We start from the raw sequence: 72,089 nt of genomic DNA, 5'->3' as shown, positions 1-72,089 counted from the left end.
AATTTAAGGTCAACACACCCATTTCGGGTCATCCACTAACCCACACAACACCCACTTACATACATATAGGTGTGCTAGCAATTTTACTAACTAATTAAGGCTTATAAACAACAATTTTTACTTGAAAAACCCTAGTCAGTCATCTTTGAGTCTACATGACCCAATTTCACCCAGTTTACCCACAAATGGGTTTTAAGTTCATCATCTACCCCCAACCCTAACCATTAATCAAATTAAACAAGGAAGTTAAGATTAGAGCATACCACTACTACTAAAGGAAGTTAAGATTAGAGCATAACTTTAAAGCTTGCACTTAGGCCTGATTCAACCTTCTTCTTCCTTATTTTGAGCTCTCTCACTCTAGACAAACCCTCTCTCTCTAAAATTGAATGGATGAGGTTGATGTAGGTGGAAATGGAGTTAATGAGGCCCCAACAACTGGTTTAGGGCCTTAAAGTCGGACCCCATGTGATTTTACCAATTTACCCCCAAAATATCTAATTTAAAAAGGAGGGAATCTGTCACAGACCAGTGGCGCGGAGCGCCAAAGGCCGCGCGGCTCGCCAAATGCCCAGACCAGTTTCTGCCTTCTTGTTAAATTATGAAACGAACACCCACACTTCAAAGATCATATTTACACATATGTACGGTGAAATATTTGGGTCTTACAACTTTGTTAATATACTTAATGAGATATTTAATTATCATATTTTCAAGTTAAATATATATAAATCCATATATATACACAATAATTAAACAATTAAATCAAGTTATGACGTTTGTGAATCGTCGGAATAAAAGGGTGACTAAAAGCTTGTGTAAAACTCTTTCCGGAGGTTCAAGATTTATTAAAATTCATTGCTTATCAATTCGGAATTATATAAAGATTAAGTTTAAATTTGGTCAGAATTTTTCGGGTCGTCACAGTACCTACCCGTTAAAGAAATTTCGTCTCGAAATTTGATCGAGGTCGTCATGGCTAACAATAAGAATGTTATTATGACGAATATAATTTGATTCATAGGGTTTTATCATGATTGAGAAATATGGATAAAATAATTCGATTACTCGAAACGTATGACTGAAGCTATCGTAAAAGAGTGAAATGAGAAAATAGGGATTCGTCTTATTTTTTGGCGTCATCACGGTTGATCTCCGGATTAAAGAAAATCTTTGTAATCTATATAAGATTTGATTCTTCGGCGATTAAGGAAATTATGATCCTCTTTGATTTAATGCAATAATCTGTCTCGATTTCTCTGTCGGATATTTCACTTATAAATCTACCTCTTTCGTTTCCTTACAACTCACACCTTCTATTCTTTCTCCCTTAATTCTTACTTTAAAATTATTCATCAATGTGCTTCATCCAGTGCTGATTCTCGATATACTCCTCACTTTCATATCTGTCATTCTTCTTTTTCATCTACCTCCGGAAGAATCTATTTACTTCTACTATACTCTTGGTTTTATAGTGTTTTTAGTTCTCCCGTGTCTTTATATTTCTATATGCATCGATATATCCGGTTTATAGTTTCTGGGTTGTTGTTGGGTTTTAAATCTTCCCTTATATTTTGATGTCCCTGCTTCTGTCTTCTATAATCATTGTCATCCCCAATTAATGCTCTCTTTTATTTGCTGTGATTTATACCCCAATTTCTATTTCGGAGTTTTGTCCTTTCGTTTCTTCTTCTTACGATTAAGCACCGCTTGTAATGGTCCAGAATACGCATATATGAATTTCGGAATGAACATTGTTAATGTTCTAAGAAGGAAATTGTAATGGCATGATCTTGAATTGTCAAATTACTAGAATACCTCGGAAAAGGCCGAATCATCAAGAAATATTTTCTTGATATTTTAGAGGTTAAAGAGAATACAAGAGTCGTGTAACATAGCACATGATGACGTTGATCTGTGAATCATCACCTTCCATTTAAAAACTCAGCATGACTTACTGTAATATAATCACGTTGATCAAGTGTCATTATATTATAATAGTTCATGCTTCAGTTCCCAACACTACTTCAAAAATATAAAATTCGAAAGTTTCAGAATTTAGAAACTAAAATAGTTTCTTTTATGATGTAATACAGACAGCGCGAAGAGGTAAATGATTTCAGATAAGAATAATTATGGAAATATCTTCAGAAATATGGAAGATATTTATAATGAAAGATACGATGATATCTTAGAATTTCTAATATCAGAGGATGATGAAGAATATTGTCCGTAAGGGTTTAGAGTCAGGAGCAAGGTATTCGATAATGACTTCAGCAGACACGGAATCATTTGGATTCTTTAAAGGTAGATTTCATCCTTGTGATTTATCCACAGCCTTCTTCATGGTTTGCTCAATCCGTATTTTTCAGTACCAAATCTTCTCTTTTTCTGAGCTTTGCCAACACACTACTCTTTATCATCAAACTTTTTACTGTTAAGGTCGTTTATAGTTTTTGCTGCTTCATTAGCATTTCGAGAACTAGTTCGCAGTTTAGGGTGTTTTTCAGAAACTTCACATTCAAAGTATATAAGTCCAGAAGATAGACACATATAATTGTTGGCGTAGACATGCTGCGAGATTTCAAAATACTGATTGCTAATTCTCGATGATTCGTATGGCAATTCTTGTTACAAGATGCAGATGAGTAAATGATGGGGTTTTGATAAATATAAAGATTTTTTAGAAAGTCAAAGATCAATGAAGTTGTTAATAAGTTTACTGCTAATGTGGCGAGATATGAAAGGTTCCTCGGTAATAATGATGAAGGGGTAATCATTATAATAAGGCTTATTCGAATGAACAATTGAAGTTGGTTTGCTGGAGCTGTGACAAAACCGTCTATTTTTAGAAAGGATTGAAAAGTTATTTTAGCTAGTAAATGCCAAAAGGTATGACATGGATACATGTTAAATTATGACTTTGGTTTCAAGAGTTTTTCAGGTGCGTAACTGTGGATAACATGTGGTTGGATCATCATCTCGATTGTTCATTATTTGAAGTGTCTTCAGGTATTTCAAAGGGCTTGAACACAGATTATAATCGTTAATATACATACGATATTCTAACACATTTTTGAAGTCAAAGTATAGCTTTGAAAGATGTAAGAATCTAAGAGTGATGATACCGGTTATATCTTGAATTGAATTCGGAGATTTCAAAATCAGAATATGTAATTAGATTTTTGAATGAGTATGGTTGTTTTGATTTCTATAAAAGAATGTATATTGCTGTGAAAGTAGGGAGTATAATGGATGATTTGCTGAATCAGATTCGAAGAATGTAACATATTAATTGTGAATTTATATATCTCTCGAGTATTACCTACCCGTTAAAAAAATGTCACAATTAATATTTTGTACAAAAGAATTTTATTACAGTCTTTATGGAAATATATGTGTATATTTCTTCAGATGTAATATAGATTTAATGAGTTAATATTAAATTAAACTCATTTGATTTATGGTTAAGGCTAGGATAGATAATTTCTAAACTTTAGAAATTACATAATCGTCGTAGAATGTTTTCCCAATGAAGTTATGAATCAATACTTCATCGTTGTGGTATTCCTTAGTATATACAGGGCGTATGACGTCGATGCTCATGGACAGATTGTGAAGTTGAGGTTGCGATGCGGTTGTTGTTGGTGGTGGTAATGGTACTGTTGATGTTGTTTATGTTGCTGGTGCTGCTGCTGGTGTTTGTAACCTTTAAACCATATTCTCCAAAGCCACTACCCGAGCACGAAGCTCGTTGACTTCTTCTATTACATCGGGGTGATTGTCGGTTCGGACGAGCGGATAAATAAGATCTAGAATTTGGTGTAGTATATAATCGTGACGAGATACTCTGGAAATGAGAGAGAAAATGGTGTTTCGGACAGGTTTACCGGTAAGTGCTTCAGGTTCTTCGCCAAGAGGGCAATGTGGTGGATGGAAAGGATCGCCTTCTTCTTGTCTCCAATGATTAAGGAGGCTACGAACCCATCCCCAATTCATCCAGAATAGATGATGGTTGATTGGTTGATCCATTCCAGTTACACTGCTTTCGGAGCTTGAGTGGGATTCCATTTCGGAATCCGAGGAACTTGAACTGATGACGAATTCCATTTCGTACGATTTGATAAAGGATTTTTCGATACGAAATGATTTTCTGGCTATCGGGTGGTATTCTAACTACATAGAATATCTATATATATAGATCAAACGATTTCATAGATTACGGAAGAATTTACGGAATATGTCAGGCAAAGTTTACGGTAATAGACACGATAAGATATGATTTAGCAGATACGCTAAGATATGAATTTTGTCTATACACTATTCATGCAATCAATGCAGCAAGACATGTCTAGACTAAGAATAATAAGCAGGTAATTTCCTAAGGATGATAAGTAGGTAATTTTCGACACAAATGATAAGCAAAACTTTTGACATGCAGACACGGTCGAAGTCCAGACTCACTAATGCATCCTAACGACTTATCAGTTAGACACACTAATGCAGACCTGGTTCGCTAAGACCACCGCACTGATACCAACTGAAACGACCCGTCCATATTACTATAAACGCAGTACGTTACACATTGGTCCCATAGCAAGGTATTTGACCTCTATATGATACGTTTTAGAAAATATTGCATTCGTTTCATAAAAAGCACACCATTATTAAACATAATGCATGTTTTAAACAAGTGGGCGATTATTTAAGAAATAATCCCCAAAATACATCGGTTTCCAAATACTACACACATGACATAACAGTCGAATATAATACATGACAAAGGTTTTATTGAATGCAACACTTTATTTAAATAAAAGTATGAGTCTCCATGCATAGCTTACTCAGATAATGCAACAGCGGAAGACTTTCTTAAGGACCTGAGAATAAACATGCGTAAACAGTCAACACAAAGGTTGGTGAGATATATAGGTTTAGCATCGATATAAATATAGACCACAAGATTTTCATAGTTATAAATATATGTACACTCGCAAGTGTATAAAAGTAACCATACTTAACTATTAATGTGGCATATTCCCTTTATTATGAAATCTCCCTACACTGTACCAAGTGTAGTAAAAATGAAGTACTATGCAACCGTTTACGATACTAGAGCGACTAGCCCAGTTGGGGTTGTCAAACCCGATAGATCTATCCATAGGATTCACGCTTACATGTTCTTATAACATGTAAATATTAGTTACCAAGCTATTAGGGAAGATATGCAAGGTGGTACAACTCAACGTAGAATATATTTTAAGTACTTGTGTCCATGGCGTAAAACATAAAATGCATGTATTCTCATCCCAAAATATTTGCAGAGTTTAAAAATGGGACTATATACTCACGGTAGTAAAAGTATATTAATAATAAGTTTTTAACTTATTAAAAATATGGCCGTCGTCCTTGAATTCACGAACCTATAATAATAATAACGATTCAGATAATAATACATGTGAACAAAATTAATATAGCAAGTTCATATCATATATTCAATCACATGTGATTGTTTAAGTTTATATTTTCAATCACATGTGATTATTTATATTTTCAATCACATGTGATTATTTAAGTTGTCAAGTTTGGTAGTCCAAAATAGTTCAAAAAGTCCAATAGTCCAACAGTCCAATAATCGGTATATATATATATATATATATATATATATATATATATATATATATATATATATATATATATATATATATATATATATATATATATATATATATATATATATATAATCTTAGAATTACCCCACGGCGTATTGTGTACATATTGTCTTGCATCAATCCAGAGACATATTGTATACGTATTGTCTTAGAATTAACTAAGACGTATTATGTACGTATTGTCTTAGGATTTATCAAAACGTATTGTGCACGTATTGTCATGGAACGTACCAAGATTATTATATATATACAATCTCGAAATTAATCAAGATTATAATATTTTGTTATACTAATGATAACATGTCCAAATATATATAGGATATAGGAAAAGTTAATAAGGATATGGTTAATATAGTTTTTATAATATAAATTTCGTCCATACCACGTTAATTTTAGCAGATTTTGTTTTGCTCGCCAAATATTCATTACAACTCCGTTTAAAGTGAATCAAATTGCTATGGATTCCTTAAGAAGTCAATTTTACAAAACCAATTCGAAAAGTTCATCCCAAGTAGTAATTTTTAGAGCTTTACCCTCTTTTTGTGTCGGTAGACAGATTTGGAAAAATCCCGGCATCCACCCAATATATGATTTTTGATAAAATACTTCCACTTTGTCTAAAATCATGAAAAAGATACTGGAAGTCTTATTTACATATATTAACATATTTCCAAAGTCTTAGCCTCGAACTCAATGTCTAAGATAGGTTTTTAATTCCCAACCCAAAACAGCTTGCTTTTTACTGAATGGAGATTAAAGGATATATGTTAAGTTTCAAGGTGTTCTTTATATGTACAAGTTATAAGTTCTTATATTAACTTAATATAACATCATAATACATATAAATAAGTGTTATTAGAGTTAAGTTAGAAAGATTAGATTAGTTTTTCAAACAAGTTTAGAATCAACTAAACTATGTTCTAATTTATAAACTCTTATATAGATAGCTATAAACATATGAATTGAACAAGAGTTGAAGTAGAGTTTTTACCTCAAGTTTAGAATGTAAAGTTGCTGGAAAGAAGTAGTAGAACAAAACTTGAGAGAGTTCTTGCAAGTGTTTGTAAAAATTGGAAGTAAAATTTGGAAAATGAATGTGTAAAAATGAGTTAGAAATGGTGCTTATTTATAGGCTTGAAAATTTAGCTTTTAGTGAAAATATCTAAGATATGTTAAAATGTATTAAGTCATGGATGACATATTAAATTGATTAGGTTATGGATGACATATTACACAAATAATTGCAGATTTCTATTGGTATATACCAATAGTAAATACTTCTAGAAGCTGTGTATAATACGGGTAAAAATACCGTATGAATGCGAGTAGAATTCTTGAGAAAATTGAACAGAAATACGAGTATAGCTATCCTTTATATGTATTGGTATATTATAAAGTATATTCAATAATTGTAAGGATGTATTTACACTCGTAATACATTATATGTAAATACATTTTAACATAAGTTAATTACGTCGTTTAAATAGTAACATATATATGGTTCAAAAAACTCTTTAAATTAGGAGTATGAAAATATATATACAATACTTTGTTAATATACTTAATGAGATATTTAATTATCATATTTTCAAGTTAAATATATATAAATCCATATATATACACAATAATTAAATATTTAAACAATTAAATCAAGTTATGACGTTCGTGAATCGTCGGAATAAAAGGGTGACCAAAAGCTTGTGTAAAACTCTTTCCGGAGGTTCAAGATTTATTAAAATTCATTGCTTATCAAGTCGGAATTATATAAAAATTAAGTTTAAATTTGGTCGGAAATTTTCGGGTCGTCACAGATATTGATACACTATGTTTGACATAATAAAATGATAATTAAATATATCATTAAGTGTGTTAACAATGAACTACATATGTAAAACAAGACTACTAACTTAGGAGTTTCAAAATGAGTTATATATGTAACGATTATCGTTGTAACGACGTTTTAATATATATACATATATATATATATATATATATATATATATATATATATATATATATATATATATATATATATATATATATATATATATATATATATATATATATATATATTGTATTAAGATATATTCATACACCATGTTATCATGATAATATGATAATTTACCATCTCATTAGATATAATAAACAATGGATTAACAACATTAAATGAGATCGTTAACTTAAAGGTTTCAAAACAACACTTACATGTAATGACTAACGGTGACTTAACGACTCAGATAAAATGTATATACATGTAGTGTATTAATATGTATTAATACACTTTTGAAAGACTTCATGACACATATCAAAGTACTTCTACTTAACAAAAATGCTTACAATTACATTCTCTTTCATTTTCATCAACAATTCTACTCGTATGCACCCGTATTCGTACTCGTACAATACCCAGCTTCTAGATGTATTTACTATTGGTATATACACTCCAATGATCAGCTCTTAGCAGACCTTGTGAGTCACCAACACATGTAGGAACCATAATTTAACATCTAGCATGAATGATTACACTAAAAATCAAACTAATGGAGCCTATATGACAAGCCTAAGTTCACGTGAATGTTGCCACACACAAACACATTTTCATTTCCATTTTTATGCATCAAACTCATCTCTCTCAAGTTCTCTCTTGGTGTTCTAAGTGTTCTTCATCATTTTCTTCATAATCTAGCTCAATTTAGCTAACCTAGATCAACTTACAAAATAACTACTCAAGAACACATCAAGAACACTTTCAAGTTTGCAAGTCTACTTCCAAGCTTTCTAATCCATTCCAAGCAATCATCTAGGATAAAGAAACCATTGTTATTTGCAGTAGGTTATCTCTCTAATTCAAGGTAACACTCATATTCAAACTTTGATTCAATTTCTATAACTATAACAATCTTAATTCGAGTGGTAATCTTACTTGAACTTGTTTTTCGTGTCATGATTCTACTTCAAGAAATTTCAAGCCATCCAAGATCCTTTGAAGCTAGATCATTTCTTGTCACTTCCGATAGGTTTACCTACTAAACTTGAGGTAGTAATGATGTTCATAATATCATTCGATTCGTATATATATATAACTATCTTATTCGAAGATTTAAACTTGTAATCACTAGAACATAGTTTAGTTAATTCTAAACTTGTTCGCAAACAAAGTTAATCCTTATAACTTAACTTTTAAAATCAACTAAACATATGTTCTATATCTATATGATATGCTAACTTAATGATTTAAAACCTGGAAACACGAAGAACACCGTAAAATCAGACATACGCCGTCGTAGTGAAACCGGAGGCTGTTTTGGGTTAGATAATTAAAAACTATGATAAACTTTGATTTAAAAGTTGTTCTTCTGGGAAAATGATTTTTCTTATGAACATGAAACTATATCCAAAAATCATGGTTAAACTCAAAGTGGAAGTATGTTTTTCAAAATGGTCATCAAGACGTTGTTCTTTCGACTGAAATGACTACCTCTTACAAAAATGACTTGTAACTTGTATTTTCGACTATAAAATTATACTTTTTCTGTTTAGTTTCATAAATTTCAGTTCATTATGAAACCATAGCAACTTGATTCACTCAAAACGGATTTAAAACGAAGAAGTTATGGGTAAAACAAAATTGGTTAAAAATGGTTAATTGACTACGGGATGATTTTACAAAAATCTATACTAACCATATCCTAACTAACTTATATTGTATTGTACATGTATTCTAACATATATTATGTAATCTTGATAGACCATAGACACGTATACAATGTTTTGACATATTATATCGACGTCATCTATATATATTATTTGGAACAACCATAGACACTCTATATGCGGTAATGATCGAGTTAGCTATACAGGGTTGAGGTTGATTCCAAAATAATATATATACTTTGAGTTGTGATCGAGTCTGAGACTTGTATACACTGGGTCTTGGATTGATTCGAGAAATTATATTGATTTATTTCTGTACTACTAACTGTTAACAACTAATTGTGGACTACTAACGTTGGACTGTTAACTTAACAAATTTAAATCGTTAAAACATAATAAAATACATTGTGAATATATTTCGATCATCTTTTGATATATATATGTATATATTTGTTATAGGTTCGTGAATCGACCAATGGCCAAGTCTTATTTTCCGACTAAGTGAAAATACGTGAAAGTGAGTTATAGTCCCACTTTTAAAATCTATTATTTTTGGGATGAGAATACATGCAGTTTTATAAATGTTTTACAAAATAGACACAAGTAATAGAAATTACATTCTATATTGAATTATCGAACCGAATATGCCCCTTTTTAGCTTGGTAGCCTAAGAATTGGTGTTTATGATAATTGCCACCAATTGACGCGAATCCTAAAGATAGATCTATTTGGCCCAACAAGCCTCATCCGAGTTACGGATGCTTTAGTACTTCGATTTATCATATCCGATGAGAGTCCCGGAATGATGGGGATATTCTATATGCATCCTGTTAAGGTCGGTTACCAGGTGTTCATCATATGAATGATTTTTATGCAGATTGCTATATGCATGCATGTTGTTTACGAGAAATGGAAATATGAAATCTTGTGGTCTATTATTTCAATTTGATAATATATAGGTTAAACCTATAACTCACCAACATTTTTTTTTTTTTGACGTTTTAAGCATGTTTATTTTCAGGTGATTATTAAGAGCTTCCGCTGTTGCATACTAAATTAAGAACAAGATTTGGAGTCCATGCTTGTATGATATTGTTAAAAACTGCATTCAAGAACTTATTTTGATGTAACATATTATTATTGTAAACCATTATGTAATGATTGCGTGTAAACGATATATTATAGATTATCATTACTTGATAATCTACGTAATGCTTTTTAAATATTTATTGATAAAATAAAGGTTATGGTTTGTTTTAAAAACGAATGCAGTCTTTGAAAAATGTCTCATATAGAGGTCAAAACCTCGCAAAGAAACCAACTAATATGAAACGTTTATAATCAATATGAACGGGACATTTCAGATACCACATGTTTGATAACAATTTATAGTAGAATTCGTGTTTTTGATTGATTTGGAATACATAATTTAGGAATGAAAGTGAGAAAACCTAGAAAACATATTACACCTTTTATTGAATGACGAAATTATGGTTAGAAGGCTTAGTTGACTAGATGAGATGATGGTATTTATAATCTAATACCATCACTCTTACAATGCTTAAATTCAGGTCAACAAAAGTCAAAACGTACATCATATTTATTGATATAACTAGTTTCTACCTCCATTATTTCTTTTTTCAAAAGAAACTAAAGCGTTATCATCATATGTAACGACCCGAATTTTTCCGCTAATATATAGAAGATTAATATTTACATAATTAATGTTTCCAACATGTTAAGCAATCAAACTCATTAAGACTTGGTTATTTGAAATGAATTTTATACAAATGTTTGGCCACCCAGTCTGTCTGACGATTCACGAACGTCATAACTCGAAATAGTTATATAATGATGTATATATGGATATATATACTTATGATTTGATAAAATGATATATAAGTATCTCATTACATATAATAACAATTGGTTATATACATAAAATGAGATTACTAACTTAAAGACTTCAAGACTATATACATATATATAACGATTAACGTTGTAATAACTTCTAAATTAAAATGTATATATATGTATTGTATTAATATGAATTAATACACTTTTAAAGGACTTAAGTACATATATGAATATACTTATACTCAACAAAGATAGCTATACTCGTAATTGCATTCAATTCTATCAGAAATTCTACTCGTATTCATACGATATTTATACCCGTATCATACCCAGCTTCTATACGTATTTACTATTGGTATATACATACCAAATCATTGATCTTAGCAGCCCTCAATCAGTTGTGAGACATGTATAAACATGATGCAGACTTGTGGGAACCATGGCTTGGAAACTAGTATGACTAAATGCATAAAATTACAAACCATGGAGCCATGTTGATGCCCCCATTTTGACGCCAACTTGGAGGTTAAATAACCATCCATTTCATTCCAATTAACTACATCATTTTACTCTCTAATCACATACTCAAACACTCTCTCAAACCTCCATTCAATTCAGCAAGTATTGGTCTCATAATCCAAGTTATAATCATCATAACAAAGCTTGATCAAGAACACTTCAAGAATCATTCCAAGTGTACAAGTTTACTTCCAATCTTTCAATCCAACTCCTCAACTCTTTAGAATCCATAATCCTACTTTAATATCAGTAGCTTCTCGTATAATAATCAATGTAAGAATCATATATAAACTTTGGTTCAATTTATATACTTATAACTATCTTAATTCAAGATAGAATTCTTATTCGAACTTTTGTTCATTCCATGTTTATACTTCAAGAATTCCAAGCCATCAAGGGTATCTTTGAACTCAAGATATTCTCCTTATTTCTCTATCAACTTTATTCATTTGATTTGAGGTAGTAACCTTATTTATAATCTTATTCGATTCGTATTCATATAGCTATCTTATTTTGAGTTATAACTAATAACAACAAGAACATAGTTTAGATTATTTCTAAACTTGTTTGCAAATAAACTTAATTCTTCTAACTTGACTTTTAAAATACTTCAACACATGTATTATGACTATATGTCAAGCTAACATAAGGATATAAAACTTGTAAACACGAAGAACACCTTAAAATCGAATATACGCCGTCTTAGTCGAACGGGGGCTGTTTTGGGTTTAATTTTAAAAACCTATCTTAAACTTTGAATTAAAAGATTTCCTTTGTTGAAAAATCTTATTTTATATGGATATGAAATATATCCAAAATCCATGGTTAAACTCTAAGTGGAAGTATGTTTTTCAAAAGGGTCATCAAGATGTCGTTTTTACGACGGATATGACTATCTTCTCTTATTTGACACCTAAGCTATATTTTTGACTATAAACCTATACTTTTTCTATTAAGATTAATAATGTTGAGTTCGATACGAAACCATGGCAACTCGAATCACTCAAAACGGATTTGTAACGAAGAAATTATGGGTAAAACAAAATTGGATATTTTTCTTAATTTTTAGCTACGGACATGATTCATAAAAATAGATGCTAACCTTATCCTAGCTAACTTACCTTATATCCTACATGTATTTATACATGTATTGTTCCTGAACTTATGGAAATACATTTATAATAGTCGTGATTAAGTTCTACGACAATATATTATAGTCTTAATAAAGATCGTAAGGCACCATATATATATATGACTTGATCACCGTGGATCCATATACAGCGTTTTGACATATCATTTTGATTTCTTCTATATATATTATTGGAACAAACTATAAGACACCATTGGTAGTAATTTTGAGTTAGCTGTGGGTCGAAGTGGATTCCAAAATATTATATACTTTGAGTTGTGATCGAGCCTGAGACATGTATACAATGGGTCGCGGATTGCTTCAGACAATATACATATTATGTGTCTTATTATATTAAGACATTATATTATAGTGTTAGTGAATTCTAACACAATATACGCATTTATATTTATATATATATTTATACTGTTGGACTATTGGACTATTGGACTACGAACGTTGGACTACTAACAATGGACAATTAAAATTATCACAAGTATCATAAGTATGGAATATTAATTATATACATATATATCTTGACACAAGAATATTATTATTAGGTTCATGAATTTGTCAAAGGCCAAGTCTTACCACCATCTATTCGGAAATCATCACAAGTGAGTTATAGTCCCATTTTTACTATCTAAATTATTTTGGGATGAGAATACATGCAAAATTTATAAATGTTTTACAAAATAAGCACAAGTTCATGGAACTACATTCTACGATTGTTTTATTATACCGGATATCTGTACTTATTATTGTTATGCTTGGTAACCTAAGAATTAGTGAAAAACACTAATTGACGCGAATCCTAAAGGTAGATCTACGGGCACCAACCACCCCCATTTTTGAATAGTGGAAATGCTTTAGTACTTCGAAGGGTCCTTGTCATACATTTAAATAGTGGACTGTATGATGCCAGATATCTTAAGCGCTCTATGTTAAGGTTGGTTACCAGGCAACTCATCGTATGAATGATTTTTGCAGTTGTAATGATCCTGCGCATTTAATTATATGAAATCTTGTGGCTTATTAAATATTATGATTACTATATAGAAATTAGACCTATGCCTCACCAACATTTTTGTTGATGTTTTAAGCATGTTTGTTCTCAGGTGAATATTAAAAATGCTTCCGCTGTCGTATGCCAACCCAAGGTCAAGATTTGGAGTCAGCATAATTGTTTATATTGTTTAAACTTGCATTCGGAGTATTTGTTGTAATATATTTGATCATATTGTAATGGGTTGTGTAAAAACTTATTTATTTGAGGAGATTGTCTTTGATAAATAATCTAAATTATGTCATTAAGACCTTTATTCAATAATAAAGGTTATGGTTGTTTTTAAAAACGAATGCAAGATTTGAAAAACGTCTCATATAGAGGTCAAAACCTCGCAAAGAAACCAATTAATATGAAACGTTTATAATTAATATGAACGGGGCATTTCAGTTGGTATCTGAGTGTTGGTCTTAGAGAATCAGAAAATTTTTCATTAGTGTGTCTAACTGATTTTTGATGCATTAGTGAGTCTGGAGTTCGACCGTAATTGTTTTAAAAATGATTGCTTAATATAATTGTTGGAAACATAAGATTATTAATATATAAATATTATAAGATATATCATTCTCTTAACGTGCCTGCTATTCTATGATAGATAACTTCATCCGATCATATAAGCATCTCTAGTGATTCAGATTTCATTTACTTATCAAGTGATTCGGAGGCTGAGTCAAAGCACACGACTTATGAACCAACGGAAAAGTTAACTTTTGGTGCTACCATTAAAGTGGAAAATTGTTAGGAAAATTGAGAAGATTCACAATTGCCAGTAGAGGTTCCAGAAGAGGATCCAGAAGAAGATCCCGAAGAGGAACCCGAAGAAGAGGATCCTGAAGAAGTTGTGGAAATTACCGAACCACAACGTGATTTGGGAAAATCTTTAGCTATTATACCTGATCCCAAACCCGATGAACCTATTATGACCCAAAATGTTTGTAATCATCCACCTGAAGCACCTAAGAGACTAGTTTATAAAATGACCGCTCGTATAACGACTGTTGGTTTTGCTCCCAAACAATTTGCCGAAAGAACCAATTGGGAGGAATTGGAAAAAGAACTATCCAAACAAAAATCCAAACGTTTGGTCGAGAAAGAAACAACGTCAACATCTAAGAAATCTCGCCGTTCTTGAACCATTGGCAGCTATCCTGTATTCCATGCATTGTGAAATATGTATTATATTGTGTGTTTAAGTTTGTAAGAAAATCCGCAATGTAATTTTCCTTATGATTGTATAATAATAAGAATAAGAATGGAAGGTTTATTATTATTATTACAACTTATTATTACGTAGTAACGTAATAACTTACCATAGTTTTTCATATTAGAATTTTAGTAGTTAATTTGTGTGTTAGCTGCTAAGTATGAACATTATTACAGTTATAAAACGCTAATATGAAGAAAAGGCTTTTATAATAATAAGTTCATATTAAGCTACAAAATACTTTTTGGCTACTTCTAAAAATTCTATATGATTAACTCATTCGGCTATTTTTGAAGGAAATGGCTCCTCCAGCTACTAGACAACAACAATTGAACACAGAAGAACTTCAAGCTTTCGCTGCAAATGTGGCTGCAGTGGTGAATGCAATGAACAACAATAACCAATCGGGTTTCAGCAGTGGAGGAAACAATGGAAACCGGATAGGATGTTCCTACAAAGATTTTATAGCCTGCAAACCCAATGAGTTTGAAGGAACCGAAGGACCCGTTGGACTAAAGCGGTGGACAGAGAAGGTTGAAGCTGTATTCGCAATCAACAACTGCGCAGAAGAGGATAAAGTTAAGTATGCCACACATACTTTCAGGGGTACTGCTTTGACATGGTGGAATACCTACATGGATTACGTAGGACAGAATACCGCCAACGCACTTCCATGGTCCGCTTTCAAGCACATGATGACGGAAGAGTACCGTCCCAGAACCGAAATCAACAAACTCAAGGCAGAGCTTAAAGCACTGACAACCCAAGGGTTAGATGTCACTACCTACGAGCGACGTTTCAATGAACTGGCTTTAATGTGTCCTGGAGCATTTGAGGACGAAGAAGCAAAAATTGAAGCATTCATAAAAGGGTTGCCGGAACGAATCCAAGAGCATGTAGGTGCTAACGACCCTGCAACAATGCAGAAAGCGATCCGTATAGCCCACAAATTGATAGGCCAAATTACAGGAAGGATAAAGAAAGAAGCGGCCGAGGAGGCCATAGTGAAACAGGGGAAAAGAAAGTGGGAGGAAAGCGGTGATCAGGGTCACCAGTACAACAACAACAACAATCAAAACAATAATTACAAAAACAATCGCAACCACCTCAACAACAACAATAATTGCAACAACAACCGCAACAATAACCGCAACAACCATCCCAATAATAATAACAACAACAACAATCCCAATCACAACAATAACAACAACAAACGTCTCAACAACAATAACCCTAACAACAACAACAACAACAACAAAAAGCAAAGGACTATATGCCCAAGGTGTGATACGTTTCATCCGGAATGGTTTTGTAGAGAATTATGTACCAAGTGCAATAGGAATGGCCATATTGCAGCAAAGTGTGAAGTCTACGGACCAAATAGAAACAAAGGAGTAAATAATGCCGGAACAAATAATAACGGCGTTGTTTGCTATGGATGTGGAAAACCGGGACATACCATAAACAAGTGCCGGAATGGAAATAGGCAAGGCCGTGGGAGATCCTTCAACATTAATGGGGAGAAAGCACAGGAAGACCCGGAGCTTGTTACGGGTACATTTCTTATCAACAATACACATGCTTATGTTTTATTTGATTCGGGTGCCGATAGAAGTTATATGAGTAGAGAACTTTGTGCCAAATTAAATTGCCCGTTAACGCCTTTGGATAAAAAGTGTATAGTTGAAGTAGCAAACGGTAAACTAATTAAGGTTGATAAAATTTGCTGAAATCAAAAAATTAGTTTAGTTAGCGAAACGTTTGCAATTGATTTAATACTGGTGGAATTGGGAAGCTTCGATGTAATTATTGGAATGGACTGGATGTCCAAGGTGAAAGCCGAAGTTGTTTGTCATGAGAAGGCGATTCGCATTCCGAGAGAAGACAGATTACCCTTAATGGTGTATGGAGAAAGGGGTAATGCCAAATTAAATCTTATTCGTAGTTTGAAGGCACGCAAACTAATAAGAAAAGGTTGCTATGCCGTACTAGCACACGTCGAGAAGGTTGAAAAAGAAGAAAAGAAAATCGATGACGTTCCCGTTGTAAGAGAATTTCCTGAGGTGTTTCCGGACGAATTACCGGGACTACCTCCACACCGATCCATTAAATTCCAAATAGATCTTGTACCCAGGAGTCGCACCAATAGCTCGTGCTCCATATAGACTTACGCCCACCGAAATGAAAGAATTACAAAGTCAGCTACAAGAATTATTAGAACGTGGTTTTATCCGACCGAGTACGTCACCATGGGGAGCTCCAATTTTGTTCGCTAAAAAGAAAGATGGGTCTTTTCGCATGTGTATCAATTACCGTGAGCTGAACAAAGTAACCATCAAAAACCGATACCCTTTACCCCGAATCGACGATCTATTTGATCAACTCCAAGGTTCGAGCGTATACTCCAAAATCGACTTAAGGTCGGGTTATCATCAACTGAGGGTTAAAGAAGCCGATATACCAAAAACAGCCTTCAGAACTTGTTATGGCCATTACGAATTCATGGTTATGCCATTCGGTCTAACCAATGCACCCGCAGTTTTCATGGATCTCATGCACCGAGTATGTAGTCCATATTTAGATAAGTTTGTTATTGTCTTTATTGATGACATTCTTATCTATTCGAAGAATAACCAAGAACACGAACAACACTTGAGACTTGTGTTAGAATTGTTAATAAAAGAACAGCTTTATGCAAAATTCTCTAAGTGCGCTTTTTGGTTAAATGAAGTACAATTTCTTGGCCACGTAGTCAGTAGTAATGGAATCAAAGTTGATCCTGCCAAGATCTAAGCCATCAAAAATTGGGAAACCCCGAAAACTTCAACGCAAATACGTCAATTTTTGGGTTTAGCCGGTTATTATAGGAGATTTATTCAAGTTTTCTCCCGAGTAGCCAAACCTTTAACTGCCTTGACACATAAGGGGAAGAAGTATGAATGGACTTCCGAACAAGAGGGTGCCTACCAATTGTTGAAAAAGAAGTTGACTACGGCACCTATTTTATCGTTACCTGATGGAATGGAAGATTTTGTTATTTACTGCGACGCATCAAGAATGGGTATTGGGTGTGTTCTTATGCAATGGAAGAAGGTGATTGCATATGCTTCTCGACAACTCAAAATTCATGAACAAAACTACACCACACATGATCTGGAATTGGGCGCCATTGTTTTTGCATTAAAGATGTGGAGACATTATCTATATGGGGTCAAGTTTATCGTATACACCGACCACAAAAGTCTCCAACATATTTTAATTCAAAAGCAATTAAACATGAGGCAGCGTAGATGGGTTGAGCTACTAAATGATTATGATTGTGAAATTCGTTACCACCCGGGGAAAGCGAATGTGGTAGCCGATGCCTTGAGTCGAAAGGAAAGAGAACCTTTTCGAGTAAAAGCTATGAACATGATTATTCATACTAATCTTACTACTTGAATAAAAGAGGCACAACAGGAGGTTTTGAAGGAAGGAATTTTTGGAAGGGAACTATCCAAAGGATTAGAAAAACAGCTTAATATTCGGGAAGACGGAACCAGGTATTTAGCTAAAAGAATTTGGGTACCAAAGAATGGAGATTTGAGGAAAGTGGTACTAGATGAAGCACATAAAACCAGATATTCAATACATCCCGGAACGAGGAAAATGTACCAAGACCTCAAGAGAAACTTTTGGTGGTCAGGAATGAAGGCCGATATAGCCACATATGTAGGAGCATGTTTGACTTGTTCTAAAGTCAAAGCTGAACATCAGAAACCATCGGGCCTACTCCAACAACCTGAAATCCCAGAATGGAAATGGGAAAATATTACCATGGATTTCATTGCTAAGTTACCGAGAACCGCAGGTGGTTATGATATGATTTGGGTAATAGTCGATCGTCTTACTAAGTCAGCACACTTTCTGCCAATAAAAGAAGAGGATGGTATACAGAAATTAGCATGATTATACCTGAAAGAAGTTGTTTCCAGACATGGTATACCAATCTCTATTATCTCTGATCGTGATAGCAGATTTACCTCCAGATTCTGGCAGGCATTACACGAAGTGTTGGAAACTCGTCTAGATTTAAGTACTGCCTATCATCCACAAACTGATGGGCAGAGTGAAAGGACAATTCAGACACTCGAAGACATGCTACGAGCATGTGTTATTGATTTTGGAAGCAGTTGGGATCGACATCTACCGTTAGCTGAGTTTTCCTACAACAACAGCTATCATTCTAGTATTGAGGTGGCACCATTCGAGGCACTTTATGGTAGGAAGTGTAGGTCTCCAATTTTTTGGAGTGATGTGGGGGTTAAACAGATTACAGGTCCGAAAATTATCCAAGAAACCACTGATAAAATCATTCAGATTCAACAACGATTGAAAACAGCCCGGAGTCGACAAAAGAGCTATGCGGATGTTAGAGGAAAACCTTTAAAGTTTGAGGAAGGTGATATGGTTATGCTTAAGGTATCACCTTGGAAAGGTGCTATTCGTTTTGGAAAGCGGGGGAAATTGAGCCCAAGATACATTGGGCCATTCAAGATTGAAAAACGAATTGGGCCGGTGGCCTATCGACTTGAGCTACCTCCACAATTAGAAAAGATTCACAACACCTTTCATGTTTCAAACCTGAAGAAATGCCAAGCTAACGAAGATCTCATTATTCCTTTAGAAGAGATTAAAATTGACGAGAAACTAAATTTCGTCGAAGAACCCGTCGAAGTTATGGATCGTGAGGTCAAATGACTCAAACAAAGTAAGATACCAATCGTTAAGGTTCGATGGAATACTCGTAGAGGACCTGAATTTACTTGGGAACGAGAAGACCAAATGAAGCTGAAGTACCCACATTTGTTTCCCGATATCGCACGTTAACTAGGTACTATTCTAAATTTCGGGACGAAATTTAATTTAACGGGTGTGTAATGTAACGACCCGGATTTTTCCGCTAATATATAGAAGATTAATATTTACATAATTAATGTTTCCAACATGTGAAGCAATCAAACTCATTAAGACTTGGTTATTTGAAATGAATTTTATACAAATGTTTGGCCACCCAGTCTGTCTGACGATTCACGAACGCCATAACTCGAAATAATTATATAATGATGTATATATGGATATATATACTTATGATTTGATAAAATGATATATAAGTATCTCATTACATATAATAACAATTGGTTATATACATAAAATGAGATTACTAACTTAAAGACTTCAAGACTATATACATATATATAACGATTAACGTTGTAATAACTTCTAAATTAAAATGTATATATATGTATTGTATTAATATGAATTAATACACTTTTAAAGGACTTAAGTACATATATGAATATACTTATACTCAACAAAGATAGCTATACTCGTAATTGCATTCAATTCTATCAAGAATTCTACTCGTATTCATACGGTATTTATACCCGTATCATACCCAGCTTCTATACGTATTTACTATTGGTATATACATACCAAATCATTGATCTTAGCAGCCCTCAATCAGTTGTGAGACATGTATAAACAAGATGTAGACTTGTGGGAACCATGGCTTGGAAACTAGTATGACTAAATGCATAAAATTACAAACCATGGAGCCACGTTGATGCCCCCTTTTTGACGCCAACTTGGAGGTTAAATAACCATCCATTTCATTCCAATTAACTAAATCATTTTACTCTCTAATCACATACTCAAACACTCTCTCAAACCTCCATTCAATTCAGCAAGTATTGGTCTCATAATCCAAGTTATAATCATCATAACAAAGCTTGATCAAGAACACTTCAAGAATCATTCCAAGTGTACAAGTTTACTTCCAATCTTTCAATCCAACTCCACAACTCTTTAGAATCCATAATTCTAATTTCATATCAGTAGCTTCTCATATAATAATCAAGGTAAGAATCATATATAAACTTTGGTTCAATTTATATACTTATAACTATCTTAATTCAATATAGAATTCTTATTCGAACTTTTGTTCATTCCATGTTTATACTTCAAGAATTCCAAGCCATCAAGGTTATCTTTGAACTCAAGATATTCTCCTTATTTCTCCAGTAACTTTATTCATTTGATTTGAGGTAGTAACCTTATTCATAATCTTATTCAATTCGTATTCGTATAGCTATCTTATTTTGAGTTATAACTAATAACAACAAGAACATAATTTAGATTATTTCTAAACTTGTTTGCAAATAAACTTAATCCTTCTAACTTGACTTTTAAAATACTTCAACACATGTATTATGACTATATGTCATGCTAACATAAGGATATAAAACTTGTAAACACGAAGAACACCTTAAAATCGAATATACGCCGTCTTAGTCGAACGGGGGCTGTTTTGGGTTTAATTTTAAAAACCTATCTTAAACTTTGAATTAAAAGATTTCCTTTGTTGAAAAATTTATATGGATATGAAATATATCCAAAATCCATGGTTAAACTCTAAGTTGAAGTATGTTTTTCAAAAGGGTCATCAAGATGTCGTTTTTACGACGGATATGACTATCTTCTCTTATTTGTCACCTAAGCTATATTTTTGACTATAAACCTATACTTTTTATGTTAAGATTAATAATGTTGAGTTCGATACGAAACCATGGCAACTCGAATCACTCAAAACGGATTTGTAACGAAGAAATTATGGGTAAAACAAAATTGGATATTTTTCTTAATTTTTAGCTACGGACATGATTCATAAAAATGGATGCTAACCTTATCCTAGCTAACTTACCTTGTATTCTACATGTATTTATACATGTCTTATTCCCGAACTTATGGAAATATGATTTATAATAGTCGTGATTAAGTTCTACGACAATATATTATAGTCTTAATAAAGATCGTAAGGCACCATATATATATGACTTGATCACCGTGGATCCGTATACAACGTTTTGACATATCATTTTGATTTCTTCTATATATATTATTGGAACGAACTATAAGACACCATTGGCAGTAATTTCGAGTTAGTTGTGGGTCGAAGTGGATTCCAAAATATTATATACTTTGAGTTGTGATCGAGCCTAAGACATGTATACAATGGGTCGTGGATTGCTTCAGACGATATACATATTATGTGTCTTATTATATTAAGACAATATATTATAGTGTTAGTGAATTCTAACACAATATACGCATTTATATTTATATATATATTTATACTGTTGGACTATTGGACTATTGGACTACGAACGTTGGACTACTAACAATGGACAATTAAAATTATCACAAGTATCATAAGTATGGAATATTATATATATATATATATATATATATATATATATATATATATATATATATATATATATATATATATATATATATATATATATCTTGACACAAGAATATTATTATTAGGTTCGTGAATTTGTCAAAGGCCAAGTCTTACCACCATCTATTCGGAAATCATCACAAATGAGTTATAGTCCCATTTTTACTATCTAAATTATTTTGGGATGAGAATACATGCAAAATTTATAAATGTTTTACAAAATAAACACAAGTTCATGGAACTACATTCTACGATTTTTTGTTATACCGGATATCTGTACTTATTATTGTTATGCTTGGTAACCTAAGAATTAGTGAAAAACACTAATTGACGTGAATCCTAAAGGTAGATCTACGGGCACCAACCACCCCCATTTTCGAATAGTGGAAATGCTTTAGTACTTCGAAGGGTCCTTGTCATACATTTGAATAGTGGAATGTATGATGCCAGATATCTTAAGCGCTCTATGTTAAGGTCGGTTACCAGGCGACTCATCGTATGAATGATTTTTGCAGTTGTAATGATCATGCGCATTTAATTATATGAAATCTTGTGGCTTATTAAATATTATGATTATTATATAGAAATTAAACCTATGACTCACCAACATTTTTGTTGACGTTTTAAGCATGTTTGTTCTCAGGTGAATATTAAAAATGCTTCCGCTGTCGTATGCCAACCCAAGGTCAAGATTTGGAGTCGGCATAATTGTTTATATTGTTTAAACTTGCGTTCGGAGTATTTGTTGTAATATATTTGATCATATTGTAATGGGTTGTGTAAAAACTTATTTATTTGAGGAGATTGTCTTTGATAGACAATCTAGATTATGTCATTAAGACCTTTATTCAATAATAAAGGTTATGGTTGTTTTTAAAAATGAATGCAAGATTTGAAAAACGTCTCATATAGAGGTCAAAACTTCGCAAAGAAACCAATTAATATGAAACGTTTATAATTAATATGAACGGGGCATTTCATCATACCTTTAAGATTATGTAACACCCTGAATTTTTAATGCATTAGAAAGTGTCGCCAGAAAGTGTCACCAGGAAGTGTTCTCAGAAAGTGTCAGAAAAAGTCTACCTATACTTATGCATTTTCAGATTTTGCATCAGAATCAGGATCAGACAACTTCAGTCTCTGAACTTCAAATAAAATCTGTTTTCCAGGTCTGAGCCACGCCGCAAGCCCTAGAGCTGCGTCGCGGGCTAAAGCATGAGTTGATGATCTGGTGCATTTAAAATGGTCGGGGTGCTTTTCAGCTTTAAGCCGCGCCGTGGGCCCTGGAGCCACGTCACGGCCTATAACTGCAACAGGTGCTGATCAGCATTTTTAAATGAAGGGTATTATGGGTATTTCGTATGTAGACGGTTTTAACACCCCAAAACTGATCCAAACCTTATCCAAATTTCATTTCTTCCATTTTCTTCTCATCCAAACACTTGAAACCCTAGAGTGAGAAACAAAAGGTTTTAGAGAGAGATTGGGGATTTTAAGGAAGAAGAAGAGTGATTCGGTCTAGAGTGCAAGAGTTAAAGTTGTTCTCCTCGTTCACGGCAACGTTGTGGTAATGTTGGTAAATTCTAACTCCGAATTTCAATTGTTTGAATGTTGTTCAATTTAGGGTTTTGAACTTGCATGTTCTTGAGAAAACCCATTTAGCTCTTTAATGGAAGTTTGGAGCTAATAATTGGTGTTGTTGACCCTTGTTGGTGGATTTTGGGTTCGTTGATGATTTAACCATGACTTAAGACTTTTAATTGGGTTTAATCACTAGGTTTAGTGATTTATGGAAGTATTGGAACCCATTTGGGCGTATTTTGAAGACTAATTTTGAAATGAGTCAAAATTAGGGTTTATGAGTCAAATTGGGGAAAGACAAATATGAATACTTGTGTTTTGGTTTAATTGGCTTATTAGGACCATTTTCACTAGTGTTAGTGATTATTAGTTAGTTTGGGCACGGTTTGTGCTTGAAAGTGCAATTGGGTCAAAATTGCACTAAGTGTCAATTTGGATTGGTTTGTAATTCACCCTAAGTGTGTTGTTTGTTATGTGATAAATGGAATAGGTACTTTCCATTGACGTGTTGCGAATTATTCGGTTGCATTCATCAAGGCGACAAGGTGAGTGTAAATATATTATATGCGTATATATGCATATGATGGGTGCAGGTGGGATAGAGTGATCCTTGGACGTTCGAGTTCACTTTACATGTGCGCGAGATGATGGACTCTTTGAGTTTTGGGTCCATGTGGCACGTTTGTGCGTTTTGGGTTACCACCCTTGGGGTAGTGAATCTCGGGCGATACGAATTCACATTGACAAGTAGGTCAACCCCGTTGTTGTTGAGATGAGTGGGTAGTGATTCGCGTGTAGTTTCAGCTTCACTAGTGAATCGCGCGTGGTTTAGGATTCATGATGTCGCATGTGGTTTCGTACATTCCCATTGTTGTTGACTTAGGGTAGTGAATCGCGTGTAGTTTCAGATTTACTGGGGCGCGTGTAGTTTCGGCCAACCCTATTGTCGCCGAGGTGAAGGTGGTGAATCGCGTGTGGTTTCGGATTCATTAGGCGCGTGTGGTTTTGGTCGGCCTTCATGAGTTTGAGTTTAAGGGGTTAACCTCAGGGTTTTGGGTAGACATATATATATATATATATATATATATATATATATATATATATATATATATATATATATATATATATATATATATATATATATATATTGTTGTGTTGTAGCTAATCTTACGGATTTGGCATGGTGGTACGTAATGTATAACTTGCTAGTTATACTTGTATGCGGTATGTGTTTATTATTTGTGTTGGTGATACGTATTCATTTTATGCATATGTAGGTATATAGTATGTTTATCCTCACTAAGCTTTATAGCTTACCCTCTCGTTGATATTATTTTTGTAGGTTCGCAAGGTGGTGGCTCGGGTAAACGTGGGAACTAGTGGACTTTTGTAGGTTGCTTTAGAAGACGTGCCTTCTGATTGATCTAGGATTGGGTAGTGTGTCCCAATCGCCATGCTTGGTTTTATGTAGAGGTTAAACGCTTTGGGTCGAAAGTATCTTTTTGGTCATGTTAAAGCGGGTGGTTGTGCCAGTGTCGTTGATTTAAAGCAATTTAAATTATGTATTATGTCATTAAACTTGATTTGGGTCAATTGGTGTTTGTGGTTGTTAACATTTGGGATTTGTGTCACAAAATTGAAAATAGCAGCTGTCCACCTTATAAGCCGCGCCGCGGCCTAAAGGGGCGTGCCGCGGGTTAAAGAAGAAAATGGGACCCGAGAGTATTTAAGTTTCTAACCTTCAGTGGTAGTTGAAAGCCGCGCCGCGGCTAGACTTCCCGCACCACAGGATAATGGTGACAGGTGTGGTCAGCTTCTTAAAAAAAATGTACGTTAACGGTTGGTTATCGGGTTGGGTTGTTTCAGATTACGAATGTTAATGTTAGTGCATATTTGTAATCCTTGTTTTATTTGTTCTTATACGTTTATTTCAGTCATGTAATGTCGGACTTGTAGTAATGTACGTTGACTATTGAATGTTGGTTAATAATCATGAATGTTAAAATCAGGGGCGGAGCCATGTTATAACCACTGGTAGCACGTGCTACCAGTGGATCTTGATGGAGAAGCGTAATAAGCTATAGAGTTTTTACAGTTATCAATGGAGGATTGAAATTGAGATGCGGTATGGAAGAAGGAAGACAAGAAGAGTTGAGCTTAGGGTTTATATGTTGAGATGCCTTCAATAGCCCAATCTCACTTAAGTTTAAGACAAGGCCTAAATAAAATTTAAAAGGAAGCCCACAGTGCCCATACTTAATATGCCCAATTACTTTTGATATTCTCGTTTGGTTGTTCCAATATAATCCGTCAAATGATTCAGTTTAAAACTTAAATTATTAAAGGGGTACAAAGTGTTATAATTCAGTAGGCTTATAACTACCTTTAGTGACGTATTAACTACTTAAAAATGTAACAATATATAAGAACAAAGAGAGAAGAAATATTGATATTGATATTGATATTTCAAGAGAAATGGTACACAATTAAATGGCTACCATACATGCCTATTTATAGTGTAAAATATTACTATGCAAGCTATACAAAGTTGACTAAAATTTATCATCCATATGACTTTTTGTACTCATATTATAACACTCCCCCTTGGATGATCAATTTTATTAGAGTGCAACTAGTACTGTCTCATTAAAAACCTTGCTAAAGAAAAACCCAGTGGGATAAAAACTTTAGTCAAGGGAAAAAGAGTGCAATATAAAGTTGACTCCCCCTCAAGTAGACATCGCTGAGTCGTCACATACTTTGAACTTGCTTCATGCCAATATTGTGAACGTGTGTTCTGAAAACAGCGGTTGACAGTGCTTTGGTATAAAGATCAGCAGAGTTGTTGATTGAACGTATCTCATTTTAATCTGGTTGTCTTATATGAGAAGAATCTGAGGTTTTCATCTGAAACTGTATCATCTAAATCTTTTATGTACAAGTTTAGCCCATGTGATTTGTCTACAATCTCCTTCATGGTTTGCTCAAACCCTTGTTTCAATTCCTATTTCCTTTTAGTCTTTTCTGAGCCTTACCAACATACCATTCTTTTCCATCAAACTTATGACCTTAAGACCGTCTATGACTTTGGCACCTCGTCAGCATTTATATTTTGTTCTGTCACTTTTGATACTCTTCTTTCATTTGTATTATGCAAGCTGCATTATCTTCATAGTTGTTGGTGAAGATAGTTGTTGGTCTTTTATAGCGTTCTAGTCCACAAGAATCAATAATGATTTGTGTCATTGATCTCAATCAAAAACATTTTCGAGTAGTTTTATATAACGCAATCACTTCGTCATGATTTGATGATGTTGCAACAAGTGTTTGTTTTAAGAATGCCATGATTTTGTGGTACCTCCAAATAGAAATACATATCGAGTTTGAGATTTATCTTTATGAGGATTTGATGAATGACCTGCATATACATAATCAACCAAATCTTGTTTTGAAGCGTTAGAATAAAATAATTTTAAATCAGTAATTCCTCAAGGGTATCAAAATATCTGCTTGATTCCATTTCAATGTCTTTTTGTATGAGTTGGGCTGAACCTTGTCAACAAATTAACTGCAAAAGAAATATCAGGTTTTGTACAATTTGTAAAATACATAATAACCCCAATTGCACTAAGATATGGAACTTCTGATCAGTAAAGATCTTTAGAATCTTCACGGAGATGAAATGGATCAGTGTCAATATTGAGTGATATATCAACCAATGGTTTTGTATTTAAAAATGTTTTAAAACTTTTCAGTATAAGTTGTTTGATGTACAAGTAAACCATTAGGCAGGTGCTCAATTTGCAATCCAAGTCAATACTGATCTCTTTAGTTGTTCATATGATGTTATGATCATTGACATAAACAACTTACAATCACATATCCGGACATTGTTTTCTTAATAAGAACGCATGTGCAAATGAGATTATTTGTATACCCCTTTTCTTATCAAGTAATCACTTAATCGGGTATACAATATTCGATCCGATTGTTTCAATCCATATAAAGACCTTTGTAGTTTAATTGAGTACATTTCTTTGTGTTTTGCATTTGATACTTTTGATACCTTAAACCCTTCATGGATATTCATGTATATATCACTATCAAGTGCTTCATTTAAATATGAGATGCATTTCTAAATTTTTAGAAACTGTTAGGCTGTTAAGTATCTAAAAGTAATTGCATCCATAACAGGAGAATAAGTTTTCCTCATAATCCATTCATGGTCTTTGAGAGAAATCTTGAGTTACAAGTCTAGCTTTATCTTGTAACCTCATTTTTATCATTTCTTTTTCGGATAAAAATTCATTTTTATCTCATACGTTTCACATCTTTAAAAGTGATAACGATTGATCCGAAAACTTTTCTTTATTGAGCGATTCTAATTCAGCTCGTATTGCTCCTATCCATTGAGTCCAATCATGTCTATTTTGACATGCAATGACAGATTTTGGTTCTAGAACATCATCTTTATTCATGATGTCATTGTAAGATTATATGAAAAATTCTCATCAATATTTTGTCATTCCATTTCGGTTCCATATTATTGCATAAATTATTGCAATTTATGTATTTATATTTATCAATATCCTCTGCAGAAGGAATATTGATTTGTGGTTCTTCTTGAACACTTTCTTTTACCTCATTATCAGCTGATTTTCTTTTCGAGGATTTTTTATCTTTGGAACCAATTGGTCTTCCACGTTTCAGACGTGGCAAAGACTCAAGAGTGACATTATTGCCAGCTTTTGGAATTTCAATTCGAGCTGGAGCATTTGCTGCTGGTATATATGATTTAGTCACCTTTTTTTTTGTAAATGCATCAGGCAATTTATTCGCAAGTTCTTGCATATGCGTTATTTATTGAACTTCAATCTCGCATTCTTTTGTGCGAGGATCAAGATACATTAATTGAGGTTCACACCATGAAACATCATTTTCTTTAATTTTTTTTTTTTATTTCTCCCCCTAATCTAGGGAACAATGTTTCATTAAAGTGACAATCAGCAAAACGTGCTGTAAAAACATCACCCGTCATGGGTTCAATATATCTTATGATTGAAGATGTTTCATATTCAACATATATTTCAATCCTTCTTTGAGGAATCATTTGTTGTGGTGGTGCAATTAAAAATACACTGCACAACCAAATGTTCTAAGATGAAAAATATTTGGCTCTCGACCAAAATTGAGTTGGTAATGGAGAATATTTATGACTTGCACTTGGTTTAATGCGAATTAATGTCGCATTATGTAAATTTACATGTCCCCATATAAATATTGAGAGTTTTGTACTCATTTCCAATTGTCTAGTTATTAGCTGCAAGCGTTTATCTATTGATTCAGCTAAACCAATTTTGTGTACGCACATGAGCAACTGGATGTTCAACAACAATCCCTTTAGACATATAATAATCATTAAATGCTTGAGATGTTAACTCACCAGCATTATCAAGTCTCATCCTTTTAATGGTGTAATCAGAATAATGTGTTCTCAATTTAATAATTTGTGCAAGAAACTTTTCAAATGCCATATTACAGCTTGATAACACACAAACATGAGACCATCCGCTAGATGCGTCTATTAGAACCATGAAATATCAAAATGGTCCACATGATGGATGAATTGGTCCATATATATAACCTTGAATTCTTTCAAGAAAACATTGGTGATTCTATCTCAATATTCTTTTCATTAATCATCATATGTGCTTTTCATTAATCACCATATGTGCTTTTTCATTAATCACCATATGTGCTTTTCATTAATCACCATGTGTGTTTTTTCATTAATCACCATATGTGTTTTTTTCATTAATCACCATATGCGCTTTTCATCATATATCCTTTTCACCATTTACGCTTTTAATCATATGCGTTGCGCTTTTCATCATATGCACTTTCCATCATATGTGCTTTTAATCATATGCGTTGCGCTTTTTATCATATGCGCTTTTAATCATATGCGCTGTGCTTTTCATCATATGCACTTTTCATCATATGCGCTTTTAATCATATACGCTGCGCTTTTCATTTGATTTAAATCAGTGAAACATTTCTTAGATTTGATCATAATGTGTATATTACCACTATCTGCAATACATAGGTTTTTACCATTTAAATGATGTTGTATTTCAGCAGGATTCATATTAAAACTTCAAATAAGATAAGCAAATAATGAGTTATATTTCAGCAAGATAATCAAATTATATTACGTGCAAATAAGTTATAATCTGAAGTACATAAAAGATAACACTTAATAAAACATATGCGTTGTGGTCTAAAACCATTTATTTATGAGTGATACATAACAAGCTAGGCATCTTAGAAAATTCAAACCATTCAAGTCTCAAGGTAGCTCAGGGTTTATTTAATCAAGATTTTTCAACAGATTCACTCTCGTTTTCTTTTCTTTTGGGACTTATTTATAGAGCTAAACAAGATGTTCATGTATTCAAGAAATACTAGACTGATGATCCACGTTACCAGATCACTAATAAGAATCTTCAAAATTCTTATAAGAGCGTCTACTAACATCTTCAATTTTATTCTTTCATGGATCACCGTTATTTCTTGATAATTAATATCGTATCTATCTTTGAGTATTTTCCATAATACACTTGGATCTTCGATCATATAATATGTATATTCTAAGGACTCGTCAATATGTTTGCTAAGAAAAATACTTGCTATTGCTTTCTCTTGTTTGGAACAATTGTTATTTTTCATTCAGGGTTTCTAAAATACCGATTGATTCGAGATGTTTTTCTACATTCATAACTCATGTTAAGTAGTTGTTCCCACTTGATTCTAAAGGAGCAAATTTAAGCCTTTTCAAATTCGACATTTTCTATTATCAAAAAAAAATGAATAACATAAATCATAATCATAATCAACTACTATTCATAGACAAATAATAAAATGAAATTAGAATCATTTTAAATTCATAAGTAGCAAACAAAGGAATAATGGTATGATTACAAATAATAAAACCATAAGGGAAGGATAGAATATAGGTTCATATTATATTATTAATAATATTATTATAATATATATTAAGTTATAATATATATTATTATAATATATTTTTCTTATTTTAACTTTTAAGATTTACTTTTAATAAAAATACAAACTACTTTTTCTTATTTTAACTTTTAAGATTTACTTTTAATAAAAATACAAACTATTTTTTCTTATTTTAACTTTTAAGATTTACTTTTAATAAAAATATAAACTACTTTTCTTATTTTAACTTTTAAGATTTACTTTTAATAAAAATACAAACTACTTTTTTTCTTATTTTAACTTTTAAGATTTACTTTTAATAAAAATACAAACTACTTTTTCTTATTTTAACTTTTAAAATTTACTTTTAATAAAAATACAAACTACTTTTTCTTATTTTAACTTTTAAGATTTACTTTTAATAAAAATACAAACTACTTTTCTTATTTTAACTTTTAAGATTTACTTTTAATAAAAATACAAACTACTTTTTTTCTTATTTTAACTTTTAAGATTTACTTTTAATAAAAATACAAACTACTTTTTTTTATTTTAACTTTTAAGATTTACTTTTAATAAAAATATAAACTACTTTTTCTTATTTTAACTTTTAAGATTATAAATTTAAGAATAAACATTAGTATGCATGAAATAAATAATGATTAATTGCATAAGTAATCATAAATGTTAGATAACATATAAAGACCCCATCGTATTCGTATTGATCGGAATTAATCTCGACCCATGGTACCGTGTTGTCAAATGACGTGTTGCGTACATAAAGTACCGTGTTGTCAAATGACGTGTTGCGTACAATCATGAGGTCTTATTAACATAAATATAAATGTTAGTGAAGTTAATAAGAGTTAAATTACAGAAAATATAATTCAGGCGGTATAACTGACCATATATAACTTAAATAACATAAATATAAATGTTAGTGAAGTTAATAAAAGTTATATTACAGAAATATAATTCAGGCGGTATAACCGACCATATATAACTTAAATAACATAAATATAAATGTTAGTGAAGTTAATAAAAGTTAGATTATTTCTTACCTTGATTAGTGACGTGTGCTTGCTTAGATAAACCTTGATTATACGGAGCACTTCGTGCTGATAACGTATTATAATTCAGTAGGCTTATAACTACCTTTAGTGACGTATTAACTACTTAAAAATGTAACAATATATAAGAACAAAGAGAGAAGAAATATTGATATTGATATTGATATTTCAAGAGAAATGGTACACAATTAAATGGCTACCATACATGCCTATTTATAGTGTAAAATATTACTATGCAAGCTATACAAAGTTGACTAAAATTTATCATCCATATGACTTTTTGTACTCATATTATAACACAAAGTTTAATATACAACTTCGCTAGTTTTAAAAGTATAAAAGATGGATCTTGTAGATTAACCACATATAGATCCAGTAAAACGTACTCTGTATATACTATAATAATTAGAGTAAATTTTATTTAATTCAACGTAATATTTTGTGCCACCAGTGAAGAAATATTCTAGCCCCGCCCCTGGTTAAAATCAATAGTTAAACTGACCGCACAGTCGACTCACTGACTGGGTCAGTCGATCGACTGAAGACACCATCGATAGATTAATGTAGGTCGATGTAAGTTGATCATCGTCGACTATAAAGATAGTCAACCGACTGACAGAGTCAGTCGACCTACTGTCGCTGCAGATAGTATATATACGGGATTAGGGTTACTTTGTCATGTTACACACCATATACAACCTTAAGTCCGTATTGTCGATATGCAGTCGTTTCAAACCACTTACCCACTGAATTTAGGCTTCAAGGTGTCGATCTAATCTAGTATACTAATCTAGGTTTGATATAATCGATCCCGGGAGTTAAGTTTATCCGATTAAAGCTTTATCCTTTGATTTCCGCCCTAGGGTATGATAGAGTTTAGATTGTCTCTAAGATCCAGATACACGTCCAACAAAATGATATCAGAGCTAGAGCTAGAGTTCTTGATACAATTGTTTTTAATCGAAATCATAGAAGTTATTTTTGGGTTTTTAGTGAAAAGTTGATTATGTGTCAGATATGTGTTTTTTATACATTTAAGGTTATTTTTTTGGTGTTACAAGTGTTCCTATGCGTTCAACAGTTAAACACAAAAATTAGAATTAGTAATGAACTATGGATTTTATTCATGTGCTTTGCCTAACTTCTATTTCCTTTCTTACCTTTAAATTTGATGGGAAAATGGTCACAGCGGGCAAACTACAAAGCGGAAACAAACCCATTTGACAAGCATTTCCTGACCCGTATGAACCCGTGAGGAAACTAACAAATAAGGTATACCACAATCACCACAAATCAGCCCCAATTCTGTCCCAAATCAGCAAATACGAAATAACAAAGCACACACAATACACACGAGACTTTTTACGTGGAAAACCCCTCAAAATCGAGAGTAAAAACCACGGGACTCGTAAGCCACTTAAATTTCACTATCATCAACAAGGAGAGCAATACAATAATCCTTCTCTAGATCAACTAGAGGTATACAATATCATCATACTCTTGAACAACAATAATCAACAAGTATATGAAGAAATTAAAGACAAAAGAGTAATAACATCACCCAAAATTCTGCTACTGTTCGACCTGCTGTAACTTGAGCTACAGACCTCTTTAAACGAATTCAACGGTTAAAAACCTTGGAACTGATGTCAGGAAGACACAGCCCAAATTTTATGAAGATCCAATGGTTAGATCTCCGGGGATCGTCTCTTTTCTATCCTGCTGTCACTGTAGACAGAAATGGAGTTTTTTTCACTCTTTTTCTTGATCTCAATCTGATCTCTCTCTCTCTCTCGTATCAATTGAAGATAGCTGGACACAATTCAAAATAATGCCCTCAAATGTTTGACCAAGTCAACAAACCATTTGGGCCTAAATTGTTGGGCTTTAGACTTTGGGTTAAAGCTTCATCATATTGGAAACCCACTAATAAACCCAACAAATCTCCCCCTTTCCAATTATGAGGAAGAGTTCGCCATCCCGGCGATCGAGCAACATTCCTTGAGCTTCTCACTTGCTAAAGCCTTTGTAAACATGTCGGAACCATTATCATCGGTGTGAACTTTATCAAGTTCAAACGAACCATCTTCAAGACGTTCTCTAATCCAATGATACCGCACATCTATATGTTTTGTCCGCTTATGATACATAGAATTTCTAGCCAAATGAATCGCACTCTCATTATCACAAAGAACCACATATCGTGATTGTTTAAACCCAAGGTCTTGTAGAAATCTTTTCATCCACAGTAGTTCTTTGCACGCTTCTGTTGCTGCCATATACTCAGCCTCGGTTGTAGACAATGCAACACACTTTTGTAACCTTGATTGCCATGAAACTGCTCCCCCTGCGAAAGTCATCAAATATCCAGAAGTGGATTTCATGTTATCTTTGTTTCCTACCATATCTGAGTCTGTATAACCAACAAGCATCGGCTTTCCATTTCCAAATGTGATACCCAGCTTTGAAGTACCTCGTAAGTATCTCATAATCCATTTAACTGCTTCCCAATGCTTCTTACCCGGATTTGACATAAACCGACTAACAACACCTACCGCATGAGCTATATCAGGCCTAGTACACACCATAGCATACATCAAGCTACCAACCGCTGAAGCATATGGAACTTTATCCATCTCCTCAACATCCTCCTTTGAAGTAGGGCAATCTCTATCTGTTAGCTTAAAGTTGTTAGTAAGAGGAGAACTAACCACTTTAGCATTCTCCATATTGAATCTACTAAGCACATTTTCAATGTATTGCTCTTGTGATATATGTAACGTCTTAGCACCTCTATCTCTAAAAATCCGAATGCCAAGAATCTGTTTTGCTGGTCCTAAGTCTTTCATAGCAAAAGACTTGCTCAATTCTCGCTTCAACTGCGCAATTCTTTTCATATTTTTACCAACAATCAACATATCATCAACGTATAACAACAATATAATGAAATCATCATCACCAAACCTCTGAAAGAAAACACAATGATCTGAAGTTGTCTTTCGGTAGCCTTGCTTTCCTATAACCGACTCAAACTTCTTATACCACTGTCTCGGTGCTTGCTTCAACCCATATAGACTTTTCTGAAGTCTACAAGCATAATTTTCTTTACCTTTAACCCGAAAACCTTCAGGTTGCATCATGTAAATTTCCTTATCCAAATCACCGTGAAGAAAAGCAGTCTTGACATCCATCTATTCAACCTCAAGATCAAGACTAGCAGCTAACCCAAGAACCACTCGAATAGATCCCATCTTCACGACCGGAGAGAAAATCTCATCAAAATCAATACCTCTTTTCTGGCTAAATCCTTTAACAACTAACCTAGCTTTGTACCTTGGTTGTGAAGTAAGCTCATCAGTCTTCACTTTGAATACCCATTTGTTTCTCATAGCTCTCTTGCCTTTAGGTAACTTCACCAGCTCATAAGTATTGTTCTCATGCAAAGAATTCATCTCATCTTGCATAGCTTCACCCCACTCTTTCTTATGCTCATCTTTCATTGCTTCTGAATAATATTCTGGCTCTCCCCCATCAGTAACTAATACATACTCATCAGCAGAATATCTAACAGAAGGATGACGGTCTCGGGTAGACCGCCTAAGTGGGACAAATGGGGGCACATCTGGTACTGGAATCTCTACCTGCTCCGAAGCATCACCAACATCAGTACCATGTTCATCATTCTGAACATCATCTCCAACATGTTGTGGAGTAACTGGATCCAAATCAACAAGATCAGTACTAGGATGAGGAACTGAATCTGTCTTCTCAACGTCTTTTAACATCTGATCTTCTGTAAAAACAACATCTCGACTTCGTACAAGTTTCTTCTGAACTGGATCATATAACCTGTACCCAAAATCATCTTCACCATAGCCGAGGAATACACATGGCTTAGTCTTCATATCAAGCTTTGACCTCTCATCTTTGGGAACATAAACAAAAGCTTTACATCCAAAAACTCGTAAATGACGGTAAGAAACATCTTTGCCGCTCCAAACCCTGTTAGGAACATCAAAATGCAAAGGAACACAAGGGGTTAGATTAATAATATGAACTGCCGTATTTAAAGCCTCACCCCAAAAGGAATCGGACAACCCTGCATGTGAAAGCAAACATCTAACTCTCTCAACCAAAGTTCTGTTCATCCTCTCTGCTAAGCCATTCAACTGAGGTGTCTTTGGTGGAGTCTTTTGATGTCGAATACCATTCTCCTTACAATAAGCATCAAATCTGCCAATGTATTCACCGCCATTATCAGTCCGAATACACTTGAGTTTCTTCCCCGTTTGCCTTTCAACTAGTGTATGAAATTCCTTAAACTTTTCGAATACTTGATCCTTTGGCTTTAAGGTATAAACCCACACCTTCCTGGAATGATCATCGATGAATGTAACAAAGTAGGAACATCCACCAAGTGTCCTAGTCTTCATAGGCCCACAAACATCCGAATGAACTAGATCAAGTATGTTCTCCATTCGAAAAGGAGAATGACTCTTAAACGCAACTCTGGTCTGTTTCCCTGCCAAACAGTGAGAACACTTACTCAAATTAATATCACTAACACCCGACAACACATTCTTCTTAAACAAGATAGACATCCCCTTTTCACTCATGTGGCCAAGTCTTTTATGCCACAACTCAGTAGAATCAACATTGTCCACTGCGTTAACAATGTTCTGGATGATCTTCGGACGCGTGATGTATAATCTTGAGTCTTTCTTGCCTCTTCCCACTATCATAGAACCAAGAGTTAGTTTCCAAATACCATTACCAAAACCGTTATAATAACCATCATCATCAAGAATGCCTGTTGAAATAACATTAAGTCTCATATCCGGAACATGTTTTACATTATGCAAAACTAACTCCATTCCCGTGTCAAATTTCAAACAAACATCTCCAATACCAACGATCTTTGATAACCCGGCATTACCCATCCTAGCAAATCCATAGTCACCTGGAGTGTAAGATGAGAAGTGATCTCTACAAATTGCAACATGACATGTAGCACCACTATCAACAATCCAACTCGTGTCATCATGAGTAAGATTGATCATATCATAATCAATACAAACAAAGAACTCATCTGTGATAGCGTTAACTTCAACCTTATCATCATCACCACCATCACTTTTCTTTTGTTTATTCTTGTCATATGCCTTTTTCTTCTCATTCTTCAACTTTGGACAATACCACTTTGTGTGCCCCTTTTCATGACAATTATAACACTCAACATTAGCAAATTTGCCTTTGCGTGAGCTGCTACGATGATTGCCTCTTTTACCCTGACCTCTACTATGACTTCTCCCCCACGTTTCTGTGACCAAGATATCTAACTTTGAAGAGGAACCTTGTGACTTTCTTCTCATCTCTTCATTCAAAATACTACCCTTAGCTAATTCCATGGTGATAGTACCATTCGGTGCAGAGTTGGACAAAGATGTCCTAAAAGTCTCCCAAGAGTCCGGTAATGTACCAAGTAACCAGAGACCCTGAATCTCATCCTCAAACTTGATACCCATACCTGCAAGCTGATTTATAATACCTTGATATGCATTTAGGTGATCTGTAATAGGAGTCCCATCATGATACTTCAAAGCCATCATCTGCTTAATTAAGAACAACTTGTTATTCCCAGTCTTTCGTTCATATAACTGCTCAAGCTTTTTCCATAAGGCTTTAGCATCAGTCTCCCCAGTAATATGGTTCACTACATTATCATCAACCCACTGCCGAATATACCCACATACCTGTCTATGCAAAATTTTCCATTGAGCATCAGATTTTTCCTCAGGTTTATCCTCAGTAAAAACAGGCAAATAATAATCTTTCACATAAAGAAGATCCTCCATTTTACCTTTCCAAACATGATAATTTGAACCATTTAAACTAATCATCTTACTTGTATTAGCTTCCATCTTTCACACAAGTCAAATCAAATAACCTAGCTCTAGATACCAATTTGATGGGAAAATGGTCACAACGGGCAAACTACAAAGCGGAAACAAACCCGTTTGACAAGCATTTCCCGACCCGTATGAACCCGTGAGGAAACTAACAAATAAGGTATACCACAATCACCACAAATCAGCCCCAATTCTGTCCCAAATCAGCAAATACGAAATAACAAAGCACACACAATACACACGAGACTTTTTACGTGGAAAACCCCTCAAAATCGAGATTAAAAACTACGGGACTCGTAAGCCACTTAAATTCCACTATCATCAACAAGGAGAGCAATACAATAATCCTTCTCTAGATCAACTAGAGGTATACAACATCATCATACTCTTGAACAACAATAATCAACAAGTATATGAAGAAATTAAAGACAAAAGAGTAATAACATCACCCAAAATTCTGCTACTGTTCGACCTGCTGTAACTTGAGCTACAAACCTCTTTAGACGAATTCAACGGTTGAAAACCTTGGCACTGATGTCAGGAAGACACAGCCCAAATTTGATGAAGATCCAACGGTTAGATCTCCGGGGATCGTCTCTTTTCTGTCCTGCTGTCACTGTAGACAGAAATGGAGTTTTTTTCACTTTTTCTTGATCTCAATCTGATCTCTCTCTCTCTCTCTCGTATCAATTGAAGATAGCTGGACACAATTCAAAATAATGCCCTCAAATGTTTGACCAAGTCAACAAACCATTTGGGCCTAAATTGTTGGGCTTTAGACTTTGGGTTAAAGCTTCATCATATTGGAAACCCACTAATAAACCCAACAAAATTGATTGGTATATTTCCAAAATGACGTCCCTGAAGAAAATGAATAAACAAATATAAAAAAATTTTGAATATTACAAAGGCCATCGTTGTAACTTATAATAAAGCAAAATAAACATACATGATTTCTTTTAACTTAATCAGCTAGCTTTGGTTTATTGGTGACTATAAAGGAGTTGATGTCTTGATCACCTACATCAATAAAGCCTTTATTTGTCTCTATTACTTTTAGCTCGGGAGCATCAACAAACCCGTTGGTGAAAACTGATAGATCGGGGCACTGTTTGATTACCAAGGTACTCAATGATGGCAACACAAAATCCTTCTCCCGTAGGCAAAATCCAGTTAAATATCGAAGATGTTCAAGTTTTAAGGACTTTAGACAAGGTAACATTTTTGTCTCAGAGTCATCATCATCATCTACGTTAACAATTTCACGCATATATCTACAATGTGTGACATGTAGCTCTTGGAGTTGCTTTAGACCACCAACCATCAAGGTTTTAAAGACATGTATTAAATTTTTGCATTTATGAATACAAAGTCTTGTCAGGTTCGGTAACTCCAGTTGTCTCCACTGATTGTTCTTCCATAAATATATCAAATTTCTCATCTTTTCCAATTCCACTTCTCTTAACTTCGGAAGTTTCACAACAGTAGTTTGTGATTCGTTGTTAAATTCACCATCTGCCACTTCCAATTCTACTCCAAAAACCTTATATGCCCATTCACACCTCTTTGCATGAATCTTTTCGAGATTTTTTAGTTGTGGCAACTCGTTGAATGCAACAATCACTTGGCTTCTTCCATTTTCCACATTTACTTCTTTAATATCTTGTAAAGAGCGAAGTTTCTCATCTTTTGAAATGGTAGGGCAGGAGCTTGTACTCTCGAAACTCTGGGATGTGATCTATACACCAACATATAGAAATGATCATTAAATATTTTAATTAATTTCCAAACAAGTCTGATCAAACTAAATTTTATTTCGTTGGGTATCCATCCACTGTTTTATCTGATAATAAAGTATAAAAGCTTTCATTATTACGTTTCAATATATACGTAATAATTTTATGTAGTAATTTTTTACGCTTTCATGTGCATAATAAATAAATAATTACGTACCTGAGGTGACGGGGCCGTCATATAGATGTTATAATGTTCAGGACTAAATTTGCCAAAGATTGGATGTTCCACATACTTGAGCCTCGGAGCTATTGACTTACTACATGTAAAAGCCATCATCATTTTGGGACATTGTTCAATGTAAACATCATTCAAAAGTGGCCATTGAAATTCTTTTATTATCCCCGAGAAGAAACATTCAAGGTTTGATAGAGAGATCAGCTCAATTACTTCCACACGTGGAAACAAAACAACCTTATTATTATTAGGTGTTGTAGTGGTAGTAGTAGTAGTAGTAGTTTGGTATCCTTCTTCTTCCTTCACAATCACTTTCATTGCCTTGCAGTCTCTTATTCTTATCTCTTTGAGTTTCTTAAGGCTTTCAAGCATGGAAAATGTGAATATATATTCCAAACTGTCACATTTAATGATATGTATTGTCTTTAGGTTTGACAGTTTATGAGCAGCTGTAATGTTTCCTTGTCTCGGAATTGGACGAGAGTTATCGGTAGAAATAGTAGTATGACGGCCATTATCGTTCTCTACTGCGCAGGAAAATAACTCATTCAGTGAGTTGCAGTCTTCTATCACCATCACTTCAACCTTTACGCTTAGCCCTGCTGTATAAGATGGAATCACACTTGACAAAGCTTGACAATTGCTTATACGTATCTCTCGAGAGTAAAGGCATAATGACCAGTAAATGACACCCACTTGAGAAACCTGTAACTAAAAATGCTAATTATATTAATATAGCTTAACTAATGGTTGTTACTACACATCCCATATTTAAAAAATGGGAATGATTGGGTCAAAATAAATGCTTAACAGGTTGGAGGGTGAGCCATCCTCTAAATCTATGAGTGGGTCTTAACGGGTTAATGAAGGACAGTGGCCGGCTAGTCCAAGATGAAAATCAAATGGTACAATTTGAAGTGTACTATGTATAAAAATTTTACAAAGTAGTGGGGTCCTTGGACCCCACACAGATACACATAAACTCGCAACTGATGAAGGATATTCGAATAAAATTTGAACAAGTATGTTACTCCGTATTAGGCTATTTTTGCTTGTTATTTAAAGAAATCAATTAACAAAATACGTACCTTGAGCTGATTATGAATGACATTAGTTGTAACCTTAGCAACGCCACCGCCAACATGCTTGAGAATCGGAAGGCCACAAAGATTGAGGAAATCAAGATGAGGGAACAAAGTTATGGTTGTGATCATCTTTTCACTTTCATCTTTATCATCATCTCTGTTTGAAACAACTTCTTCCGTACCTTCACAACCTTTAATATCGACTTGCTTTAGGTTGGAAAGAAGTGTCGCCATGAAAGGTGAAAATAAGTACTTAACTCTCTTGCAATTTAGCAAGTATATGGTCGTGATGTTATGGAATAAGGATACTGGGTGTTGATTTTGACAAACAAAAAATTCATTCCAATTACACTTCCACACATGAGTCATTTGATACATATTCAACAAAGTTAATTGGCAAGGTAGTTGTTGATTGGGGTAATTAGTTGTTACCAAGTCTACGCTACTCTGAGTACTCTTCAGGTCAAACACCACCTCCACTCCATAACTATTAAATACAATGTCAGGAAGCTGATGGAATGTGTGTAGAAGAGATAATGGGATTGCAATTTCAGGAGCAATCTGCATAAAAGGATTCACCCGGCCAATATAAATAACTTAACACCGAGTACTATTTTTACATTTTCACATTTTGACATTGAAGTTTTTAGCACATATAACCAATATAATATATAAAGCAGATTTTCATAATTATCATATCTTTATGATTATTATATCAGGCTTACAATAAAGATAGAGGCCTAAAAATGGATCGACCTTTGCCAATTAAAATAAACTCATGACCAATATAACACAGGTACACCACAACTTTTAATTAATATATTCAAAACTAAAAGTTTAACATGTAAAAAAATTAACATTTTTTCTAAATATTTAAAAACTAAAATGAACTACTATTGTTCATCACCTCTTGAACAATAGTATGTAAGAGTATTCATAAATAAAAGTTTAACATTTAAAAAAAAGAATTAACTTTTTTCTAAATCTAAATAAAAATTTAAAGTAAATTACTGTTCATCACCTATTGAACAACAGTAGTATGTAAGAGTAATATGACAGTCATACCTCATGTTTTTGGCCATCTGTTACTGCTACAAACTCTCTTCTTTCTCCCCAAACACCAATTTCGATGTATTTAAGTGCTCCCATATCAAAATAGATAGTGGTAGGTGTAAATATACTTCTAAACTTTTCGCAGTAACTAATTTTTAATGATTCTATGCTTTGAAAATCACGGATGGTGATGATACCAGAAATATTATCATCTCCTTTTAAGCTCCAGACCTCTCTTAGATTCTCTAAATTAGAAACCTGAATACTTCTTAAGCTGCTGCTGCCACTAGCATTCTCAATTTTACCAACACATCCCTGTTGCAGGTCTATGTTGAATAACACTTCAATGGAACAACATTCTCTAACTTCAAGAGTTTCTAAATGAGGCAGTAATCGCATTGGATTCCATGGAAAAAGATTCACCATACTATCACAATCTATCACTTTAATCTCTCTCAACGTGGAAATATTGTGGTCTTCCTCCAAACTACAACTACTACTACTAGTATCACACCATATCTCACTCAACTTCTCCATTGCACTAATTTCCAATCTCTCCAACTTCGGAATCAGAACCTACACAAATATTAACCCTTGTGATATCAGTAAATAGCTCCATGATACATATCCAAATGGCAAATTATGTGAAATCAATAAATGTGAGTATTCAGAATTTTGTTAATTCAAATTAGGTTTAACTTTTAGTTTTAATATCAATATCAATATCAATATCAATATTAAAAACTAATACTAATATAATAAGTAATGTATTTACCTCCGTGTTCAACAGTAGCTGCGATGATGAAGAAATTTCATTATATCTAGAAAAGATACAAGTCACATTTGGAAGGACACGCAGCCTCAATTCCATAAGTTGTGGCAAGTCCATCACTTCGTCACCACAACACAATCTTACAAACTCTGGTAAATTCTTCAATTCTAAAAACTTTAGCTTGTGAAATTTAATCACCTTATTAGCTCCATTATTCTCACCTTGTACGAGTGATTCAAAAAGAGGACACTCTGATACCGTGAGACTCTCAAGTTTTGTCAGACTACCTACCACATTAACTGTAAAGATCCATGTCAAGTTAGCACACTTATAAACCTTAAGGACCTTTAAATTGAAAAATGAATATTCAGAAGGACGATATGAAATATCTTGAAGTGAGCTCATTCCGTCCACACTTAATTCAAGTTCCTCTGTTTTTTCAAATAGCTCATCAATTTTGCATTCCATAATCTCTTCCTTGCTTGTGACAAGTTTTAATGTATTATCAGAAGTGCAATCTCCCAATTGTGCGCCCATAGATATCCTAAACCTTTCAAGTTTCTTAAAGGACACATTCTTGGGCTGGAGGATACTTTCGAAGAATTCGACTTCTAATGCATTCAGTTTACTTGAAACCATCTTGAGCCCTTCACAACTATCTTCTGTGAACCTAATATGTTTCCCGTCTAAAGCACTCATATAGAGCTCTAAAAGTTTTTCTAAACTTTGAAAGACGCCATCATCAATACAAAGGTCAATACATTCAGTCAAATCGAGTAACTTCAACTTTTTTAACTTCCGTATTGCAGATGGTACATTCGAGATGCCACAAAAAGCCAAACTGAGTAGTTCCAAGTTAACAAGATCTCCGAGGAAAGAGATATCGCCCAACGATGTGCATGAATCAAGACATAGTGTTCGAAGGGTAGTTGAGTGTCGCGGAAGCAACGGTTTATTAATACCGGCATAAGCCACCACTTTAAGTTTCTCCATTCTTGTATAAAAATATTCCGGAAACTTGGTTATCCCCTCCCCATCCATTAGGCTCAGAAGTGTAAGGTCCGGGTGATTAAAATCTGCCGGAAATTGAACCATACCTCCGCATTTTAATAATAATCTTTCATAAGAATCCTTTCTAAGCTGATCTGAGATATCATCATTGTTAACAAGCGAAGCTTGCTTAATATTTGAAAAATTGCTTAAAACAAAATCACGTACAAGATCATGAATTTTGACACATCCTCTAACATCACTTTCAATCAACAAGTTTGAACGTATGAGATTTTTAACACAAGCGTTCACCCGTGTTCTTGCTGTTGGTATACTATTCGAACTCTTAAACAGCTTCAACCCCCAGCCATACCTTGTCAAGTCCTCTATTAGAATATTATGGTCATCTGGGAACAAGCCACAAAGAAGAAAAACTGCTTTCTCATCATCATCTTTGAGATAGTTGTAGCTAATCTTAAAAATATTATCAATGAGAACAACACTATTGTTCTGGAATCGAACATGCGTATCTTTCCATGTTTCCTTGTCTTTATTATCTCTAAGAGTAATGGCAATGGTTTTTATGGCCATGGGCAAACCATCACATTTCTTTACAATATCTTCTCCAATCCTAATAAGGTCGTGATCACTATCGGGAACTATTCCTGCAATTTCCCAGAACAGTTTTTTTGCTTCTGATTCTTCTAACACGACAATTTTGAAAATACAACTAGGTACCACACCCATTTTAGTGCAAACTCTTTCATCACGTGATGTGAGTAACAGCTTGAAACCTTTTGGCAAAGGAGCCGTTAACCCGATATCTCTGAGGTCCATCTCCTCCCAAACATCATCTAATATCACCAATACCTTTTTGCTGCCATCGTCTGAAATCCCTTCAAACCTTTGACGAAGACGCTCAGCCCTATTATCTTCATCATTTTCAGTTAGAGGTGGACCGGTGTTTTCTGCTACAGCACCTTGTATCGTTATTCGGGTTTTACTTACCCCAATAACTACCTTCACAACCCAATCAAACATTCTCCTATCCTCCACAACCTTTTTCAGTTGTTGCATCATCGTGGTCTTCCCCACACCACCCATCCCGCATAGAGCCATCATTTGGCACTTATTATTTGGTTCAAGTGCTTTCAATGCTTTATCGAACACCAAATCTCTACTGGACTTGTTTAAATTTTGGATATTGATATCACTAGCAACTGCTTCAGAGGTGGAAGGCCTTGTAGTGCGAACCCTACCAAGAAGCCTTGGTTCATCACTCCATTTGATTTCAGATTTTTGTTTCTTGAGACTGTCGATATCCTTGAGGATATCAGATGATCGTTTACCTGCTTTGTATCTCGCCTTCATGTTGAAGCATCCAATCCCTCCGGCTGGAATATTTCCCACTTTTTCGGATGTTTTTTCGACTTCTATCAACCACGTTGGTACATGATGAGGTACCACAAGATCGTTTGCAACATTTGTCTCCTTTTTAGTCTTCATATCGCTTGCCATGGCATTCAATTCCTCCATATTTGTATGAATTTCATTTACACTGTTTGTGGACGAAACCAGGTAACCCACGTGTCGCTTAATGACTTTGATTATAGATTCAACAACGGGTGTGATAACTGGAGCTAAAGGATTCATTTTCCAGTTAGGTTGTATCTGTAATTTAATGCAAATAGTTGAGTAAAAGTATTTCTTCACAAAAATGAATAGATATATACGAATCAACAGTAAGAGAGAACTCATAGAACACAACAAACTGAAATTCAGTCTCCCGACTAAAGAAAAAGAAATTAAAATTGTTTTTAAAAAAAAAAAAAAAACAAATGGCAGCAGACTCTGAGCTCAGTCTGTGCCAAGCCGAATTTTTTTTCTTTCAAAAGTTACATATTTAAAAAAAAAAAAAAATTAAAGTTCAGTTTGTGAGGTTCTATGGATTCTCTCATATGCAAAGTTCTCTCTGGATCCTTTCAATATATATATATATATATATATATATATATATATATATATATATATATATATATTACAAGGATCCCATAAAAACTATAATAATGATAATTTGATACTATTATATGCATTTATAGGAAGAAAGAGTTATCAAATTTTCACATATACTAGAAAAAATGCTGAAACAACAACAACAACAACAATATACTTATCATTTGATCGACTCCCACGGATATTCATGACCAGCGGGTAGACCCGCGAATACAACAACAACAACAACAACAATACACAATCCCGCGTTTGCGAGATATGTGAGAGAAGAGATGTAATCCTCCTCTGACCTAAAATATAAGAGAAGTCGTTTCTCCACCCACGTATAGAGAACGATTTCTCTACCCATAAGAAGACAAAGTCATGCCTCTTTATTCGCGGGTAAACCCACGAATAATCATGAATTTATATTGAAATTATAAGTATATTATTTTATAAATAATAGATACATATTGAACATATAAGTATATAAATTTTTAATTATATATATGTATATGCGAGTAGACCCACGGGTATTTCAAACGTGTATCACGGATCGAATTTTACTCACAGCGGGTATGATATATCCGCGACTCACCAACGGGTATTCAATTTTACCCGCCCCATACTCGAAGGTCTAATTTTTTTAATATTCGCCAGTTACTAGCACGGATACCCGTAGGTTTTTTTCGCCCGTTGCCATCCCTAATTGTAAATACCATTGCCCTCTTAAAAAGATGAGTAAATCATGAATTTAAGAAATATATACATATAAATAAATAAAATATAGCAATACCTGTTTAGGTGTTGAAGAAGAGAAATACGAGATGAAATCTTTTGTAATGCACAATCAAATTAATCAAATACAGTAAGTAGTAAATCAATACCAATGTAAACGAAATCTTTTTGAAAAAATTAAGGTGGGTGTGAGAGAGTTTGGGGTTGAATTTAAAGACGAGCCCTACTAATTAATAAGTCAAAAATCAGTGCTTTCAACGACTAAGTTCCTATTGACTTTTTAGAAGGTTGACTATGAGGAAGCTTCACATTCACCAAATAAAATAATACTCCAATGATATAGAGGCTTGTGTACTACTCTGTTATATTTTTGTTAACAGATTTACGTCCACTTCGATTATATGGGTTTTTTTTTTTTTTTTTTTAGACAGCTGTTAAGAGTTATTCAGGGGAGATTTAACCAACCACGCGTTCATCTACTACACAATTATACCCGCCCCCAGCTGTGTGCCTAGGAGGAAACCCGCACCAATCTCATACGGAGCATGAACTGTAAAACCCCCAGAGGTGTCTTCGAGCATAAGCAAGATAAGCAACCTCCTAGGGCCCAAATATTTAGAAGGACCCAAAATTTTGAATATGTAGATATTTTTTTTAATATATTTAATTAAATCGAATAAAAAATTGTCAATTAAAGTTAAAATATCTCGTTTTTAATAATTAAATACAATGTAAGTAAATAAATAGATAAATTGGATTGTTTTTTTATACGTAGTAAAAAAATTTAACGTATATGTAAGCCCATTTTTATTTTCATCTAGGGCCTTTAAATTTTTGAGACGGCTCTGAAAAACCCCCTCCCCTTTACCCCCAACGCGATGTGAAAAATGTGTCGTGGAATTTCATGACACAGATGAAATTGTGAGTTTCAACGGGTTTCTAAATATATTTTTTTTTGTTTTTTTTTTTTTTTTTTTTTTTTTTTTTGTTTTTTTGTATATCTGTTGTTGTAGATGTGGGCTCTTTGGTTCGATTTCAATGATTTAGCCATAGGTCTTAATCTGAAACGGAGCCGCAACACCGGTTTTTGTGAGAATTCTCTGTTCGTATACAACCTGAAGGTACATAGCTACCACTTCAGTAATTTAAACATCTGAAACTTTATTGGACGTATTGGTTACGAAATACATATTGTATGAGATGAAGTTGGCTAAAATGATTTTGAATGGGATATGATGTTAAATTATGAACATGTTGAATGGGCAGGTAACATTCAAAGATACCATTTGTGCAATAAAACTACATATATGATTGTTTTAGGAGTCTTTATGCAATAAAATTACACTATCGACAAGTTTAGGACTGATCATTTGACATATTTTGTTACCTAATTTTCCTTGATTTTACTCATTTTGACCCGTTAAATATACACTCTCAACAAGTTTAGACCGATCATTTGGCATATATAGTTTGCTACCTAATTTTCCTTGATTGTATTTTGTCCCATTAAATACCATACATAACGTGCCCAAACTGATTGATTATGGAGTAGTAAATTACATGTCAACAAGTGATTTAGTATTGCCATTTATAGTGTATTAAGAATTAAGATGATGCGAATGATGTATAAATTGATTTACAAGGTTTGTTTCAGGCTATCGCATTTTTGGTGATCTTTTCCGCAAGCACAAATACTTGTAAGTTGATATGTGTCACTATCATCTTCTTGATTTCCGTAACATTGAGTGTTAAATTATATATTCGTATTCGTTCTATCACCAACCATTCGAATACTAAACTAATTTGTAATGTTTTTTTTAAACAGCTATGCAATGCACGAGTTCTAATAAAGTGGAATTTTACAATCAAGAGCTATCAATGTTTGTTCCTATAGCAAACATCTCTTAAAGAATCTCGCGAATTCGTGGGTCTTTAATTAGAGATATTCAGACTCTCAAAGCTCCTAGCTTGCATTGAGAAACACAATATTGATAGAGATGATAATTATGCTAAGCTTGAATATTAATGACTATTAATAAATATTATGACTATGTCAGAGTATAAAGAATGTTCTTTTAGTTTAGTTTGTAGGTGATAAGTTTGAAGAGTACATAAACTAATGGGTTCTTGATACAATTATATTTTGAACATATATTATACTTACAAAACCAAATCAGAAACTAATGTACTAAAACAGACATTGCAAAGAAATGTTTATATTTGCATATGCTTAATTAATTCTCAGCCAATTACCTACAAGTAATTATCTCGGGTTGTAACAACCCGAGTTTTTCCGTTGAACATTCTGTTAAATACTAGACGATCGATAGATAACTCATACGATTTTGTTACGACGAACTTTTTTTAAATACATTTAAAAATATTTAACGGTGATTACTTGAATTCACACTTAGTCCCGGGAGAGTATTAGTTATACGTGATTACATATTCAATAAGAAACACGCTTCGATTTTGAAGTGCTTAGAAAAAAGTACAGTTAGTGAATACTACATTAAACGTCTTTTGAGACAACGAAAAACACGAATAACGTTCTAAACATTAGTATTTGTATTTACACAATCAACGTTAGTATCGAGGAAAATGTATGCCTCATTTAACAATTTGTTCAATGTTAGTGAATTATAACAGATATACTTTTATATTTCTGCATTAACAGTATATAAAAAATGTAATTATGTAAACATCTAAAATCATGTTTATTAAAAAGTTATCATTACAACCCAAAAATTACAGATTACATTTTTCCAAACAAATATGCATTTTTTCTGAAAATTACACAATAACGACGAATACAAATCAAAGCCCGATAGTTAAAAAAAAATAAAAAATAAAAAAAAACCGAAATAGTCTACCATAATTTTCATTAGTTTACATCCTGGTCTAATGACCTAACCAATGTGTTTTTCCAATTCAACACCCTTTAATCTGAGTTTTTACCCACATCATTCAACCTGGTGTTGTGTTTCATATGACCGAATACATTTTCCTCAATCTGAATTGTTCAAGCCAGAACATTTTCCTAGACCATACTTTCCATCCTACATTGTGATGACAACAAAAAAAATAATAATAATGACACATTACATTTGTCATGTAGCATATACATCATATTACAAAAATTATTAATATGTATTTACTTCTTTCAATAAAATGAATAAACAATCATTGCAGACATGCATATTTGACTACAAAAAATGGAATAAAACCAATCATATTGGGCGACGATGGGAATGATTCAAATACCACCAATAATGTTGTTTATAAGAAAGTCTTGAGACGTATTTGACTGAGATGTAAATGTTCTATGGTTAAATATCCTTTGAATATTTTTTGTGCATCTCTAATTATATATACTTATAGTGCAAACTAAATTCATTTTGACAACTAATATAAGCTTAATGGATAAAAAGTATAAACGTTGAGAGTTAATGGTTTAAGGTTTAGGAATTGCTATTTAGGGTTTACGGTTTATGGTTTACAGTTTAGGATTTAGGGTTTAGGGTTAAGATTTTAGAATTTATGCTTTAGTGTTTAGGTTTTAATGTTTAGGGTTTAGTGTATACGGTTTACGGTTTAGTGTTTAGAGTTAAGGGTTTAGAGTTTAGAGTTTACGGTTTAGTTTTTAGAATTTATGGTATAGAGTTTAGAGTTTAGGGTTTAAGGTTTTATAGTTTATGGTTTAGGGTTTAGTGTTTAGGGTTTAGATTTGGGGTTTAGGGTTTAGTGTATAGGGTTTAGGTTTTAGAGTTTAGGGTTTAGGGTTTGGATTTTAGAATTTATGGTTTAGGGTTTAAGGTATACGGTTTAAGGTTTACGGTTTAGTGTGTAGGGTTGGTGGTTTAGGGTTGATTTAGGGTTTAGGGTTTAGGTTTTAGATGTAGGATTTAGGGTTTAGAGTTTAGTGTATAGGGATTAGGGTTTTGGGTTTAGGGTTTATATCTTAGACTTTAAGGTTTAAGGTTTAGATTTTAGAATTTATGCTTTAGGGTTTAGAGCTTAGGATTTAGTTTTTACAATTTATGGTTTAAAGTATAAATAAAGGGTTTAGGGTTTAGTGTAAAAATATTTAAAAGAAACCTACTCAACAACAATTACCTAACAAACAAAATATGAACATGAACATACATACCTTAAATTAATATTGTCCACTTGTGGAAGAATATGTCGTCAGTGATTGAAGAAATCAATCCGAGAATGATTTAATCGTCGAACAGGAGGCCGTAAAAGAAATAAGATTGCAGCTTATAATTTGTAGGAACCGGAATTAATATTAATGGGCCAAAAGCCTTTATTTTCTAATTGATTACGGATTACATAATTTTATTTTATATAAAAGAATATGAATTCTAAAAAAAAGGAATTTCAAATTATAAATACACATCTTATACTCAATTATACGACACTATAACCTAATTTACTCCTCAAAACTTTAAACAACATATTGGATTTGTTAATTTAATATTAAAGAATACTATGGAGAAAAACAATCATCCGATTCATGCCACTTATCAAAAACTCATACATCAAAAACTCAATCCAAACACATCTATGGAACAACTTCAAGAAAAGGTATCATTTTATGCTTATTTAATTCAATTACGCCTAAAAGACAATATACATAACCAAAACCAAATATTGAACAATTTCTGCTCTATTATTAAAATTTATAAGTGTGATATATTCAACTGTGCACATATAATAGTAATTAGGTTTGAATTCAGAATAACATACCATTAGTGTCTACTTGATAGTAACCGAAGACATAGTAACCTTCATAGTTGTGATGCCCCGTACTAAATCATCATGTACGGACCATCAACAACAGGATCATTACAAGGTTAAGTACTATATGCGATTTCAAAAAGAGTTTGCATTCATATCAAAAGGTGACGTCATAACTAACGTCAATGTTTTACATCAAAAGTATGCTTCAATGAACAGAAGCAAAGGTAATAGTACGTGACCCTTAGGTCGTTACAATTCATAATTCAAAAGTAATTAAGTTTGAATGCAAGATAAAGTAATTCATGCGGAGATAACTCTAGAGCAGCGGGTGTCTACAACAAGACTAGTACACAGCGGAAGCAAGCAAACCTTAAGCACCTGAGAAAAACATGCTTAAAAACGTCAACACGAATGTTGGTGTGCTATAGTTTAAGTATAACAGTAATGTAAGTAGGCCACGAGATTTCAGTGCTACAAAGAGCGTTTCCAAAACAGTAATCCAAATCAATATGTTTAGGTATATGCTCAACCGTGGCCACTCGGTAACTAACTTAACGTTTAATAAAATAATACCCCCTGAAAGTACACTTGGCAAGTGCGTATGTTTACGAAGTATTAAACACTCGTTAAATGCTAGCGCTACTAGCCCGAGTGGGGATGTCAAACTCTATGGATCCATATCTAAGATTCACGTTCACGGTTCAAAAACCAATGATTAAACGTTACCGAGCTAAAAGGAATGTTTATGCCGTTGTATAACCCACACATATATAAGTTTAAGTACTCGTGCCTAGTATGTAAAACATAAAATCCGCATGTATTCTCAGTTCCCAAAATAAGTTAAAGTAAAAAGGGAATGCTATAACTCACAATGATAATGTAGTCGTAAAGTCGGTTCGGAAAAGGTGTGCAAGTAATCGGTCCGAAGGTCCTCAACCTAAGGCAAATAGTACTAAGTCAGTAAATCGTCTTAATAGGTTTAAAATTATGTAAATAAGGTCTTAAGGGTCATCATCATTCATCATCAAACAAAAGGCGTAAAGTAAGTTTCGTTTATGAAAGTAGTTTACAACAAAGGCTGATTTCAGTCAGTCACCACGGCCTCTACCCTTACTGAATTAAGGTGAGACCAGTGGCCATGGCTCCATATATGAGTCCTTTAGTTGTGGTAAAATTTACAGAAGCAAACTCTTCTTCGTTTGACCGTGGCGACGGTCTAAGTGCGAGTAGGTCAGAAATTTCTGCACAACATTAAAAGGACATAGTGACGATCGGAGGGCCATAAATCCTAAACCGTAACTCGGATTAAGATGAGTCCTATATGAAAAGTTATCTACTCGAAAAGTTCTATTTTAAAATAATGGTTAGAACAGCCCAGGTCTACTGGTCTGTTACAGAAACAGAAGGTCAGTAGGTTTTGGACAGAAACAGTAAGTTTAAGTGAGTTACGGTGGTCTTGGTGCTTGATGTTCATCATGGTTCTCGTCCTTGATGCATATAGCTTCAAGTGTACAACTCATTGATGTGTCTACATCATCTCAACCAAGTATTGACCATCATAACACTAGTGCAAGTCTAAGACATGAAGCACAACTCACTTAAGAGTTGCATGTAGTTTGATGAACCAAAGTTACATCAAAGTCTTAGGTTTGACACTTATATGAACTATAAAAGAAATATTGAACTATAAACTTGAAAGTTAACTAACTAATCAAGATCATAAGTAGTAGAACATAGTTCTTAGTTAGATCTTAAAGATCCAAGACCCAAAAGTCTAGATCAAGCATAAGTATACAAAGTTATATTTAAAGAAAACTTATTTACATGTTCTTGAACTTTTAAGTTAACTTTTAGTTCCAAGAGATATGAGATCAAGACTAACTTGTAGTACTTTACCAACAACAACCAAAATCATAAAATTAAAGTGCAAGTAAAACTAAATAAACAAGTAAAAGGTTTATGGTTGTTCATACTTTTAAAGATTCAACCAAAGTTTGATCTTTAAGTAAAGTAAACTTTAAGTTTACTTCAAGAACTACAATTATGTTTTCACAACACATGAACTTACAAACTTTTGAAACAATAAATGAAGAACATAAGCTAGAAACTTTATGTTCTTGTATGCCTTGTAAGAACAAGTTAGATGAAGAATCAAACTAACAAGTTTGCTTCTTAATAATTAGTAAGTAACAACAACAACAACTAACAACTACAAAGAATTAAACAACAACAAAGGACAAAAGATGATGATGATAATGATGGTTTAAGTGGCGGTTTTGAAGAGAAAAAGAAAGGAAGAAATAAACTTGTTACTTACAAGTTGAGAGAAAAAGAATGAGAGAAAAAGTGAAGTAATTTTTGTGTGTGTAAAAGTGAGAGGATACAAGTGAGTAGGTAATACAAAAAAAAATACTTGAACTCCTCCCTTTTTCCCATCCTTGGCCGTTGGTTTTCAAAAAAAAAGAGGAAGAGGTTTGTTCACAAGTTACTTGCATGGTAAGGTCTTTAAAGTTGGTTAATAAGGGTGATTTCATGGGAATGGTGTGTAACTAGATTCCAAGTCTTTTAAACTAACTAGTTCCCTTTAAAATTGATACTTACACATGAAAGACTTGGGCTAAATAGTCCATTAAAGAAGTAGGGTGGGCTAATCAAGTCCATGCACAAAAATAAAGCCCAAGTTTGTAAGTAATTAACATGTAATCCAATAAAAGCCCAAGTAATTAACTAATAGTCTTAGTTAATTAAAATGATTAATAAACTTAATCATGAATGCAAATAATATCCTAAAAAATATTATTCGTGAAGTTTCGTGTGTCACAAAGACGTTTCGGGCATTTAAAATCATGTACGGGCAATCATGACAACATGTAAATGTAATAACATACATTCGTTTAATCGCAAGTATTAATAATAATAATAATTATTAATAAATAAACGTTGGAAAATCCAGGGTCGTTACATTACCCTCCTGTTAAAGAAAATTTCGTCCCGAAATTTTAAGGAGTGACCAAACAAAGGTACCGTATTCGAATAAGAAGGGCGTATCAAAGTTCTGTGAGGCTCGTGGGCTCAGAAGTAAGTTATCTACCTTGAAAGGTACTTTGGCGTACGAAAGTAAGAATAGGTACATGCCATTAATTAAGTCTCTTGTCCTAAGTGATCAACAAATTGATTCTGTTTCCGATTAACCTGAGTATGTCATCTGGATGTATATCCACAAAAGGAAAGATGGTGTGTTTAGCCTTACAGGCACCTTCAGTAAGCTGGATGTGTGAAATGCATCATGAATGATTCTAAGCTCATCTACAACACCGAGCGCTTATGTCGTAATATAAAGCTGACAGGTAGGACGAAAAACATGGTGATCACAACCATGCAATTCGATGTCTGGATAGTGTTTGCCACGAATTTTACTAATCCCTTGATTTCAGAAGGAGGCCTAAGGCATAAAGGAACTCGATATTTAAGAACGTTTCATTTGAATAAGTGAAGGGAAATTTTAGCTAAAGGTGATCAATCGGACTTGCAAGCCATAATTAGTCTTAGTGTCTTCAGGACGGTCTGAATGAACAATGAGGGATATCACCTAGTTTACCATACTGCAGGTGAACCTATCCTTGGATGAAATAAGAAGCACAGTTCCGTAATGTGACTTCATCCGTTCAGTTACATGTTGAAGTTAGGGTTAACGTTAACTAGGGCAACAACATACAGTTGCAACCAATGAAGGACGAAATATATAGAGTACCCACATCAGTGTCGTAAATGTTTTAAGCAGTCCCCTCCCAAGGGGTAACAAGATTCATAGGTTCTCAAAGTATCTTATGTTATATTTCCGAAAGAAAGTTGCACGAAAGGTGTGGTCTTGAACGAGAGTGAACTCTTCGAGTGGTTCATTTTGAATTTATCCGTGTACTTAAGGGGATGTGCGGATGAGATGATACGTGAACCCTTGGTCCTAACGAGTGGTTTACTCCGAGTGAAAAGAATCTCCAAAAATGTTTTTTTTTTTTTTGTGTCTCAACATACTGATTCATAGAGATGAAGTTTACGAGGGTGTTGTGATTCGCCGTGAAGTATTGAGAACAGTAATCCACCTAGTACCTTTCCTACAATAGGGTGACCAATGAGTGTACCTTAGAAAATCGATTTATCGGCCCGCGTTTTTGTCATGTCTAGCTTTAAAAAGAACATTTTATGGGTGCAAAGATTTTCCAATAATTTTTATAAAACCGCCATCCAAAGTGGCTCAGGAGTTTTTAACAAAAGATCTTAATAGTAAGTTTCATCTCTTAACAGAGGGCGAGAAAAGTGTGTTCCATACATGGTGTAGTATAATACGAAAACCTTTAATAAAATCAACTAACGAAGTTTTGAAAAACAAAACCTTTAAATGTTTGTTGTGACAACGTAAACGGAACGAAGTTCCTAGTAAATTTAGAAGTAGGTACAACGTGTACCATTTTGCACAAAACTATTTGACTTAAGTTGAATAATTCGGTAAAGGAGCGGATTTTTTTTTCCTTTTTTAATAATTTGAAGATATAACTTAGTATCAAAATAAGTAAGTAGAAATTTATGTATGTATGATTTTATAAATCGTATAAGTGATAGAAAAGTTTTTAAATCTCGTAAGGACCGCACAAATAAACAACGGGTAAAAATTTTGATAAACATGATTTTTCGTATTTCAAAGGTTACGAGTTGGAAAAAAAAATTGAGTGGAAAAGCTTTGAATTATCGGGTGACCGGTTACTAGGTAATGAAAACTAATGACATAAATGTAGTTTTGGTAATTATTAGAACACAAGTCTTTGGGCCAAAAATATTCACATGCGAAGCTGTTGCTAAAAGTGAGGTACGAAGGATAGAGCACGAGGATGAGAAGTTAATTGCTTCTTGAATTTGCAAGGTGCCAAACAGGTCGTGACTAATAATAAAGTCGGAATACTGATGGTATTAATATCACTAAATGAGGATCCCTTGGAATGAATCAGGACTTAGAGCCATGTAAGAAAGAGCATTGTTCCAACAGGTGTGGTGAAATAAATCCATGGGGTAACGCAATAGTTTTGAATGGTTTGAGTGTTAGCGGATGCCCGAAGGCCTTGCATGACGTGGTAGTCAGTGCTTTTATCACATACACACGAACCTCTCGATTTCGACAGTTATAAAGCCTTTATGATGACTTGGATACGAATAACACGAAAAGTTTTATATAATAAGCAACGAAAGTTTTATAGAAATTGTTTATGGTGACAATGTAAGAGAAGAAACGAAGTTCTTAGTAAATTAGGGTTATGTACAACATGTACCGTGCAAAGTATAATATCTTTTAAATGAAAGATTTTATTTGTAAAAGTGAAAGTAAAGTTTCATATGTATTTGTTAAAAGTAATCATTTACTTTATTTTATATAACGGGTGCGATTTCAAAAATTTTGCATGAATGGCAAACAAAATAAATTTATTTTTATAAAGCTTTGAGAGGATAGCACAGTAAAATAATATGTGTAAAATTTTGGCAAACAAAATTTTCATATTTCGGAGGTTACAAGTTGGAAAAGATTGATGAGAATCGAGTAAAAGACTTTTGAAAATCTCGAGTGATATTTGAGGTAATAAAAACTATTGAATTTGGATGTGATTGACAACTATTAGTAGGACATAAGTCCTTTGACCAAAAATGCTTAAGTGTGAAGTTATTGCTTATAAGTGAGATACGAATGGAAGAGTATGAGGGTGAGAGTTAACCACTCATTGATTTTAGGAAAATTTCGAACTGGATTGACTAATATCGAGGTAAGAAGGATGATGTTGTGGTTTTCATCGAATAAGAAATTTCTCGTAATGAGTTAGGGTTTAGAGTGGCGTAGGAATGAGTATCAAATGAGATTCTTGGGAAATCTTCAATATAGAATTTGAATTGCTGAAGTGAAGGAATACAATTTCCTTTAAGTATCGTTGTGCAAGTTTGTCCATTGTATCGGTTTCTTTCATGGCTAGAGGGTGAGCAGTTTTGGCGAGATGGTTAATAATAACCCAGATGATGTCCTAACCGCCTTACCGTCTCTGGTAGTTTAGTGATGAATTTCTTCCCATTTCCATTGTGGGATTTCGGGTTGTTGTCATGTAACTAATAAGGTTCAGTTTTTGGGCTACATCTCTTCCCATAATAGTTTCACCATTCTTGCGAGGTATACGAATAAATTTTTCCTCATTATAAATAATTTCCGCTTTCATCCTTGAAAGTCAGTTTGTTCCAACTATTTCATTAAAGCTTCCTAACCTGATGAGTATTAGGTTAATCCCAAAGTTCATCCCAACTATTGCATCCAATTTCCCAAATTGATGGGTGGTAGGTTAATCTTAGGGTTCATTCCAACCAATCTTATTATACTGCTGTGAAAATTTTATCAATCTTCTCAAATAACATATGCCTGTACGTAGGTAACTAATCCTTCTCAACTACTACATTAAAACTCCCAAGTTTGGTTAACATGAGGTCATCTCCAAATGACCCACCTGTTAATCTTAAAGTACCACCTTAAATTATTCCTCTAACTCCGCCAGCTTACCATTCGCTGTTCCTATAGAATACTTAACTCTCATGGTTGTTGATGGCTTATTATTCATAACGCTAAGGTGCTTAGATATAAGGTTTCTATCGTTCTAGTATCAAACAACTCCGAAACAATAAAACGTTGTGATAAAGCGTACCCTAACCAAAATCAGGATCCATGCGAGTTTCTATAACTGAGATAACGATTGTTCTGCCACAAGTTAGTACAAAGTTTTTTCTATTTGAGAACTTTTCCTTAAATGTCCAGGGTGTCGATCTCTAATACAAATTTTCGGGTTATCAATTCTGCAATCAAGGCCCTTCTTGTACAGTATCTGGGCTACGTGGTTATTCCTTCCCTACCTTTAACAGACTATAATGCGTATGCTCAAGTGATTCCTGCCCAAGTTTCCCCGGATCACCTCATATTCCTCATGTAGTAACATTGGAACTTCTGCATGATTTACTTCAATATAATCACGCTGGCCTGGCGTCATTATATTGTACTAAATCGTACGTTCATTCCAATATCATTTCATATGGTCAATGTAACGTGATCACTTCCAATTATACTCATTTTCATCTAACGGTGCTTTATCTATGCCATTTCAAAACAGAATCTACATAACTAATCTCACAGTTTCTCGATGTGGGTGCGTAGGTTCCGTAGATCATGCATTAATGCCTAAATGTCCCGAAGTTTCTTCAAGGGTTCGGATTCAGGTAACGTTGTTAGGTTCCTTCTAAATATTCAATCCGGGTCTCGCGTCAGGTTGTACGTGTAGTAAGTAGTAATACGATGTGTTGGAGCATCATTAGAAGATACTATGACCTTGTGAAAGGAAATGCCCTCCCGACTTATCCAATGTCTAGGAGTGTTAGGGACTTAAGTCCAAAAGTGTCGTTAGATCGTCGAGTAGTGGTGAAGAATGAAAGAGATAAGTGACGGTCATGAAAGCGTACAGGGTATGTGTCAACTGAACAATCTTCTAGGTTGCGTGAAGTAATGTTTCGATCTCTGGGACGGTGAAACAGTAGTAACAGGTGGATTACACTACTAGTTATTAGGGTCAGACGAGTGGGAAAGTAGTTCAGGAAAACATCTGAATCTGGGAAGGATAAGTTCTCCAAGTCAGTATAGTGAATAGTAGGCATGTAGCAAGAGTGTAATCAGGCATATCAACTACAGCTGCCCAGATCGTTTACAGCAGCACGTGGCATGGCAATAGTAACAGTATCATACCGAATTAACATACTAGAAGCAGATAGTAGCACGCAGTAGCGAGAATAGGCAAATGCATACAGCGAGTTTACATAGCAGTAAAAGGAAGCGGTAGCATGCAGTAAGTTCATACAGCGGTAGAAGTAAGCAGTGGCATGCAGTAGTAGTAAACGGTAACATGCAGTAATATAACACAGTAGCATGCAATCGAAAGCAGATAATAGCATGCAGTAGTGAAAACAAGTAGTAGCATACGGCATATAGAAGTAAAAGTAAGCAGCAGCATGCAGTAATTTCAGCGGAAACAAGTAAACTAGCAAGTTGTAGATTAGTCCTATTAGTGAATCCTACTCGGGTCGGTCTTAGACTCACTAATGCAACCTAATTCCCTACAACCAATGCTCTGATACCAAATGTGATGCCCCGTACTAACTCATCATGTACGGACCATCAACAACAGGATCATTACAAGGTTAAGTACTATATGCGATTTCAAAAAGAGTTTGCATTCATATCAAAAGGTGACGTCATAACTAACGTCAATGTTTTACATCAAAATTATGCTTCAATGAACAGAAGCAAAGGTAATAGTACGTGACCCTTAGGTCGTTACAATTCATAATTCAAAAGTAATTAAGTTTGAATGCAAGATAAAGTAATTCATGCGGAGATAACTCTAGAGCAGCGGGTGTCTACAGCAAGACTAGTACACAGCGGAAGCAAGCAAACCTTAAGCACCTGAGAAAAACATGGTTAAAAATATCAACACGAATGTTGATGAGCTATAGTTTAAGTATAACAGTAATGTAAGTAGGCCACGAGATTTCAGTGCTACAAAGAGCATTTCCAAAACAGTAATCCAAATCAATATGTTTAAGTATATGCTCAACCGTGGGCACTCGGTAACCAACTTAACGTTTAATAAAATAATACCCCCTGAAAGTACACTTGGCAAGTGCGTATATTTACGAAGTATTAAACACTCGTTAAATGCTAGCGCTACTAGCCCGAGTGGGGATGTCAAACCCTATGGATCCATATCTAAGATTCGCGTTCACGGTTCAAAAACCAATGATTAAACGTTACCGAGCTAAAGGGAATGTTTATGCCGTTGTATAACCCACACATATATAAGTTTAAGTACTCGTGCCTAGTATGTAAAACATGAAATCCGCATGTATTCTCAGTTCCCAAAATAAGTTAAAGTAAAAAGGGAATGCTATAACTCACAATGATAATGTAGTCGTAAAGTCGGTTCGGAAAAGGTATGCAAGTAATCGGTCCGAAGGTCCTCAACCTAAGGCAAATAGTACTAAGTCAGTAAATCGTCTTAATAGGTTTAAAAGTATGTAAATAAGGTCTTAAGGGTCATCATCATTCATCATCAAACAAAAGGCGTAAAGTAAGTTTCGTTTATGAAAGTAGTTTACAACAAAGGCTGACTTCAGTCAGTCACCACGGCCTCTACCCTTACTGAATTAAGGTGAGACCAGTGGCCATGGCTCCGTATATGAGTCCTTTAGTTGTGGTAAAATTTATAGAAGCAAACTCGTCTTCGTTTGACCGTGGCGACGGTCTAAGTGCGAGTAGGTCAGAAATTTCTGCACAACGTTAAAAGGACATAGTGACGATCGGAGGGCCATAAATCCTAAACCGTAACTCGGATTAAGACGAGTCCTATATGAAAAGTTATCTACTCAAAAAGTTATATTTGAAAATCATAGTTAGAACAGTCCAGGTCTACTGGTCTGTTACAGAAACAGCAGGTCAGTAGGTTTTGGACAGAAACAGTAAGTTTAAGTGAGTTCCGGTGGTCTTGGTGCTTGATGTTCATCATGATTCTTGTCCTTGATGCATATAGCTTCAAGTATACAACTCATTGATGTGTCTACATCATCTCAACCAAGTCTTGACCATCATAACACTAGTGCAAGTCTAAGACATGAAGCACAAATCACTTAAGAGTTGCATGTAGTTTGATGAACCAAAGTTACATCAAAGTCTTAGGTTTGACACTTATATGAACTATAAAAGAAATATTGAACTATAAACTTGAAAGTTAACTAACTAATCAAGATCATAAGTAGTAGAACATAGTTCTTAGTTAGATCTTAAAGATCCAAGACCCAAAAGTCTAGATCAAGCATAAGTATACAAAGTTATATTTAAAGAAAACTTATTTACATGTTCTTGAACTTTTAAGTTAACTTTTAGTTCCAAGAGATATGAGATCAAGACTAACTTGTAGTACTTGACCAACAACAACCAAAATCATAAAATTAAAGTGCAAGTAAAACTAAATAAACAAGTAAAAGGTTCATGGTTGTTCGTACTTTTAAAGATTCAACCAAAGTTTGATCTTTAAGTAAAGTAAACTTTAAGTTTACTTCAAGAACTACAAGTATGTTTTCACAACACATGAACTTACAAACTTTTGAAACAATAAATGAAGAACATAAGCTAGAAACTTTATGTTCTTGTATGCCTTGTAAGAACAAGTTAGATGAAGAATCAAACTAACAAGTTTGCTTCTTAATAATTAGTAAGTAACAACAACAACAACTAACAACTACAAAGAATTAAACAACAACAAAGGACAAAAGATGATGATGATAATGATGGTTTAAGTGGCGGTTTTGAAGAGAAAAAGAAAGGAAGAAATAAACTTGTTACTTACAAGTTGAGAGAAAAAGAATGAGAGAAAAAGTGAAGTAATTTTTGTGTGTGTAAAAGTGAGAGGATACAAGTGAGTAGGTAATACAAAAAAAAATACTTGAACTCCTCCCTTTTTCCCATCCTTGGCCGTTGGTTTTCAAAAAAAAAGAGGAAGAGGTTTGTTCACAAGTTACTTGCATGGTAAAGTCTTAAAAGTTGGTTAATAAGGGTGATTTCATGGGAATGGTGTGTAACTAGATTTCAAGTCTTTTAAACTAACTAGTTCCCTTTAAAATTGATACTTACACATGAAAGACTTGGGCTAAATAGTCCATTAAAGAAGTAGGGTGGGCTAATCAAGTCCATGCACAAAAATAAAGCCCAAGTTTGTAAGTAATTAACAAGTAATCCAATAAAAGCCCAAGTAATTAACTAATAGTCTTAGTTAATTAAAATGATTAATAAACTTAATCATGAATGCAAATAATATCCTAAAAAATATTATTCGTGAAGTTTCGTGTGTCACAAAGACGTTTCGGGCATTTAAAATCATGTACGGGCAATCATGGCAACATGTAAATGTAATAACATACATTCGTTTAATCGCAAGTATTAATAATAATAATAATTATTAATAAATAAACGTTGGAAAATCCAGGGTCGTTACAATAGTGCCGACCAATTACATTGAAAATACTACATATCTTGTGTATATATGAATTATTGTAAGAAAAATATGTTAATTGAATTGCTGAAAGAAAATTAAGATCGGTAGGAGGAGTATTAGTACATAAAATGTAGGAGGACACTAATATATGCACAATATTAACTCTGGTAGAAGTTCTGAAAGGTCAAAAGCATCAATAATATGTTTTATTAATTTATAAAGTATGAGATTACAAAAATTGAAATAATTTATTCTAACTATATTTACATGAATCAAATATAATTAATATGTTATTTTTTTTAAATTTGCAGAAAGAAAAGAAAAAAGCAAAGAATAGAGAAGCACTTATGAAACACTGTAAAAAAAAAGAAAAAAAGAAAAAAAAAAGGTTCCAATTGTTAGAATGACAATAGTAATTGTTAATTTCAAACTGTTATAATTAAAGTACAATTATTTTTTTTTTATTGTAGACGTACTTCACTAAGATGGAAGAAAACATTATACAACTGAACATGGAAATACAACTAAAAAAACTACTACAAAAGGTACCTTTTTAATACATGTTCACCAAAAAATAGAAAATATACGAATTTATGACTTTCAATTCTCAATCCATTTACAATTACATTGCTAAAGTATTAAATCACATTTACAGATTGCCAGAAATTAAGACCTCAATCGTGGTACATCTTATTTTAATATAATTAACAACAAGACACAGAGTTATGGCATTATTCACGAATCATGATCATCTAACAAAAATAACTACATTGTCGAATATGTGGGAAAATACAGGGAAGATCTGAGATAACCATCCACAAATCTTAATTCAATCGCCTAAAGCTACATCACGATATCGGAGATGATTTATTTAATTTGAATGAAAATTTTGTTTTTTTAATTATTCGTTAGTACATTTTGAAACTTTAAAATTTTGAATCTGCTATAAAACATTTGGTTTAATGTTCATCATTGACTTAATAATAGTTCGTTAGTACATCTTGAAACTTTAAAAATTTGAAGCCCCTAAAAATTATTTGGTTTAATGATCTAGACATACTAATAGTTTTTTAACTTAAATATTTAGTTTTATAGCTTAAATAAGTAGACCCTTCAAAAATCCCGCGAAATCGCAGGTCTTTAACTAGTAACATTATTAAAGTTTGGTTAAGTCATTTTTCATATAGAACCTAATTTTCCAAATCAATTTTTTTTCTTTCTAAAATTATAGACTATCAGATTATATACAACAACATACTTTTTTTTACTGCGAAAAAATTGAATTGTATTAATTGGAATATCTTCATCAAAACAATGAAGATGCAAATACAATTTACAACGACGGAGACAAGCTCGGTCAAGAAAGACATTACAAATTGAAAGCTAAGAATGCGAAAACACAAAAGATAAGGATTGTGTTCCCAGACATAGGAATGACAACCATTGCAAAATTTGAGATTTGTGGCCCATAGGAAGATTTTTAACTTGATATTGCGAACCAAAATCGAGTTACACATGAATTTACCATTAAAAAGGAAGTCGTGTGTGGCGACATACTAGGTATACAACGCATACTAGGTATTATATGCAATTAATACTCTGGATATTTTAGTAACGACGATTGGACGTTCCTGTCAGGTTGAGTCCCTTGAGTTGTCTGGTGCACGTTCCTATTTTACTGCCAGCTTTACCATTTTTATTCCTTTTGTACGGAGTATTTGTATAACTAATAGGGGATGATTCTAACACATTCTTTTTTGATTCTCACACACCTATTTTAACCTTTTACTCTTCTAATAATACTCCATTTCTTTAAATTGGTGTGTGAGGATCAAAAAAGTGTGTGTGAGAATCATCCCCCATAACTAATTCATGACCCGGGGTTGATAAAAAAAATTAAGCAGCATAACATAACGTGACATACAAAATCACACTTATTAACAAAATTAAAGTTTATTATTCACTACGTACAATTATTCAAACAATAGAATACAACTTTGTTTAAAGTTTCACCATGTAAATGACTCAAATACAATACTAAAATACAATTTGAGTGTATAATATGTCGTGCAGAGTTCTTGATTTCCAATGCAATTTGCAATTGTATAGCCAAGTGTAGTGAAAAGATTTATGGTGTGCAAAGTTGTTGATTTCCGATGCAATTTGGGTGTAATTGTATAAATAAGTGTAATGTAAAGGAAGATTAAGTGTAACGTGAATGCATAATTAATTGGTGATGAAATCATTAAAAGCATGATATCAAGACAACTAAACTTAATTTTTAAGGAAAAGAATACAAAAAATAGCCCATAAATGTGAAGTGTAATAGCTAGGTGTCCATTTGGGTCACATTAATTCCTGATATGTCTCGACTCTCGAGTAGTGCATGGGTATGAAAAACCGTGTACGTAATTGTAAATGATGTACATATTCATAGAGTTAATTCATAGAGTTAATATGATTTTTTTTCTGAACGGTCAACATGTTTAAATTCATTCAACTATCAAGTCAACTTTAATAAGTTAATAGTTAGTACGGAGTATATACATACTTGAATGACAAAGTAAATAACAAAATGTATGATACATATACCAGTTACCCAGCCAGGTTCTTAGTTCAGAGCTGGTTCAAAGCAGGTGGAATGGGTCAATATATATTACTGCATATTATACTATAACATTGGACATCAAAAATTACTTAGCCAAGTAACATGAATAGATGCCCATGAAAAAGATAATTAATCGCGAAGTACCGACTTTTGGTTTAACGATAAGAGAAGTGATAGCATGGATCAATTCAAGCACAATCCATTAAACAAAAGTATCTATATAATCACAATGAACATTAAATATGAAAGTTAAAAAATCGAATCCTTTACATAAATTTCACCTTTATTACCCTAAAAGAGTTAAATGCAGAGACACGTGATTTGTGCTTGCATATAATCATAAAGAACACTAGATATGAAAGTTAAAAAATCAGATTCTTTATAAACATTATTACATATTACAAACAACTCAAATTTGTTTCCAAAAACCTCATGGACCATGAATCGTAAAGTCATTCACAAGTTGTAATAACCCTGGGTCTTCAGATTTATCCGTAATAAAGACCCAAAAGGAAGAAAAAAGTATCCATAATCTAAGCTATTATCAATGGTTGTTATCATTTCTCTAAGCCATATATTATAGTTTAAGGCTACAATCGGTTCATATTTTAGTTCACTTTGTTAAAGGAGTATATGTATATCGACCTTCTAGCCTGAACCCTGAAATAAGTAAACCAATGAAGGTTACATATGGACGACACCACAATTAACATCATATGGGGAACAAAGTAAATCCGTAACTAATAATAGAACGTCATTATAGATAGATTGTAACTAAACAACAATTTACAAAAGTAATTTAGGGTCTAATATCAATACATACCTAAAGATTCGTAAGACCTTTGGTAGGATCCAGTCCAAAAAATTTCATGACCCGCACACAAACATATGAACCCACTTTACAATCGTAGTGTTGTACGCATTAGTTAGATTTCTACATGCAACGTAAGATTAAATCGTCCTTCATTCGTTGTATATGAAATTTCTCTAGTGCCACACTAAAAACAATGAGGACCAGGGCTACAAATAGCAACGGGATTTGAATAACATTCATTCCAAATACGTCCTACGTTACAGTTCCAACAAATGTAGCACAATAAAAAAGGATCTAGAGATATTTTAGATAACAGATTCATAAATATGTTTTTACTTGATAGCAAATGAAGTATACAAACCGTTGCCATAAAAAGAAAGCAATGTTTCGGGCATACATCGTTGTCATAATTTGAGCCCCTCCGAAAATGTAGAAGTAATCATGTTTTTCTAAGATGTCATTAGTTATTTGAATTACCAAACTTTGAAACTAATATCTACTAACCTTCAATTCTAGAAGGTAGCGAAAAAGCAATCATGTTTTGCTAAGATACGAGTAGTTATTTGAATTATCGAATATATAACCAAATTTATTAACATTCAAGTAACAAATTAATATAACACATTTCATCGAACACTTTGTCTGCATAAAAGAATATGTCTACAAATAACTTTAACCTGAAGCCCCACAAAACAAAATATCAAAATGGTACTATTTGTTTTTTATTTGATATCATGTTGCTTAATTCATTAGTTATTCACAAATAAAAACATAATTAATTGGGCACATATCTAATAACACATTCACACTAAATCACTCACTCAAATGAATACCAACTTTCATATATTCATATCATAACAAACTTATAATAGAAGTTCAAATAAAGCACAAAGCAACCTTCATCTTAGTTTCAACAACGTTGATTCCCTTATTTACAGCTTCAATTAGTGTTTGCTAACCTAAATGTGGAAAATACTCATCCAGATACATCAACCTGATTAAGTGGAAAGAACAAATAAATAAAATACATGTGAATATAAATAAACAGGAGAAATTTGAGTTACCTAAATCGTTGTGATGGAGATATTGTTGTGATGGAGGATGAATAAAATCATAGAATGAAAAGTTGATGATAAACTAATTAGAGATACAAAAAATTGAATTATAGATTGTAGAGAAATCAACTGACTAAAAAATCCTGTAAAAATATTTTCAATCGAGTGTGGTATAGTAACTTTTTGAATGAATTCATAAGGAGACATAAGGAAATGGGAATCGACGACCGTCATGGCTGGTAGAATAGGACGGCTGGATGAACCAATAAGACCATTCCTAACAGGTGGTGATGGGGGATGTCATCAAGCCCGTCATGGGAGGGCGCCGATGGTAATGGTGCCGCCCTCGGCCGCCCTAGAGCCCTTCGCCCTGCTGCAAATCATAGATACGCACATTTGAGAACGAGTGTCTTGTGGATGTGTTTGATTATTTCGACCGTTGTATAGCCCAACGTCTATTTGATTATTTTTATTTTTATTTTATATCTCATTTATTTACACTATATATATATATCTCATTTCCACACTCCTAAAACACACACAACACTTCCAAAAATTCATCACAATTTCAACACTTCCAACACTTTCATCCAACAATTTCATTCATCAAAATGCCAAAAAAATCATCATAAAAAAAATCCAAAACAAACCGAACGAGCAAATAAACGACACTCAACGAAGTAATGATTTTTTTCAAACCCTACTTGAAAACCAAATGTGTTTCAACTCACCATCCGGGTCATCTTCCATCCCGGCTCACGACATGGGTTTTGCCAAATACGCATCATCTTCACCTATTTTTAGTCCTAATCAACAATACAACAATTATCACCTTCAACAACTACAATATGGTCAACAACAATTTCGTCAACAATAAATCAACAACAATTTCATCAACAACAAACTCGTCCAATAATACGACAACCTATCTTTCCAAATCAAGTTCCTACTCAAATTCGAACGGATACCGAATCCGGTGATGAAGATGTTGAAGCCGTTCCTGAAACTCAACCCGAAGATGTTGAAGACGAGGGTGAAAGTGACCCGAGATCAAAAGGAAAAAAGAAAGTCACATGCAAAAAAGTGGCGTGGACGAACGAAGAAAGTGTGATTTTGGCAAAGGTTTGGATGCAAGTATCCAAACTAACGGTAACGGGCCAAACAAAAGAGTCTTTTTGGGGTTATATCCGAGAAAATTACAATGCCCAAGTGCATGAAAAACGTCGAGCCGATCAAATAACGGGAAAATGGAGCAAGATGTCGAAAGATGTCATGATTTTTATCGGCAATTACACGAAGCTTTAGTCATTTTGGCAAAGTGAGAACAACGATGACGATATCGTAAGTAGCGCACGCCGGCCATTTAAGGAACAAATGAAGCGTAAGTTTCTTTACGAGGAAGCGTGGCGAGTTCTCAAAGATTGTCCTAAATTTCTAACATTCGAGGGGGTTGTTCCCAAGCGTAATCAGCCTGTCGAGTTACCCTCACCGCTTGTGAGTGGCCCGGTGTAGTGACCCGAACTTTTCCATGTTTACATATATTAAATGAAAACTATATTTACATGATTAAATGTTTCCAACATGTTAAGCAATTAAACTTTTTAAGACTTGATTATTTGAAATGAGTTTCAAGTAGACAATTGACCACCCGAGTTGACCGGCAATTCACGGACGTTAAAACTTGTAAAAACTATATGATGATATATATATGGATATATATATAGTTAACATGATATTATGATAAGTAAGTATCTCACTAGGTATATTAACAATGAGTTATATACATAAAAAATGAGATTACTAAGTTAAGAAACTCGAAACGATATATATAACGATTATCGTTATAACAACGCCTTACTAAATACATATGTATCATATTAAGGTATTGTTACACTATATTTAACATGATAAAATGATAATTATATATATCATTATGTATGTTAACAATGAACTACATATGTATAACAAGACTACTAACTTAAGAATTTCGAAACGAGGCATATATGTAACGATTATCGTTGTAACGACATTTTAATATATATATATATATATATATATATATATATATATATATATATATATATATATATATATATATATATATATATCATATTAAGATATATTCGTACATCATAATATCATGATAATATAATAATTTAACATCTCATTAAATATAATAAACAATGGGTTAACTATATTAAATGAGATCGTTAACTTAAAGGTTTCAAAACAACACTTACATGTAACGACTAACGATGACTTAACGACTCAGTTAAAATGTATATACATGTAGTATTTTAAGATGTATTCATACACTTTTGAAAGACTTCAAGACACATATCAAAGTACTTCTACTTATCAAAAATGCTTACAATTGCATTCTCATTCATTTTCATCAACAATTCTACTCGTATACACCCATATTCGTACTCGTACAATACACAGCTTCTAGATGTATTTACTATTGGTATATACACTCCAATGATCAGCTCTTAGCAGCCTTTGTGAGTCACCAAGACATGTGGAAACCATCATTTGACAACTAGCATGACTTATGAGCATGAAAACAAAAACTAGTAACCTTATATTGACTAAGCATTAGGCATTTTTTTCAAACAACACACACATCACATTTCTTTGATTTTCTAATCCAAATTCTCTCCATCTTAACTCTCTCTAAGCTTAAGAACTTCTATACTTCAGTAATATTGATCATCTAGGTTAATCTAGCTTCAATTACAATCAAGAAACATCATCATTCAAGAACACATCAAGAACACTTCACAAATACTTTCAAGCTTACTAGCTTACTTCCACTCTTGCAAATCCATTTCAAGTGATCATCCAATCTCAAGAAATTTTTGTTATTTACAGTAGGTTATCTTTCTAAATCAAGGTAATACTCATATTCAAACTTTGATTCAATTTCTATAACTATAACAATCTTAATTCGAGTGATAATCTTACTTGAACTTGTTTTCATGTCATGATTCTACTTCAAGAACTTTCAAGCCATCCAAGATCCTTTGAAGCTAGATCAATTTTTGTCACTTCCAGTAGGTTTACCTACTAAACTTGAGGTAGTAATGATGTTCATAACATCATTCGATTCATATATATAAAACTATCTTATTCGAAGATTTGAACATATAATCACTAGAACATAGTTTAGTTAATTCTATACTTGTTCGCAAACAAAGTTAATCCTTCTAACTTAACTTTTAAAATCAACTAAACACATGTTCTGTAGCGACCCGACCAAATCATGTTTGACGGCGCCGACTACTTAGGTCCCGTTACGTGGTCATAAGTCTTTAACATGACGTTTGACCAAAATATGTCGCATTCATTTCATAAGTAAAAGGATGTTTCAAGTTTACAAATGTAGTTCAAAAGACTAGTTACATTACAATGTTTAACGTACGAATGAAACCTATGCGACACAATTTAAAGTAGTCAAAAGATGCTCCAACTATGCATGTATACTCGACATCCAAGCAAGTATCAAAAAAGTGCGAAAGTATGTATCAAGTAGTGCTCAAGGACCTGAGAAAACATATAGAAAACTGTCAACGAAAACGTTGGTGAAATCATAGGTGTTTTAGTAAACGTTGCATTTGAATCACAAGATTTAATATAATATGATTATCAAAATCATTTGCATTCCAAAGTTGTTATTTGCTTCGCGGGCACCCAATTTTCAAACTTAACTGTTTTGCACCCTATGCGTAGTGTTAGAACATACACTAGACCCGAAAATATATTTCATTCGCTAACGGTAGCGAACCGTCCGAATGAGGCTCGTCAAGCCCATGTGATCACATAATATAAGTTCACGTTTACACCCTGCAAGTGTAACTAATGATAATTGAATTGAGAATTTTTGTTCAAACCCGTACGTGGAATGTTCGTTTCCGTACTTGTGTTCAAAGTGTAAAAGTATCATACGTATATTTTTCTCATCCCATAGTTTAAAGCATAAAAGTTGTTTGAAATATGGGACTATGATCTCACCTTGTATACACGAGTAATAAGTACTTCAACAAGTAACGTGTGCAAAGAACAATGCTAGTCTTGACCTAAACAAATAGGTCGTATCAGATGTTCAGTTAGTCCCATGGCTCGTTACGACTCGATTATGTAGCGTGTGAATCAAATTGTCCAAGTTTCATGCAAGATACAAGTATAGAAACAAGTTAAAAAGATTGCATAATCATTTGGTTAAGTTTGACAAAAAGTCAAACTTTGGTCTGTCAAAGTCAACAAAAAAGTCAACACGTTCGGGTCGGGTCCCGAACTATTTTTCTGAGGTTTTTATTCATATATAAGCATGTTAGAACAAGTTACATGTGAATCGGAGGTCCATAGCATGCTACACATTTTTCGTATATTGGACAAGGAGGTCAGAATCAAACTACACCTATTGTCGCGCCGCGACAAAGGCTAGCCGCGCCGCGGCGAATAGCGGGTGCTGGTACCTGGTCAGTCTCAATTGTCTAAGTCCCAAATCAACATTCAAACTAACACAAAACACAAACCGTAAACACTTAGAACTCGTATCTTATATCGTTGGAAAGGTAATTTGACAAGGAATACGACTAAGCACATTTCAACAACCAAAAACATCATTTGTAACAATCGACTTTCCAAAATAAATGATCAATTAATGTTCATCATAAATGCTCAAGTTCATAAATGCACAAAATAGGATTTGGGATTTAAATGCATACATATGACACGCCATTTCGTAGGTAATCAAGCATACAATCTAACTAACCATTTACCAACAACAATTCATGGCATTCAATTCCTCAAAAATGCATTTCAAGTTCATCAAACCCTAACCCAAATTCACCAAAATCACTAATCAAGTTCATGAATTTTTCTAAAGCAACCTACACATCAAATTGAAGCTAGTGACACTAGGAACACATTTAATACTTGCACTTTAACGTATCAACAATATTTAAGCAACCAAATCATCAATCAAACATACCAAACTTTCAAGTTCATGCTAGTTACCAAAAATAACAAGATCGAACATATAAATCATATATTCATGTTAGACTTGAGCCATAGACACTAATTAACAACTTTATAAGTTAAAAACATCAAGAACACAAAATCTAGTGATTTTAGAAAGTTACCCAAACTTGATGAAATCGGTATGGAATCGAAGAGGAAGTTGCAAGGATTCCAAATA

At 33.5% G+C, this 72,089-nt stretch overlaps 1 protein-coding gene across 3 annotated transcripts; it reads right to left on the bottom strand.

The window, feature by feature from the left end:
- Window positions 1–38,763: 38,763 nt before the first annotated feature.
- Window positions 38,764–46,725, bottom strand: LOC139851947 (uncharacterized). 3 transcript variants are annotated; one of them, XM_071841143.1, is made up of 7 exons: window positions 46,614–46,725; window positions 42,839–45,496; window positions 42,076–42,639; window positions 41,443–41,571; window positions 41,014–41,217; window positions 39,908–40,636; window positions 38,764–39,692 (listed from the first exon to the last, which is right to left on the bottom strand). In XM_071841143.1, the coding sequence occupies exons 2-7, from the start codon at window positions 45,476–45,478 to the stop codon at window positions 38,919–38,921; spliced, it is 5,040 nt and encodes a 1,679-aa protein (XP_071697244.1). In that variant the 5' UTR covers window positions 45,479–45,496; window positions 46,614–46,725; the 3' UTR covers window positions 38,764–38,918. The 3 variants fall into 3 exon arrangements, with proteins under 3 accessions (XP_071697244.1, XP_071697242.1, XP_071697243.1); XM_071841141.1 differs by having other exon boundaries at window positions 41,014–41,571; XM_071841142.1 differs by having other exon boundaries at window positions 39,908–40,630; window positions 41,014–41,571.
- Between the last annotated feature and the right edge of the window lie 25,364 nt (window positions 46,726–72,089).

Source organism: Rutidosis leptorrhynchoides, chromosome 6, assembly GCF_046630445.1.
Source record: "Rutidosis leptorrhynchoides isolate AG116_Rl617_1_P2 chromosome 6, CSIRO_AGI_Rlap_v1, whole genome shotgun sequence".
Taxonomy (NCBI): Eukaryota; Viridiplantae; Streptophyta; class Magnoliopsida; order Asterales; family Asteraceae; genus Rutidosis; species Rutidosis leptorrhynchoides.
This window is presented reverse-complemented; position numbering and strand designations above follow the sequence as displayed.

Excerpts from the sequence above, each read along its gene's own strand:
- LOC139851947 (XM_071841141.1), bottom strand. The coding sequence starts at position 45,478 with ATGAATCCTTTAGCTCCAGTTATCACACCCGTTGTTGAATCTATAATC. Across the intron at positions 40,637-41,013 it reads TCATTCATAATCAGCTCAAG|TTACAGGTTTCTCAAGTGGG; the intron begins GTACGTATTTTG and ends TAGCATTTTTAG. Across the intron at positions 39,693-39,907 it reads TGACGGCCCCGTCACCTCAG|ATCACATCCCAGAGTTTCGA; the intron begins GTACGTAATTAT and ends GTTGGTGTATAG.